This window comes from Natator depressus, chromosome 21, assembly GCF_965152275.1.
Source record: "Natator depressus isolate rNatDep1 chromosome 21, rNatDep2.hap1, whole genome shotgun sequence".
Taxonomy (NCBI): Eukaryota; Metazoa; Chordata; order Testudines; family Cheloniidae; genus Natator; species Natator depressus.
In genome coordinates, this window is record NC_134254.1 from 12,153,356 (window position 1) to 12,223,604 (window position 70,249).

At 53.3% G+C, this 70,249-nt stretch overlaps 2 protein-coding genes across 3 annotated transcripts in view; one reads left to right on the plus strand and one right to left on the minus strand.

Annotated features, from left to right (window-relative positions):
- Positions 1 to 26,349: 26,349 nt before the first annotated feature.
- On the minus strand, positions 26,350 to 56,205 carry FGD2 (FYVE, RhoGEF and PH domain containing 2). Its single transcript, XM_074936383.1, has 16 exons — positions 56,119 to 56,205; positions 43,825 to 44,194; positions 42,105 to 42,185; positions 39,872 to 40,020; positions 38,301 to 38,457; positions 37,956 to 38,094; positions 36,941 to 36,999; positions 34,987 to 35,133; positions 34,158 to 34,250; positions 32,625 to 32,704; positions 32,509 to 32,539; positions 31,854 to 31,946; positions 31,284 to 31,415; positions 30,800 to 30,946; positions 27,422 to 27,565; positions 26,350 to 27,296 (listed from the first exon to the last, which is right to left on the minus strand). Exons 1-16 carry the CDS (start codon positions 56,157 to 56,159, stop codon positions 27,060 to 27,062), a joined length of 2,100 nt encoding a protein of 699 aa, XP_074792484.1. The 5' UTR covers positions 56,160 to 56,205; the 3' UTR covers positions 26,350 to 27,059.
- Positions 56,206 to 57,498: 1,293 nt separating this feature from the next.
- MTCH1 (mitochondrial carrier 1) overlaps positions 57,499 to 70,249 on the plus strand; it is a 20,288-nt gene continuing 7,537 nt past the window's right edge. The window contains exons 1-7 of one of the 2 annotated variants that reach the window (XM_074936381.1): positions 57,499 to 57,548; positions 59,220 to 59,304; positions 61,424 to 61,530; positions 62,238 to 62,315; positions 63,101 to 63,158; positions 64,627 to 64,678; positions 66,102 to 66,161. In XM_074936381.1, coding sequence (XP_074792482.1) covers positions 61,453 to 61,530; positions 62,238 to 62,315; positions 63,101 to 63,158; positions 64,627 to 64,678; positions 66,102 to 66,161 — 326 coding nt within the window. In that variant the 5' untranslated portion in view covers positions 57,499 to 57,548; positions 59,220 to 59,304; positions 61,424 to 61,452. The remainder of the gene's footprint in view (positions 57,549 to 59,219; positions 59,305 to 61,423; positions 61,531 to 62,237; positions 62,316 to 63,100; positions 63,159 to 64,626; positions 64,679 to 66,101; positions 66,162 to 70,249) is intronic. The other variant, XM_074936382.1, reaches the window with a different exon arrangement.

The following is a 70,249-nucleotide window of genomic DNA, read 5'->3' on the forward strand; positions in this document are numbered from 1 at the left end:
TGGAGGCCTGCAACGTCCGTGCAAGGCTGCATCCATGCCCATTGCTCATTCCAGGTGCTTTGCAAGTATTGGCTCTACCAGTTGGTTAAGATGCCTTCAAGAGGGTCTTGAATTCAAGTCCATATGACGCAGTGAAGTCTACAGATCGGATCAGACCATTGGGCCAGCTCATCCTGCTGACCAATGCCTGGTGGGTCAGAGGTGCCCATGGATAGTCTCCTGCAGAGCTTCCATGCAGTGGGTGCAGTTGATCCTTGCCCAGCAGCTTGGATAGTCATTTACACCAGTACCGAGTGGTGTAAAGCTACCAGATCAGGCCCGGATTCAGCAAAGCAGGCAAGCGTGGGCCTACCTTTAAGCACGTGCACAACAACTGGGATACTCAGTTTAAAATTAAGCACCTGCTCCATTGCGTTCTTGGATCGGGGCCTCGGAGTAAGATTTTGCACCAGTGTTGCACTCCATTTGTGCCAGCGTAAAAGACCGCACGAGGCACAGGGCAATGATGGGCTTGGCCCAGTATCTCTACAGCAAGGATAACAGCATCATGTTCCCACTGATTCTGCACCAGGGCGTTTCAAGGTAAGGAACAACACTCTGGACACGGGCAGGAAATGCCTCTCTGTTCCAAACCAAAGTGCATGGGCAGCCCTTGGTATTTCCCCACCTGTCCCGGGCGGCCACAAGGAAATGCAAAGCTACCGACGTAACCCCAGGGAGCAGGCGTGGTCAGCTGGCCCTATGTCCAACCTAGGCAAGACAAAGATCTGCGAGGATGCACCATCCCCTTGTCAGCTGGGGCAGGGTCCTTCCCTACAGTCTATCGGCTGGTGCTTTGTCCTGTCTAGACGTAATGGGGTTTCCACAGCTTCCAAGGGACTGTTCCAGACTTCCGGGCCAGATCCTCAGTGGGTGTAAGTCAGCTTAGCTCCATGGATCTCCACTGAGTGAGCTCGACTCACCCCAGCTGAGTACCTTGCCAGTTCAGTCCAGATTTCCCTTGTCTTGATCCGATTCCCTCACTGCTGGTTCTAACCCAGCCCACCTCCCTCAGCACTCCTCTCCCCCCATTAAGACGGTTTTCATATTCCCCCTTAGTCACCAGTCAGCCAGCCAGCTACATTTAGGCCAGGTGGCCTAGTGGCTAAATCACTGGTCTGGGACTCAGGAGACCCTTATTCTATTCCTGGTTCAGCTGCTGGGTTACCATGGGTGAGTCACGTCCTCGCTCTGTGCCTCAGTTTCCCCATCTGTAAAATGGGGATAAAGATACTGACCTCCTGTGTAAAGCACTATGAGATCCACTGATGAGAAGAGCAGGGTATTAATATATGATGACTATTCATATTACAGTAGCATGGACAGGCCCACCTGAGTTCATGGCTCCATTGTGCTAGACCCTGCATATACACAGCTCAAGAGACGATCCCTGCCCCAAGGAGTTTCTAATCGACAGAGACAAGAAGAGGGTGGGAGGGGACGTGACTTGCCCATGCTCACCCAGCAGGGCAGAGCTAGGAATCGAACCCAGGTCTCCTGACTCCCAGTGCGGTGCTCTAGCCAAGGCCGGAAGCCATACAGCAGTTCAGACTAACCCTCACCACTGTTAGTGCAATATCCCGAGGGGGTGTGCATCCGACGACACCTCAATGCACCAAATCCTGCTTCTCCTACGCAGACAGCCGAGGGCAGATGTTGCTCCAGCTCCTGTTCGAGCCAGTGACTTCCATTCCATCAGCTAGAGCAGGAGTCGGCGGAAGTCCTACGTGTGCGTGGGGGCAGCAGGAAAGTTGAGTGGAAGAGCCTGCTGCAGAGACCCCACAATAGCCCCCCAGCCCCGCCACCACTGGGAAGCTGCACCCACGTGTCAGTGCTGCCAGGTGAGGCGAAGAAATGATCCCGCAAATCACATCAGACCTAGCGAGAGCAGGAGAAGGTGCCTGTCCCTGCTGGGAGCTGCCGCCTGGGTAGCGTTGGAAAAGGAGAGAGTTTGCAGTGGGGGGCTGGAAATTCCCTGCCTTCCCCCTCCACCAAACAGATCAACCCGAGGGAGAGGATGGCTCTGAACTACTCCACCGAGTCATTTCAGGCCGTGTTTCCATCTGGAGCCTTGTAACGGGTCAGGGAGATGAAACCCAGGGCAATTCGGAGCGCTCCCCGGAGGGAGCCGGAGCGCCGTGGGGACAGCAGCACCCTGGGCTATTTATAACCGGGTCTGTTCGATGGCTCCTGCTGCGGAGGCAGCTGCCGGAGTTATTTTTAGCAGGCTGCAGGGGAATCTCGGTGCTGCTGGCGCAGGGTAGCGGTGAGCGGAGCGATACGCCAGGTGTTCGAGCAGCATTCGGCAGGCCAAGCTCTCCCCACCTGCGCCCCTCTGGAGAGCTTTCCAATGACTCCAGCAGGGAGCACCCCTCCCTCATTCAACCCCGGAAGGGCAGCAAGGAGAGGAGCACGTAGGGCTCTCGCTCATCACAGCCCACAGGGCACCACCTAGCCTCATGGCCCTAGCGCCCTGCACCACATGCCAGCATCCCCATAGCGGAGTGAAGCCGTCCCCTGGCATGGGGCTGCTGCACTGCACCCTAGGGAGGTCTGGGGGGCTGTATCCCCCCTGCCCCATGGGGCCTGTAGAAGAGTTGACTCACCTGAGGCATGCCCCCTCGTGGCTGGGCGTGGCACGGCAGCTTTTTCCTCTCCGGCGCCTCGGCCCTCTGCCGAGGTCCCCGGTTTAGTTCTGCCCCTTCTGGGCAGACAGGAAGCCCCACAGAGTCCGCACGTCTGGTCCTCACACCCTCCTCTCAGGGCTGTGAGCCCTTCTTTTCCCCTGACAGCAGTGGGCTTCACGTCACCTTCTCCGGGAGCTGGTGAGGGAACCCAGGCTCACCTGCTGCACCGGGCTCCAGGTCAGGGGGCCTAGGACGGGCAGCCACCGTCTGCTCCATCAGAGACCCTGCTGCTGTCTCCCTGGGCTCCTTCCTGCCACGAGCCTGTCTTGAGGCCTTTTCGCAGGCTCTTAGTTCCTGCCTTTGTGTGAGGGTCAGCCACAGGAGCTTGCTCCAGTCCTCTAGCTGGCTTGCCCTGCAGAGGCCTTCCTGTTCCCCCCCACAGCCCCCTTCTGCTCCAGACTTCCTCTCTTTAGAGCACCACCCAGCTCCTCCCCAGCTGGGTTTCATCTTTAATTAGGCCCAGCCCACTCTCCAGATACAACCAGGTAGGTTAATTGGCCCCATTAACCCTTTCGCTACCAGTGCAGGACAGCCACCCCATCACAGTGTCTATAACCCTCAATACCATACAGCCATATCCCTCACGCCCTGGTGCCCAGGTCTTAGAGCACCTGTGTCCCTCCTATTCCTATACGTCCCTGTCTCCAGTATCCCTGTGCGCCCGCATATCCCTTATCTCTGTGTGCCCATATTCCCCAGAACTCTGTGTGCCCATGTTCCCCATGTGCTTATACTCATATTCCTGCACACCTGTGTATGTAACTCCATGCCCCTCTGTGCCCCCCACATTCCCGGGGGTCTCCCCCACATCACTATGTGATGCACTCCCGGCCCCGCTACTCCTTTGTGCCCACTACCATATGTGGCAGCAGCAAGCTGCAGGCATCAAGCAATAAACTCTTCCTGACCTGCTGAGCCAGAGGATGAGGATTTACAGCTGAGAGGGAATGAGCTCTGGCTGCCGTCTCTCTCCAGACAGGAAGACATTAGCCGAGCTGTGCTGTCTGCATTTCTAATAGGCCCCTCTCTCTCCCCAGCAGCTCCCTGTGCAGCAGGGAAATCCTTGCAGAGGAGACTTTGAGGAGCTTAGCTCTGCAGGCTCCACTTGGAGGGGGAAAGAAACAGCTTCATGAGCCCGACCTGCCTGGGGCTGCTACCCCACAGTGCAGAGGCAGGTGGGTCAGCCTCATGCCATTAGCCCAGCCAGCCAGCATGCAAGGGTGGCCATTACCTCATTATGTATTTATTTTTACCTAATTGCCCACTTCCCCGCAATTCCTTGTGCCTGAAATCAGAATTCTGTGGTGCAACATGTTAGGGCACATGTATCCACCTGGATCTTTGGCCCTCACATATAAACACACCCTAGACCCCTGCACACACACTCACTCCCTGATACATTCCCTTTTTCACACATCTGCATATATTCCTCCCAAGCACTTTCACCTAAAGATAGGTCCTCCTTTATTCTTTATTATTACTCTCATCTCTCTCTCTCTCTGTCTATCCCCATACACCACATCTATCTATCTATCTATCTATCTATCTCCATACACCACATCCATCTAATCTATTTATCTATCCCCATACACCGTATCTATCTATCTATCTATCTATCACTTTAGTATCATACCCCACACATTCACATATAAATATACAAAAATTTCCAGTTATCCTCACAAAACTTCACTCTTCTCTCTCTCTCTCTCTCTCTCTCTCTCACACACACACACACACACACACACACACACACACACACACACACTTTCCAGAAGGGTAAATGGGATGAACCAGGTAACTACAGACCAGTTAGTCTGACATCGATCCTGGGCAAAATCATGGAAAGGCTGATATGGAATGCGATCAGTAGAGGATTAGAGAATCTGAGCATAATTAATGCCAATCAGCATGGTTTTATGGAAAATAGGTCTCGTCAAACAAACTTGCTACTTGTTTTTTTCTGAGATTACAGATTTGGTTGATGATGGTAGCTGTGTTGACATAATATCCTTAGAAGGCATAGGATTTAATAGCCCATGACATTTTGATTAAAATATCAGCACTATACAAATTCAATGTCGCCCATGTGCAATGGATAAAAAACTGGCTAACTGATAGATCTCTAAATGGAGACAAATCTCCCAGAGGGGTATCCCCAGTGAGTTCACAGGGGGATTTGTCCTCGGATTAATGCTATTCACTATCTTTATCGATGATCTAAAAGAAAATATAAAAAGACTGCTGGTAAAATTTGCAAATGACACAAACACTGGTGGAATGATACGTAATGATGGGAGACAGTTACACAGGTCAACTTGGATTGTTAAGTCAGGTGGGTTTTAACAGAGCTAAGTGTAAGATCAGATGTTTAGGAACGAAGGAGGTAAGTCACACCGACGAGACTGCGGACTGTACCCTGGAATGCCGTGACTCTGGAAAGGACTTTGAGGCCATGGAAGATAACCAATGGAACACGAGCTCTCCGATGCTGTGCTGTAGCTAAGAGGGCTGTTCCTTGGCTCTATAAGCAGAGGAATCTCAAGTAGGAGTAGGGGGATAGTATTACCCCCGTATATGGCATTAGTGAGACCATTACTGGATACTGTGTCCAACGGGTGGGGTCAATACTTCAAAAAAGATGCTAGCAAATTGGAAAGGGTTCCAAACAGAGCTCCCGGGTGCTTCGAGATCGGGGAAACCTGCCTTCGAGTGAGAGACTGAAGAAGCTCAATCGGAGGGTCAAGGGGTGACTTGATCACCATCCACATGTAGCTGCAGGGGAAGTGATTTCTGATGGCCGACGGCTCTTTCATCTAGCAGGAAAGGGCAGAATGAGCTCTGGGGGCTAGAAGTGGAAACTAGACACATTCCTAAGAGGGTGCATGTTTTTAGCAGCGAGGGTGATGATTCACCATTGCCTGCAGCTCCCCCCATGCACATACCCACCTCTTCCCACTCACTTCCACCTCCGGCTACGCCTGGCCCTACGGACGCACTCACAAGTACCACCCCCCCACCTGTTGGCTCAGTGCGTTCTGTCTCCTGCATGCTGCTTTCCCTCTGAGCAGCTCCTGGCTGCGGCACACTGCTCAGGCCGGGTTGCAAATTAATTAGCTCGGGGAAGCAGGCGTGATCCAGGGCGGTGTGGCAGATGCACTGTCCAGATGGGTGAAGCGCCTCTGTTTGTTCCCACTTCCCCAGGAAGCTGCGCTTTCCCTGAGAGCCATCCCTGCTATTTGCAAAAAGCCTCTCGAGAGAGCAGCCTGGGAATGTTTCCAGCCCAGTAGCCCTCTCCACCTGCGCAGCCTTGCCGATTGCACTGGGGAGGCCTGGGGCCAGGTAGGCTGAAGTCCCTGCGTCCGAGCAGGGCGATCCCACTTCCCTGCACTGCAGCTCCCCGCCCCACCGGCAGCCACACACCCGCCAGGATCCTACAGCCTCACTCCCACAGCCCTGTGAGCTCCCCAGCAATATGACCTGCTATCAATGGAGGTGCTAGCACAGGTCCCAGGAAGGCAGGCACTTTATCCCAGGCAGTGACACCCCAGAGCCTACAGGGACCTCAACCCAGAACAGTGACACCCAGGGTGGACCGTTGTGCCAGGCAAACTACACCCTACATTGTCCAGAACCCCTCTTCCAGCCTGCAGGGCCCTTATCCCAGGCCTGCAACACCTCAGGCTGTGTGGCACCTATTTCCCAGGCTGGGGGCATCCCGGGATCTGGATCCCATCCCTTTTTGATCCCATCCCCCTGCACTGCCCCGGTTGGCGAGTCAGCGTGGGCACCCGGGAGGCGGTAGCCTGGCTAATCCACGTCTGCCATGGGCACCTGACGGGAATGCAGAGGTGTGAAGTGAAGTCCTCCTGTTCCAGGCAGTTTCACAGTTTATTTTACACCCTATTAGATTCCAGCTGGCAGGAGCGCTCCCTATAAATATACATAAGGGCTCATTTACATGACGGTTTATTTGGAAGCGAATTCCACAGCTGCCTGGCAGCCAGCTCTTTTGCAGCGGGTGAGAATTCTGCACATATACGTGTGTGGGGCGGGGGAGGCGGGGGAATGCTGCAGAGAGGGAGAAAATCCATTGCAGGCATTAGAAGCGGATCCCCTGTTTGATCCTGGGCTGCCCTGATCTGAATTTTGCTGCAATTTGCACAAGGGAATGAAATCCCCTTGTTAGACAGGGAATAGATTCAGATGAGAGGCAGGATTGCACCATAGATAGGGACTGAGAGCCAGGGCTCCTGGGTTCTATCCCCAGCTCCCTAACCGTGGGTGAGTCCCTTTCCCTGCTCTTTGACTCAGTTTCCCATTTTGTTAAATAGGGAGCACCTGGAGAGCTACAGATGGGAAGTGCTAAGCCTTTGGGTGTTATTAATATTATTATTTACCATGTGTATTACTGTAGCACCTATGAGCCCCAGTCCTGGACCAGAGCCCCATGTGCTAGGGGCTGTACAAACAAAGCTACGGGACGGTATCTGCCCCCACAGAGGTGTTTCTTTTCCTTTCTGAACATGGTGCCTCTGGAAGCTGAAGCCCTGAGAAAGAAGCACATGAAAATCATGGCGTGGTAGAGGCAATATGGTCTAATGATTAGAGCAGCAGGCCCCAGGACGCCTGGGTTCTATTCTTGCCTCTGCTGGGTGACCTTGGACCCAGATCCATAAAAGTAATTAGGCTCCTAACTCTCATTGATTACATACCTGTGACTAACTTTCACAGCCCTTTGAGGGACTGTGCCTCAGGCTCTGTGCCTCAGTTTCCCTCTCTGTGTCCAGGAAGTAACACTATCTCCCTACCTTGCAGGGGGGTTCTGCTCTATGGTGGTTTCTTTCCAGAGTAATGTGGTCTAGTGGATAGTGCATCGGACTGGGATTAAAGAGATGCATGGGTACTATTCTCAACTCTGCTACTGGTCTGCTGGGTGACCTTAGGCATGTCACTTCCCCTCTTTGTGCCTCAATTTCCCACCTGTAAAATGGGGGTGATGCGGATCTCCTTTGCAAATCTTTGAAATCTATGAGTGAAAAGCAGCTACATAAGAGCTAAGTGTTATTATTACATTGAGCTCCATCCAAACTGGATCTGGAAAACAGGGCCTACACAGTGCTGGATCCACAACCAGAACCAAACCCCACAGGTCCAAGTGTGGACCTGAGGAGCTGAATTTTTCCCTCCCTGAAAGTCAGTGCAATTGGGTGGGATGATCCAGAACAGAGGTTCGAGGTGGGGCCTGGCTATAATTGATGGGCCTGAATCGGCTCTCACTGACGCTGGTGTCAAGCTGGAGTCGCTCCACCAAAGTCAATGGAGCAACACAGTGTAAAGCCAGTTCAAGAGGAGAATCAAGCCCATAATATCCATTGTGTCAATCACAGGCATCACCTAGATTTTGGGCTGAATTGATACCCAGGATCTCTGAGTAAGGGCCAAACACAGTATGGCGGCTGTGACTCAGGGCCCCCTTGATGTGAGGGGGATGGGGGTGCATAGGGTTTTACAGCGATCCACTGGGTCAGATACATGCATGCCCTCCAATAATTGTCAGAGGCACAGAACTCCTCTGGCCCCGGGGTGGCGGTGGTGAGGGAAAGGAAGAGTGAGCTCCTCCCAGGGCTGGAGGAAGGGGCACAGAAGTTAAATTTCTGAACGCGCTCCTGGCCAGAGGCGAAACAAGAGGTTCCGAAATCTACCAAAAAAAGATGAAACAAACAGGAAGGGGTAGGGTCCTGTTTATGAATAAAGACAAAGGATGGGAGCGGTGTATCTTGGGGCGCAAAGGACAGAAGAATCCTTTCCTAGGAGGCAAGCTGACAGTGCATCTGCCTCCAGAAAGGAGGGTCCCAGCCAACCTGGCTGTAAAGCACTGCAAGGATTTGGGGTGAGCATTCCCCTACGAGACATGGGAGCATCTAGTTATGTAAGTCTAGGCTCTAGAATGCGTGTTATGATTTTATTTTATACGTAACCCTCTGTGTCCAATCTGGCCACTGCTACTACTCGAATCTCTGCATAGTTGTGATTTCAGGCCTAAGTGTCGTGTGATCAGCAGAGCAGCGATCGGAGGTGGGACTGGGAAGCGGGGTGAACTGGTTCTCCGGAAGCAGGGAGTCTGTGAATTCTGTGAGCATCCAGTGAAGGCTTGGAGTGTGCCTATTGCTAACCTCTAGAGTAACAGCAAGGCCTCTGAGACCTAGAGGGGAGTGTGTGTTGCTCGTGGTCTGTGAAGTTGGGGAGTTGACCCCCGGCAGACACAGACAAAGCTTCCTCCCAACGCTGCATACCCCCCGGAAGCATCCCAGAGACCGCCTGGCACCAGCTCTGAACCAAAACCCCAGCCCAATACTGGCTCTCTCCAGGTATATCACAGCCGCACCTAGAGGCACTCAGGACCCCAGTGTGCAAGGCACCGTGCAGACACACTCCCTGTCCCGAAGAGCTTCCAAGCCAGACAGACACGACAGCCAACTGGTATTATCAGCTGCATGTCACAGGCGGGGTCCCGAGACAGGTTTTCAGCAGGGCTCAGCAGCGGCTGATTGAGTGGCTGCATCTTCAGAAGAGCTCAGTATCCCGGGTGAAAATCCAGACCCAGTTCTGGGTCCTGAGCACCTGAAGACTGAAGACCTGCTCGATGTGCCCCAACTCACCCAGGGGGCCCGTGACACAGCGGAAATTGATCCCAGCTCTTCTGAATCCTAGTCCTGTGTCTTAACCATGCAGCCACCCTTTCCTCTTGGCCTGGAGCTGGGACTTGGGTTTGGCCCCCTCTCTCCAATGAGTGACTATTAGCCAAGATCTGGGTCTCAGAGCCCTAAACACCCCTGTGTTCTTGCCCAGTCAGGCCAGGAGGTTGGCGAAGTCCCGCTTTCCTTCTCCCATCAATGGGAAGGGTTTGCGCTAGATTCAGCCCTGCAGCTGGGAGGACGTGGCTGAATACTGCCTGGGTTTGATATTAATGTGCCCTGATAGAAACGTTTGAGTCCTTCTCATGTTTATATCATGATTATTAGCTGAGTCACAGCTGGGGTGCTGCTAATTAAATGTATTTCTTAATTAACAAGATCACAGAGAAGGCACGCCAGCCGGGTTTGGCTTTCAATCACTGTTGACAAAGACAGCTGCTGCCAGACTGGGGGTGGCTTCTGTTGGAGACGCAGTGCTAGCCCAAGGCTGGTCTGGCCAGGGTGAGAGCCATGTGCTGATGGGTTTATGGAGCAGACATTTTGGGTCAGGGAGGGGCTCCTGACTGGCTTGCCCTGCCACCTGGTGCACCTCCTGGCCTCTTAGTAACCAAAACATGGGGTCAGATGCCAAACCGTGGACCCAGACACCTCCAATCCCTCCATCTAGAGACTCCCAAAACCCTGCACCGCAGACCCCAAACTTTCACTCCAAGACACCTCCAAACCTTCCAGCTGCAGACCCTCAAATCCTGTACCCAGAGACCCCCAAACCCTCTATCTAGAGACCCCCAAACCCTGCACCTAGATACCCCCAAATCTGCAGACACCCCCAAACCCGCCATCCAAACACCCCAAAAACCCTGCACCAAAGACTCAAAAACCCTCTACCTGGAAATCCCAAAACACTCCATCTCAGACACCCCAAACCCTGCACCTAAACACCCTCAAACTTTCACCTGTCACCCAAAACCTTCCAACCTCATGGTTAACAATTTACACCTTATTTCCAGTCTGAATTTGTCTAGCTTCAACTTCTAGCCATTGGATCACGTTAGACCTTTCTCAGCTAGATTGAAAAGCCCCTTATTAAATATTTGCTCCCCATGTAAGTACTTACAGACTGCGATCAAGTCACCCCTTCACTTTCTCTTTGTTAAGCTAAACAGACTGAGCTCCTGGAGTCTCTTCCTGTGAGACACGTTTTCTCCTCTTTTAACGATTCTTGTGGCTCTTCTCTGCACCCTCTCCAACTAATCAACATCCTTCTTGAAGGGCGGGCGCCAGAACCGGACACAACATTCCCGCAGCGGTCGCACCAGTGCCAAACAGAGAGGTAAAATAACCTCTCGCCTCTTACTGGAGAGAGCCCCCTGTTTACGCACGACAGTCCCTGGCGAGAGCCCCACTGATCTCTAGGGGCTGGGGCAAGGCCTGGATGGATGCGGGAGCTGCACTGAGGCCGGGACAAAGCACAGGGTAAAGACTGGCGGATTTTATGTTGCAGCCGGGACAAGCCACAGGGAAGGGAGCAGATCAAGGGATATTTGCCCCTCTGCAAGTCACTGCAATGGAATGAATGGAAATGCCACAGTACCAGCTATTAATACTCAAGTATGCTCCTGCCAGCTGTGCGGTCTTGGGCTAGAGCTGCAGCGTTGTTCTTTGCCAGCAGAATAACCCCATCCCCAGCTGTTAAGGGGGGGCAGGGGGGGGAAGGGAGGGAAGGTGGCACAGAGTTTATGGGCCGTTTCCCTTCTGCTTGCTCCAGCCGGCGGCCCATGGAGCCCTTCTGCGCTTCCCAGGGATTTTTGGTGTGCTGCAGGACCGGGCGCTGCACGGTGGGATTAGCCGGGTTTGCCTTCTGGGAACCGCCTCTAATTCGATTTGCCTTGTTTTCTGGCTGCAGCCTGGCTAAGTGATTGAAGCGTCTCAGTCTGGCTGCTCGCAAAGCAGGCCGCAGCTCTGCCCGTCGTCCCCCCCCCCGTCCCCCTCCGCCGCCCCCTCCTTCCCCCGCAACTCATCAGCATTCGAGTCACCGAGCGCCATCCATGCCAGGACATGCTGCTGCAGAAACGGCTCCCCACCCCCGCCCAAGTGCCGGCACGACACAGCCTCGCTGCTCGCGCATGAGAGGGGCAGGCTGCCAGGATCTGCCATGGCCAGGGGCAGCTGGTCTTATGCCCGGCAGCCTCGTGTCCGGGGAGGAAAGGACAGAGTCCCCAGGGGGACAAAGGCTACCGCCGTTCAGGCTCCCAGAGAGAGACTCTCACAAAGGCTGGGGGCCTTTCCCAGCTGGCTTGCCTGGCTGAGTCTGGCTGGGCAGCAGTGCCCCATCCGAGGGCTCGTGGGTGGCCTGTGTGAAGCGAGTTTGCTGGGTCTCAGTCCCTTGTTAGCACCGCTTGCCGCCCACCCCAACACCCCATCCCTTGCTGGCCGTCTCAGCAGAGTCGGGCTGTGGAGAGAAGTCCCTTAGGGGTTCTGCCGGCAGGGCAGGGCAGCTGTGAGCGTGTACTGCCCCTGCCAGGGGGTGGGAGGTGTCCCTCCCGTCCTGGGCTGTCCCTGTGCTGCTAGCCACCGTGCTGAGGACGCTGAGCTCCGGACGGTGGGCGTCAAACGAGCTGTGTGCATAGCGTGCACAGGGACGAATGCTTTGGGAATCTCCCTGCGAGCCGGGATGATGGGAGCCTGACTCCACACGAGGCTGTAGGACAAACACTGGAGGAATGAGGCACTGTCCTTTAGGGGGTGTTTTATCCCCTGGGGGAGGTGGGAGGCACCAGGCAAACATTCCCCCCCAGCCTTGCCACAGCTCCTCCTCATCCCCACTGCATTCCAGTAATATTATACTAAAAGGGGCATCGCCCATCCATGGATCTCAAAGCACAGCATGAATTAACCTTCGGAGGGGCAGGGACACATCGTTATCCCTAGATGGGGAAACTGAGGCACTCCAGGAGGCAAGGGGCATAGTGCCACTATGCTGACTAGCGCCTGGGGATTCCCCAAATGAGAGGGGAATGCCCATGTGCCTGGTTAAACTGGCTCTCCGGCTGCTTGGCCACTGGCCAGAATGCACTGCTGGTTCCCAGGGCCTTTGAGGGGCCCTGGAAAGCAGGATGTACGTTAGGGAAACCTCAGGGGCTAAAATATGGGGCACACAAGATGGCTTAAAGCTGCTCTCCCCTAACACTTCCCCTTCCCCCCGTTCACCGCCCCCCCTCCAAGTGCAGGGGTGCGTTCCCCGAGAATCAGGCCCTGGAAGCCAATGGAGTTTACCTAGTCCTGGGATCCAAACGCCTCTGAACTCTGGCTCTGCCATGAGCCCCTGATCTCTGTTGAAGCTGGTCCAGCTCGGGCAAGCTCAGTGGGCGCAATCGTCTGGCTCAAGCCTTTCCCATCAGCGCCTACAACCCCCATCAGCTGGGTCTATTTCTTGCCTCCCTTCTGGAGTGTTTTCCCCCGGCCGCGGGCTGTTTCCACCTGCCCCTGTGCCCGCCCCGTCTCCTCCCCCTCGCTTTTCCCTGGCTAAGCACGAGGCACGCGAAGGCGGCGTCACTGGGATTTCTCCCCACGGTTGGCAGGCTGAGCGTGTCCTGCCATGGAGAGATGCCTGGACGGAAGGCACACGCACACAGGGACAGCGTGATCGCCTCGGGAACCGCCTCCCCTGCTTGCTGGCCTTTTGCTTTGCAGTCTCCTCTGGCCAGGCACCTGGTGGGCATCTCCCTTGGTCCTCAGCTACGCTAAGGCCCCTTTATGTCTCCCGGACCGTGCAAAGGGGCCTTCTGGGTGGGAACAGCCCCCTGGGGTTCCCTCCTGTGTAGGGGGCCTCCCCAGCCAGGTAGGGCTCCCAGTGTGGGGGGCAGACAAGTGGGGGTGCGGCTGGGGATGGAGCCCATAGGTCCGTGGCTTTTCCTTGCTTCTCAGTGAAACCAGCACATAAGTTAAAGCAGTCCCGAGGCAGCAGACTATGGCTGAGACTTTTCTGGGGCGTTTCGATCCGAGAGTCCAGCTCTTCACAAGACGCCGAGGGCTACCATGACTCCCTCCTGCCTTCTTCCTGCTCTAACACCTCCCCCTGCAGCATACGAGAACCCCCCGGCCCACCATCTCCCTAGCACACCATGATGAGCACCAGCGGTCTCCTGCCTCGGGATTCTCGGGCAAGTCACTTTGTCGCTCTGTGCCTCGGTTTCCCTTCTGCACAGCGGGGCTGATACCCACCCCCAGATCTTGGGGAGGCTAGCGTTTCACAAGGCACTTTGAGATCTTTGGCCAGCAGGGGTGTTTGAAGGGGAACTGCCCCTGGCGGAGGCAGCTGCCCCAGGGGTGTGGATGGCCTTACACCAGGGTTGCCTTTGGCCTGGGCAATCTATTATTTAAAGTGCTGGGGGTGAGCAGCGGGCCGTGAACGACAAGCCCCCGGGAGCCGCACATGGCCGTGACGCAGGGAGTGGATTCTGCTGCCTTTGCAGTTTAAACCTGTACCGCTCCCTTAATGGAGCCTGGCCATCCCCCCCGAACCCTCCCCACCACGAGGGCCGCGGCGCTGCCCGGGGGGGAGAGGCTGAGCGGGTCTCTCTGACTCCAGATGCTGGGTGAGGGCAGAGGCACAATACAGGGCTCTCCTGGGGGTTCCACGACTCCTCCCCTCGGCCCCTCCGCGGGAACCTCCATTGACGGAGACAAAGGCAGCTGCTCCAACCGGCGGGGAGGAATTCTTCAGAACCCGGCAAGGCCGGGGGGCCAACAGCCCTTTTGTGCCAGGGATCATTGGATCCTAAGCGAGCGTCCGCCTCCCCCACACCCCGGACACCCCTCCAGAATAAGAGTTTAGAGCCCGGTTGCTGAGGAAACATTCTCCAGCCTGGACCACCCCCCCAACTCGGGCACATGTATGTGCAGACATGTGCACACACACTAGATGCGTGCACTCCCGCCACGCACACAGCACAGATGCACATGCACACCCTGAACACGTGCCCACACTGAGCATGTGCACATGTCTGGCACACAGAAACGCCTGTGCACGCGCCCAGCCGGCGCGCACGCAGCCCCTGAGCGTGCATTGCACATGCACACGCCTGGCACAGACACACCTTCACACATGGTGCACACACAGCCCTGGAGCATGCGTTGCACACGCACACTGAGCACACACCTGGCACAGACACCCACACCCACACGGCGCACACACAGCCCCTGAGCATGCATTGCACACACACACGCCTGGCACAGACACACCTTCACACATGGTGCCCATGTAGTCCCTGAGCGTGCGTTGCACACACACACCGAGCACACGCCTGGCACAGACACCCACGCCCACATGGCGCGCACACAGCCCCTGAGCGTGCATTGCACACGCACACACCTGGCACAGACACACCTTCACACATGGTGCACACGCAGCCCCTGAGCATGCGTTGCACACGCACACTGAGCACACGCCTGGCACAGACACCCACACCCACACGGCGCACACGCAGCCCCTGAGCGTGCATTGCACAGGCACACCGAGCACAGGGCCTTCCTGCAATGCAGATGTGCGTGAGCTAAAACGTCCCTGAGGCCAGTCTTAGAGGAGCCCTGGCTGCAGGGAGCTCGCCGGGGACAATGTCTAAAGCTCGGCCCTACCTCCACTGACACCACGGGGAGCACTGGCCGCGGGGTGCTCCCCGGCCTGGCGCCCCCGGGAAACGGGGGGGGGGCGGGGGGAGGCGTAAGCTCTGCACTGGCTACAGCCAACGCCTTTTATTCTTGTCACAGGGCCCCTGAATGGGGAGCTGCCAGGCCGGTGCCCCGCTCAGTGTGAAAGGGGGGGGTTGATGTGGCCTCCCAGGGGAAATCCTAGGGCTGGTTCTGGCCTCCTCGGGGGGCTGCTGCTGGCGGAGGGCTGGGGAGGGGAGCTGCTTTGGAGACTGACACTAGCCCTCCCCGGGCTGCCTGCACCCCAGCCCGCCCTGCGGTGGCAAGGTCACCGGATCCCCCGGGGAACGAGGAAGCACAGGCTGCGTGTGTGGGGTGGGGGTGGGGGCTCCAGAGCCCCTCGTCCTGCCCCTTGGACGCCTGCGCTCGGATGGGCTCAGCGAGGGCTTTAGGAGCGGAGTCCAGGCCAGTGCCCAGGCAAACCAGGCTGGGAACTGGAGAGCCAGAGAGAACCACAGGGTCTGCCCGGGTCCAGCCGCCTCAGTATAGGATCCCCTTTCTAGTCACTGCAGCTGGAATCCAGCGTACGCCCCCTTCCCCTCCTGTCGCTGCTTCCAGCCCAGGCTCTTGGGGACCCCTGTTACCCTCGTGAAGAGCTGGGGAGAGCCCTGTGGGTCAGGGCAAGTGTCCCCCTTCGCCCAGCGGGGCAGGAGTGGAAAGGGGTGGAGGCAGAGCGGGGTTGGGATGGTGGGGAGAGAGGGTGCATTACACTTAGCAGCTCCCGTCCAGGACTGCCAAGGCCAAGCGGGGACTTAGGGAGACCCGGCTGGTGACACGACATGTGTTAGCCCCCCTGGGAGCTGGAGAGCCAGAGAGACCCCAGGAGGGGGGTGTGTGTGTCCTACAGCCGCCGTAAAGAATCCCCTTTACATTCATTGCAGCCGACCCCTGACTCCTCCTCCCCACCCACAAGGGGTGATCCGGGGGGCTCCGAACCCAACCCATGTCAGCTTGCGACGGGAGCCTGGAGCGGGTGGCCCATTGGGCTGGGCTGCAGGCCAACTCCCATCCTCCGAGCGCGCGCGTTGGCCGGACCTGATTTCGAGGCTTCCGTTGGTTTTGAGTCTGTTTGTTCTTTCATGATCTCTGTAAGAGCTCAGCAGCCCCCCATCGTGTGACCCCTGTCGAGCGCAGGCCCCGACAGAGCACAGCCCAACTGAGCAGAGACCCCTGTTGCATTCAACCCCGGTAGAATGCAGGCCCCTATGGAGCACAGCCCCTATAGAGCACAGGCCCCCATGGAGCACAGCCCCTATAGAGCACAGGCCCCCGTGGAGCACAGCCCCTATAGAGCACAGGTCCCCGTGGAAGGCAGGACCCTGTGGAGCACAGCCCCTATAGAGCACAGGCCCCTATGGAGCACAGGCCCCTATAGAGCACAGCCCCAGTAGTAAACAGGCCCCTACAGAGCAAAGTGCCTATACAGCACAGGCCCCTATGGAGCACAACCCCTCCTGAGAGCTGGCCTCTATAGAGCAAATCCCTTATAGAGCAGGGACCCTTGTGGAGCACAGCCCCTGTAGAGCAAAGCGCCTATACAGCCCAGCTCCTATTCAGCACAGGCCCCTATGGAGCCCCACCCCCACTCAGGACAGGCCCCCCCTTGAGCACGGTTCCTAAAGGCCCCTTTCATAATGCAGCCCCGGTGCTCTCCCTTTAAAGCCCTGTTCAGAGTGCTGGGCCCCCCGGAGGAGTATCCTCCCCCCTCACGGTGCCCCCCCCCACCCCAAAGAGCGCAGCCCCCTTTAAGAGCGGCTCTCCGCCCTTTCAGGCCACGGCGGGGACCATGCGGCATCCAGCACCTGCTCACGCAGCCGCGGAGGGGCGGGGGCGCGAGCGGCGGCAGGGAGCCTTCTCCTGTCCTTGGATGAACTCCCCGCTCGCTCATTAGAGATGCCGCTGCCACCGCCTCCTTGGGAAGCTTCTTGCACACGGGGATATTTTTAGTCTCTGCTTTAGACCCAGAGCAGGCTCTGCGCTACTTGCTCAGCGTAAAGCAGGCTGTCAAAGGGGCTGCCAAGGCAACTCAGCTGCGGTCCCGCCAGGCTCCTCCAGCGGGGGGCCCGGAACGACTCCCGCGGCGCTCAGCACCCGGGAAATCTCCCAGCCCCTGCCCCCATCCTCTGCCCAGCCGGGCAGGGGAGCAGGAATTGCGGCCAAAGCGCGGGAGGCAAAGCAACCTCTCGCTAAGCCCTAAAACGCCATCCAAACCGGCCTACATACAGTGCAGGGGGAGGGATGGAGAGACAGGGGTGCCTGGGGATGGACGGAAGGACAGACAGAGTCCGAGGCCAGAAGCGCCTGACCTCCTGGGTAACACGGGCCAGAGAGCGTCCCCAAAGTAATTCCTAGAGCAGAGCTTGTACAAAACCAGCCAGTCTTGAGTTAACAATTGTCAGTGATGGAGAATTCACCCCAATCCGTGATAGATAGATAGATAGATAGATAGATAGATGTGGTGTGTGGGGATAGATAGATAGATAGATAGGACCCTATGGAGTATCCCACCCACTACTCATGGTTGTTACAGACTGAGAATACCAAATCACAGCCCCCTGGACAGCGTGCTCCTTGGGAACCCCCACTGGCGAGAGACGGCACCTCCCTGCCCAGGGCTGAGGGTGGAGACCCCACTGGAAACACAGTAAAACGACTCCAAATGGGCAGCTGTGAGGACCCTGGGCCCCCGGCAGACGATCCTTCAGCATGTCCTGTGCTGTGCTGTCTAATCAGAGAACGGCTGCAACCAGAAGCCCTGAGGTGGGGCCTGGACTACCTGCTGGCTTTGGAGATGGCAGGAGGGGGATGCCCTGCCACCCACGTGCCTTGAGGGCTGGTGCCAGTTGTAGGCCCAAGACCAGCTCTCTACATGAGGGACTACTGAGCTCAGGTGGCAAGGTCAGGGTGGACCAAGTGCACGAAATGGGGGTCCTGTGTTTCAGGAGGCTGCTGCTGTTACCAGGGAAAATCCATCTCACTATGCAGCTAGGCCAGGAGGTTTTTGTTAGATTCAAGGTGCCTGGGGAGGCTAGGAGCTGCGCTGTTTGTCAGTACAGACTGGATGGAGGGAGCCTGGGAGATGCCGAGGGCCCAGGGTGCACGGAGCTGCACGTGGAATCTCATAAAGCCTGGGTGTCATGGCAGCACTGGGCAAGTGGAGGGGCTGGTGGGGTCTCAAGAACTACTCATGGCACAGGCTGAGTGGAGAGGCTCATCTGGAGAGCAGGTGTGTCGGTCTCTGCTGGAGCCCAGCGTGTATCAGGGTTCCCTGCTGTGGCCCATGGTTAGTCTCTCTCACATGGGGTGTGGGTTCTCCAGTCTGATGCAGGATCTGATTAACTCCACCAGGGACTGACCAGATAAAAGGGGAAGAGGGCTAGGTCCTCCAGGCCCAGTGCTCTGGATTTGAGCCATCCCGTCCGTCCCGCAGGGGGTGGGGCAGGACACCTGTCACCCTTAGCCAGAGGGCAAGCCCAGCTGTTCTCAGCCCATCCTCCCCGTGCTCCTGTGATAACCTTCCCATGCCCAGAGGAGCGGGCCTGCTCTCCCAAGTGGTACCTGCATGTGCACTGGGTATGCTCAGTATGGGGGCCCTCACCCCGGAGCTCCCCCATGCCCCAGTCATCTTCATCTTCAATGCACCGTTCATCGCTTTACTCTGGCTTTTCCCAGAGAGGGCAGGGAGCTCGGCTGACTCCAGCGGGTGGTGGAGCAGAGAGGGGGCGGTGAGTTTTGGTTGGGTTTTTGCAAGATGAAATGCTGCCTGCTTCAGATTTGCACCTGCCCTGGGGGATGCTCTGAGGATCAGAGCACTAAATAATTTGAAGCATTGCTGGGGCCAGGACTCTGCCCCAAATTCTTCGGCTGCAGAAGGAGATGGCGCAGCGCCACCTCCTGGCCGGAGCGGGCAACGGGAGAGGGCGTAACCCAAATGTCCCCTCCTCACACAAACAAACACACGCACACGCCCATGGATGCCAAAACAAATGCACATGGCCGCACACAGACACACAACACGCAGCCAGCCATAAGTCAGGGCAATACACAAACACACATGGCCGCACACAGACACACAACGCCCAGATCTAAGAGACGCACATAGGGACAGCCACAAATGCCCACCCTTAAACACGCGCTCGCTCACACACACACACACACACAGACATGTGCATTGCTGTATGATCACACACCCCGAAGCCCGTCACACCAGGCTAAATTCAGCTCTGGTGTAAATAGGGTGACCAGATGTCCTGATTTTATAGAGACAGTCCCAATGTTTGGGGCTTTGTCTTATATAGGTGCCTATTACCCCCCACCCCATCCTGATTTTTCACCCTTGCTATCTGGTCACCCTAGGTGTAAACGGACACAAATCCTTTCATGCAGGTTACACCAGGCCTGAATTTGGCTCTTGCTGTCTTCTTTCCCTAGATGTAGGGTTTCCCATGTGTCTCGTCCCTTCTGCTTTCTCTGGCCACTGGGCCCTATGAACTGTCCCAGTCCCCTGCCCATACAGTCTGGCTAAGAAGGCTGCTCCATAGTGGGGACAAGCAGCTTGTGGGGGCTGGCCGAGGAGCAGAAGAAGGCACTGGGGAGGATTTGCAGAAGGACCTGCCACTCAACTAATCTCCGATTCCCCTCCCTCGCTCTGGTTTTATCAATGGGCGGGCGGCTCGCACTTCCCCCAGCGTGACTCGCCTCACCCTGCGGGTTTCACAATATGTTCTGGTCGGCATTTACAAGAAAGAGCCTGGGGGGGCCGCTGGGGGAATTCCAGTAAGTGGCCTTGAGCCCTTCCTCATTCTCGAGAACAGGAAGTTGTTCGACTTCTCCTTGGGGTTTTCAGTTTCTGCTTAATGAGGAAAGAGGCCAAACTGCTCTGACCTCATGCAGCAGCAACAACATGTTCCCCACAGCCCCGATTACCTCTCCCCCCCACCCCACACCGTGACCCGAGCCATGCTTTGACTGGCCCCGCTGCCCCAGGAAGCATCCCTCTCCGACCCCTGCTGGGGTTTTCCCCTGCTGGGAACACTAGCGAGCCCATGGGGTGCAAACAACCACAACAGGCCCATTTCCCAGACACTCTGGCAATGACGGCTCTCCCAGGGCTGCCGGCCTTGACCCCATTCAAACGTGAAGCATCCTTGGCATGTCAACAAACAGCCAGGCGGCCAGCTGGAGAGGGGAATGCAGGTCCCTGATGCACGGATCAGGAGGATTTTTGCATGGGGCCACCTTGGACAATTCAGCCCAGCCTGCAGCCTCAGAAGGCAGGGCAGTCGCTGGCTGAGGGCAGGTAGCACGCTCGCTGATCATGGGGCATGAGTGGGCTGAGAGCTCGTGACTCGAGCCACCGAGGGAATCAGGGTGTCTCCTCATGTCCTGGCTTGGTCATGTCCCAGACCCCTCTCTTTTGTCCTGACGCAGCCTCCCCAGAACATGCCAGTCCTTGCACACGTTCCCTGACTACAACCCCCTTCCCTTGCCCAGATGGCTTGGGCCTTGTGGCCCCATCCCGGGGGAAGGTGGCACACACACAGTAAATGCTTCGGGACAGAGGGTGCCTGGCCCCTGGGCACGGGGGTAGGGCAAAAGGAGCCTTCCACCTCCTTCTTCCCCCAGCTCACAAAGGCCACGGGAACTTGCTGCCCAGGCAGTCCCCTAGCCACAGCAGGGGGGTTGCCATTTTGCATTCCACCCAGAGACCCTTGGTCTTGAAAACCCGAGACCTCTGGGGTGGAAAATGGCCATTCCACCCAAACTCCCCACTGCCCTGGGCCAGGGACACACGACAGCAATTCCTACATGAAACGGAGCAACAGAACCAACGCTGGGCATGTTCCCGCAGCCCCACAGCTCTCTGGGCCCCGATCCTGCCTGTCAGATCCCTTTACGTCCATGTGTGGAGAACAGACACAGACACCACGTGCCTCAGCAAAGGCCTTGACAATGGCCTCCTACCCAGAGAGCCCTTCTCTGATTGCAGCTCCCATGCAGCATGTCAATGGGACACCACCTGGGCATAACGGTCCATCTGAGCAGACCCCATTGCAGGGCGGGGCCCTGGGTTTCTGCCACTTCCGCAGCCTAGACACTGGTGCAAGAACCTGAGGACATTCCCTCCATGTCCCAGCCCAGGACTTTGGAGCAACGGCCAAGCCCCAGGGAAACCCCTGTTTTGACACTGAGCCCAGTGCATGCTGGGACAGGACTTGGGGATTTTAGTCTGGCTACCCATGCAGCGCAGAAGGGCTCCTAATTCCATGCCTAGCTCTTGAGTCTCAGTGCTTTGGCGGAAGAAGCTCCCGGCAACACAAGTGCCAGCGTAGCAGGGAAAATGAACGCTAATGAAAGGTAACCAACCAGCCGCTTCCCTTGTCTTTTATGACTTGGGATGTTTGTGTGACAACAGGCGCTGGGCTGCTCAGGTTCGCTGTTCAACGGCTCCAGCTGCCTGTTCTCCACCTGGAGTCTTCATCAGCCATGTGTCATCAGCACCATCTCCATGGCAGATAATTACAGGAGAGCATAACATCTTCAGGTGCAGACCCAGCAGCAGGAAGAACAGGTGAATCATCAAGGATCTTTGCTTCACTCAGCTGGGTTGCCTGTTCGAATCCATGGAGAGCCTGGGACCTAGTACAACTCTTGATTAGCAAAGTTTCACCTTGACAGCTTGTCCTGCCGGGGGTTCCTTAGCACATGACATGGTCCCTTCTGGGCCTGCCAGCCCAAGAGCTGGGATGGATTCCGCTGAATTCTATGTTTAAACCCCAAGCCTCTAAATGGAGCAGGGCCCCCTCTGCTTCTGGAGGTGTCTTCCAGTAACAGGAAGGGCTGGTGGCAAGATGCCGCTTCTGGGACAGATGGTGTTGCCAAGAGATTAGCTAATATGTTCTGGCCTAAGGACACCAGGCGGGGGGCGGGCGGGGTGGAGCTATGGGTTCCTGGCAGCTGTGCACATCTGCAGCTTGGAACTGCATTGCTCCAGTAACAGCTGGGAGAGCATAGACGTGGAGGTGGAGGGGGTAAGGAGAGAGGGTGGGGCTAGAGGCAGGTAGATCTGGGAGGGGTGATGGGCACAAGGCAGGAGATGGGTGGGGCAAGACTCCCAGAGGATTTCAACATGTGTTGCGAGCTGCAGGAGTCAGACAGACCCGATCGGGAGGCTGCAGCAGGACTATCCCATGGTTTCTTACTCCCATTGCAAGGCGCTGGCATGCTGGCTCACTCCCTCGGCTCTGTTACCGTCTGCTTGCTGCCCCCCCGCCCCCCGAGCTCCCTTCCCTGACGTGTTGGCCCCCCGCCCCCGTTTCTCTGCATACATTCCTTCTTGACTGGCCCCAATCCCTCCGGTGACCCCACTCCCATGACTGGGAGGATGGCCACGTCCGTCTCTTCAGTGAGGGGCAAACAGGGTGACTGCCCCACAGGAGGGCAGCCTGTGGCCATGCTACGGGCCTTACAGGTGGCCAGCTCCAGGAACAGCGCCTCCCAGCAGGGCCGTACAGCACCAGGCACATATTGGCCGCTACTGCAATAGCCTCCCGATCCATCAGTGGGGCTGAGTCCTGGCCCGGCCCTGCCCCTGGCAGCTACGGGGCCTAGGCAGAGGCAGGCAGGGATCAGACTGTAAAGCACAAGGAGTGGAGTGGATGGGCGGATGTAAAAATAGAAACAGGGTGATCTTTGCTCTGGACACAATTTCTGCAGTTTACGGGCCCCGGGTAAACAGGAAGTCTGTTACGAGGTGCCCATTCATGAGCCAGCTAATGACAGCCTGGCCCTGGGAGCTTGTTTTGTTTCTCTCTCACACGCAGAGGGATGCCAAGGAGGAAGCATGCCAGGGGAGATGCTCCAGCTCTGCTGGCTTCCCCCCTGCCCACCCACCACAGCCAAGGGGGAGTTTCCAAGTCTGGCCAGGGGCCGAGGCTTCCCTGGTGCCTGAGAAGTCCAGGGTGGAGAGAGAAGGGGGATGGGGCCGGTATATTGGGGAAGGGGGCCACGGGATGCAGATGGAAGGGCAGGGCCAGAGGTGGAGGAGCAAGGTGGGGCGGGGCCAGGCTGACAAGAGAGGGGCATCTCAGCGGAGGCCAAAGCCTGCCTGGGCCGTGGAGACTGAGCATTCCCCTCTCCGGCCCGGGGGCAGTGCGTGTGGGCACTGGCTGTCTGCAGCGGTAGCTCTGTATGGCCAGGCTGGGCGGGCTGGGGGCCGTGCTCCACCAGCCCGCCTCCCTGCGGTAACAGCCCACTCCTCTCATGCCGGGGCACATTACAGAGCGCCTGTACACCACATTACACCACAGGGCCGGGGTGCGGAGCATGGGAGCTGCAACCCGGTTCAGCCTGGACCTTCACCCCCATCCTTCAGCCCTTTCACTTTTCACACATCACTGTCTGCAAAGGCACTGGCTCCACTTCTGGGCTCTGCCCTGCTCTGCTTCGTGCTTTGTGCTGCCCCCCGGCATGCAGAAGGCGCATTACAGACGTTCTCCCATTCCCCATGCACACGGGAGTTCTGTCTTCTCTCCAGATTGCCCTGATTTCCAACCTCCACCTTAAGTGAAGCTCTAATTTACTATCCTGGCTACCAGATTCCAGCCCTAACAAGGACAAGTCAATCTTTGATCCCTCTGTACGATCCTGGGCTCCCAGGGACTAATCATTCCTGATCCTGTATGTCCCAGAGAGGTAACAAAGCAGCTATCACTTGCCCCTCCCTGACTCACTGGGATAGGCAAGGAGGCTGGTGGAACATAAGAATGGCCATACTGGGTCAGACCAATGGTCCATCTGGCCCATTATCTTATCTTCTGACAGTGGCCAATGCCAGGGGCTTCAGAGGGAATGAACACAACATGGAGTGATCCATCCCCTATCGTCCAGTCCCAGCTTCCAGCAGTCAGAGGCTAGGGACACCTAGAGCATGGTGTTGCATCCCTGACCATCTTGGCTAATAGCCATTGATGGACCTAGCCTCTGGGAACTTATTTCTTTTTTTAAACCCAGTTATACTTTTGGCCTTCACAACATCCCCTGGCAAGGAGTTCCACAGGTTGACTGTACATTATGTGAAGAAGTACTTCCTTCTGTTTGAAGGAATTCCTGGCCAGGCATCTTCTTCTTTCTCGGGGTAGGTCCTTGGGCAAATGTTCACAGCTTTTCTTAAAACTCTCCTCTGCCTGCAACAAACTTGGCACTGTTCAGGCAGCCAGTGTGCTAGGGCCACTGCTCGTCCGGCTGATTATCACCTCTTTTCTCGTGCTTCCTGTTCGTTGCATCCACCTATTGGCGCTCATCTTGTATGTCCGTTGTAAGGTCTTTGGGGGCATGGACGGTTTCTTTGTTACGTGTGTTCAACGCCTCTCATAGTGGGACCCTGACTAATGACCTTACTTTTGTCTTGAAAGAACATCAACGCTTTGCTCTCCCCAGCCCCTCTCCCATAGGCTGGCTGTCACAGCGAGTTAGCACCATCCCTACCTGCTCAGCTGGGCATGGCTGAGCTGGTTCATATCCCAAGCTTGTCACCCAAATGGCAACAGCTGCTTGCCCTAACTCTAGGTCCCAGGAGAGGTCTGGTGCAGGTGGCTGGCTGGGATTGAGGCAGGAACAGGACTATAATCCCAGAGGGCGTGGACGGGCAAGAGAGAAGTGCAAGGGGTGCCACAGGTCAGGATTGGGGGTGCGCTTGTAAAGTTGTGTGGGGTCCCAGGCGTGGAAAAACAAGTGGGCTGCAGATTGGGCGTGACTCGAATGAGGTGCATTGACAGGGGGTCCCAGGACTGCTGCAAGTCAGAATTAGGGTGCATTGACACAGCAAGGTGGGGAGCCTAAACCAGAAGTCGCAGGAGCAGTTGGTCAGGAATAGAGTGTGCTGGCCAAGCTGTGGGGTGCCAGAACTGGACTAGCAAAGGGTGCTGCAGCTTGGGCCCGGAGGAGGTGCATTGGCAGGGGGCTGCGGGGTCCCAGGCCAGGGACGGTTGCCGGTGGTGTGGGCACATTGGTACATGCACAGCCCCTTCCCCCACGCTGCGGACACGGAGAACGGTACCAGAATCCCCATCACACCAGCCCAGGAAACTCACCAAGAAAGTAAGCCAAAGTCAAGGCTTGACTGACACTGCGCTTCACTCACCCTTGAGGTTTGTCCCCATTCTCACGCCCTTTGCAGCTGTGTTAGAAAAGTTTAAGATCTCCTCCCCCAGAGTAAGGTGACTAGAAGTCACAGCTAGTAGTCACTCCAAGTGCAGCTGAACAGTGAGGTTTTACTGCTCTCTGGTGGCAACTGGTGGAATGACAGATCACCCGCCCGAACGGTAAGTCTACCATTGCTCTCATGAGAAGATGGGAGGACGAATTGTTTGGGAATTTTCCAGTGAAACGTTTTTCACTAGAACACGCCAACTGTGTTGAAAGCAAACCGTTGCCCGGGGAAAGGGGCAGTTTCCACGACTTTTTCCACTCAAGGAAAGAAGAAGAGAGACCCGTTTGAAAGCTGTCACCGCGTTTCATTTGGACATTTTCGAAACCCAAAGTTCTGGTTTGAAGCAGCTTTTCATTTGAAATGCAAGCTAATGACAGGTTTCAGAGTAACAGCCGTGTTAGTCTGTATTCGCAAAAAGAAAAGGAGGACTTGTGGCACCTTAGAGACTAACCAATTTATTTGAGCATAAACTTTCGTGAGCATCCGATGAAGTGAGCTGTAGCTCACGAAAGCTTATGCTCAAATAAATTGGTTAGTCTCTAAGGTGCCACAAGCTAATGATAGGAAAAGACATGTAAGAAGACGCAAAATGGTCCAAAGTGGAACAAAACGTGTTGATTGACCTGCACCGAGTGCTTTGGGAGGGGCGGTTGGGGGAGGCGGATGGGTATTTTTTCCCCCTTCCACATTTTTGGTTTACATTTTTCAAGATTTCAACTTTTCATCCCAATTCAGGGCAGGAAAATGTTTTGATCTCTTGAAAAATTGCTACGGTACAGGAAACCTGGTTATCCACCCAGCTGGAGTGGCTGGGATAAGCTAATCACGGGAGGAACCTCCTGCATCACCCCCCCATCCCTGTCCCATCTCTTCCCACTTCTATTTGGTCATCCAATTCCACCCACCCACCCCCAATCCCACCCCCGACTCCAGCAGCACCTCCCTCATCTCAGCCTCCTTCCTTGTCTGTTTCCCCAACTTCCTCCAGCCCATTCTCCTCCTCCCACCATCTCCTCCCATGAAGTAGCAGATGGCTAATTAGCCAAGAGGCCTGCCCACCGGGTCATGGGGCATTTGTCAGATCACGGATCCAAAACCCACCCTCCTGTCACATCTGAATTTTGCAAATGGCTCTTCCTCCACAGGGTCAACCCCGCTCCAGATCCAAACTCTGCAGCTGGATCCCGTCTTTGCCTGCGGCAGAGGCTTATGGACCTGCACACCTAGCTAGCCTGCCCATCTAGCTAGCACGGCTTACAATAGCCATGTAGACACGGTGGCATGGGCGAGCAACCTGGGTATAAGTCTGCCAGGGAGCCTGGCTATGTACTTGGATTGCTTGCCCATGGTGCCAAACTACATTAATTTTTACTACTTGCTCCAATCACGGCTTCCTCTGCAGTGTAGACATACCCCCAGACTGGGCAATGGGAACAATAAGGACTATGCTGCCCTGCCTTGATAGACCTCAAAGCAATTTACAAAGGTTAGTAAGTACCATCATCCTCACTGCATAGATGGGAGAACTGAGGCACAAAAAAAAGTCCAGCAACTCGCCCAAGTTGACAGCAAGTGAGCGGCAGAACTGGGGATGGGATCCCAGGTCTCCTGAGTCCCTATCACCTTGCTGTAACCACTAGATCACGCTGTCTGAGCTCTCTGACATGAAGGACTGGAGTCATCCATAGACAGTCTAGAAGAGGTCATCAAGAGCCTCAGTCACTCCAGGTCATCGAATGAGTCATCATCCTCCACTTCCTCTCCAGGGAGATGAGCATTGCCCATGGCTGACTGCTCCATGATCTTCATCCAGCGCTGCTTCAGCTCCTCTGTCTCTGCCACAAATGTGTAGATCTGCTTGGATTGGACCAGCTGGAAGAGGTGCCGGGGGTCACTCTGGGGCAGCTCCTTCACCTGATAGCCCAGCAGGGGGATGGAGGTGTGAGCCTTGACATCCTGGAGGGAGAGGGGAGGACAGACAAGGGCTCAGGCTTGTTAGCATCAGCATTTTCTCCCTCCCCTCCAGTGGAAACAGTGGGTTCTCAATACAAATGCAATAGGAGAACTAAGCCCTCGCCTACCTGGGGTGCCGCATACATGTACAGTACCAGTGGGTCATCCTGTGGGATCACGAACCAGCCCCGTGTTCCCCCTTTCCCGTTCTTATCCAGCAGCTGCAGGAAACTGCACATCAGGCTCTGCCCTGAAATTTCCGCTGATTCTTTCTGTCAAGAAACCAACAACCCCCCTTTATAACCCTTCCACATGCTCTTGGATTCGGGCTTCCCCTGAGGCTTCCTAGTGAGCTAATGCAAAGGCAGAGTGCAGGTTTGACCTGTGGAACTCACTGCCACATGATATCACAGAGGCAAAGAGCTTAATAGATTTCCAAACAGAGCTAGGCATTTGTGTCTACCCACAGTACAGAGGGTAATGTTTTAGAAGGGTTATAAACCCTCCTGCTTCAGGGCACAAGCCAGCCATTGCCTCAGATCAGGAAGAAGCATCCCTCATAGGCACTTTAGTGCATAAGCAAAATTGTCCACTATAAAGATTTCTTGCATCATTCTCTGAAACATCTGATTCTGGCCATTGTCAGAGATGGGAGAGAGGCTAAACGGCCGTTAGGTCTGATCCAGTTTGGCAAATCCTATGTTTTCACAGTTTGTCTTTATAAAGCACCTTTTATCCTCTAGGGTCCTAAAGCACCTGGCAAACCGATGTACAGAGTCCACAGGGATTGTTTCACCCATGGCTGAAATGCACCCATCTCTGGGGTGGAAAGCAGCAGCTGTTTAACACGGCATGGCACCACGAGAGCTTTGTGCAAGTTGTGGAAAATCCCATTTTCGGTTGGAGCAGGGAGGGGAATGGAAGGCTGGCAGAACGTAACAGTCCCTGCTGGAATATGGCCTGAATGCTGGGTCTAACATCCCACCAGTTAAACACTGCCTGAGAGTTTTAATGACCATGATCCAATAGCACCTTGGATTGAGGTTTGTCATCCAAATTCTGGAACCTGGACATCTCAGCGCCCCCTAGTGCCACACTGGTGCACTGCATTCAGTACTGACTAGGAGACTAGCGTGCCACCGAGTGAAGCCGCAGCCCATCACTGGCCATTCCTCAGAGGTCTCCCATCCAAGCATCCAGCCAGCTTGACGTTTATTTAGCACCAGGGATGCACAGTACACAACGGGACAGTGGACAATCATGACACCTGGATTCCAGGGAGGTTGCTGCACCGGCGAGTGCCTGAAATCCCTGCGTTTGCTTCTCAGCCGTGCGGTGTCCCCCAAGCTTCAGATCCAAATTCTGTGGGTGGGTTTGTATCTGTTACCATGTCAAAGAAGGCTCTGAATAAATCAAGAAAAGCAAATCCAGGCTGTTTTCTCCTTGAGGGACATGGAGAGGGCAAGTGCCCAGATCTGACCACCTCGCCGGGAGCTAGTCCAGGGCCTATATCTGGCGCTACTGGAATGGATCCTAAGATGAAAGCCGCCTTACTCAGTTGGAACGGGTCTGAGCCTCTCCCATTAGCCTATCCCAGGAGTGGCCAACCATGATGCTCTTCAGAAGTTAATATGCGGCTCCTTGTACAGGCACCGACTTCGGGGCTGGAGCTACAGGTGCCAACTTTCCCATGTGCCGGGGGGGCTCACTGCACACTGCCCGCCACTCCACCCCTTCCCGCTCCTCCCCTGAGCCTGCCGTACCCTCACTCCTCCCCTCTCCCCCCCAGAGCCTCCTGCATGCCACAAAACAGCTGATCAGGAGGTGCAGGGAGGGAGGAGGAGGTGCTGATCGGCGGGGCTGCCAGTGGGCGGGAGGCGCTGGGCGCAGGGAAACTGATGGGGGGCTGCTGACGTATTCCTGTGGCTCTTTGGCAATGTACCTTGGTAAATCCTGGCTCCTTCTCAGGCTCAGGCTGGCCACCCCTGGCCTAGCCCATTAGCCGTGGGACAACAGTTGCATCCACGTTTGTGCGTTCATGTGCGCGCACACGTCGACATATCTGTGTTTGCCTAGGCGTGGATATCCACAGATGGGTGCAGTCGTGTGTCTGCATGGGCACGTGTGTATATGTCTGTTTTCAAATGCACGCATGTGTACACGTGTCTGTGGGTACATACCTTGAAATACGTGGTCACTATTTGTGCAAAAGAATCCGTTCCATCTTGTATCGAGCTGTGACACTCTGAGCCAGTTTCCCAGGCCCAGAAGAAGAGCTCTGTGTGGCCTGAAAGCTTGTTTCTCTCACCAACAGAAGCTGGTCCAATAAAAGAGGTCACCTTGTCCACCTTGTCTCCGTACACATGGGTCCATCAATGGGTGTGAACAGTCGTGTGTGGCCATGTCTATGCAGGCCCACATGTGGGTGAGAGTCTGTGTGTGAGCAGTGGTGTCTCTGTGTGTGTCTGTGTCTCTGCCTGGGTCTGTTTGCGTGGAGATTTGTGGGGGCAGAGATGGATTTTTCTGCTCCAGCCCCAGTTCAGCACCATGGACAGAGCACTCTCCTTTCCCCTGGGAAGTCACAGCCAAGGTGTGGCAGGCAGGAGAGGCTTGTGGAGTTCGTGACCCACCCCAGGAGCGGAAGCCTTTAACATCCAGGGCTAAGACAGCTCCAAAATGTGAAACACTGGGTCACACCACCGGCCACAAAACCTTAACTCCAGCCCAAGCAGCCTCAGGAGGGAGCGAGCAATACCAGGGGCCAGCGAAACCCGGTGATGCAAGAGGGACAAAACCAGCCACCCCTCCTCCCCATCAGGAGCATGCAAGCCTCACAAACCCCAACGTGCAGTAGATCGATATTCATGCCCTCCCCTTATAACTGGGGAATCTGGGGCACCCAGAGATGAATGGCTTCATGTATAGAGGTGGGGAAACTGAGGCAGGGAGAGGCGCTTGGCCTGATTTCTAGAGGTGCTGAGCAGCCCAGATTCCCACTGACTTAAATGTGGCTAGCGATGAACATCAGCAGCTCACAAGTGACGTGCCCAAGGCCAGTGGCAGAGGCAGGAAGGAAGCCCAGGACTCCCGCCTGCCAGGCCCCCGCTCTAATGATTAATCCATGCTGCCTCCCAGGCAGGAGTGAAGGGGAGTGAGTCATAAGCACTATCCCTGCATTTGTAATGCAGGAAACACAGAGGCAAAACGCCGCCCCCCCCTTGCAGATTTGTGGGCAGACGGGCCCCGTGAAATTCCCTGGTCAGGGCTTCCCAGAGGCAAGGGGCAGCTCACCAAAGCACCCGACTCGGTGACCGCCACAGCAGCGAGGGAGTGCTGCGCCTGACATGAACCCAGCTGGGCTGACGTAGCCGCGGATTCCCCTGCACGGGGCAGGGAGCAGGCCAGAGACCCCCGGGGTGGGAAGTGGGCGGGGCTGGAAAGGGGCAGCCGCGGAAGAAACCAGAGACAGACTGAGGAGCAAGGGGCCTCCCCGGCTGCAGTCTCACCTCAAGGATCCCCTTGTGCTTCCCCTCCCGCTCCTCGGGCAGCAGGTGCCCCGTCAGGAAGACGTAACACTCCAGGCAGACGCGGTTGGGCCGGTTCCTGTCGTACTGCAGCGGAGCCCTGTAATCGGAGCACCGGGCGCACACCACCTGCCCCCCCCACAGAGAGAGACCTTGATCAGGGGCCGGGAGGGGGCTGAGCTGGGCACCGTGGGGCCCTGTGGGACAGCCCCCACCTCTTTCCCCACACCACCAGTGAACAGGCGATCCCCCGGCCCCTAGTGGGGGGATCCCTGTGGGGAAGGGGATTTTCCTTCTCCTGGTGACCCTTAGCCGCCCCCACCCCACACAGAGGGGCTTTATTCTCCCTCCTACGCCCCCTCCAAAGGACAGTGTGTGACGCTGGGAGGGGGAGGGGGGCGGCGGACCCCTCGCCGGCCCCTCCACAGGGCTGGGCCTCCGAGGAGGCGGGGGGGGGGTCACTCACGTAGCCACAGGCCCGGCAGTGATGCCTCCTGCGCGTGATGGCGTTGAATGGCTCCTTGCAGCGCATGCACATGGTCACCAGCTTGTCCCGCACCCACTGCGGGGCCCGTCGGCCCAGCTGCTCCGACTTGACCTGCGCAGGGGGAAAGGGGAGAGCCCGGCTCGGTCACCTCGGCAGCGCCCTCCGCGGCGGGGCAGGGCCGGGACTCGCTGCCGGGGCGATGAAGGGGGCTCTCTTGAGGCAGCTGGACACAGGCAGACCCTGGGGGTCTCTCTAGCTCCCAGCCTGTCTTGCACGGGGTCTCCCGAAATCCTGGCCCAGATTCAGCGGGCATGAAAGGAACCTGATGACCGTAATGCAGCCTCTCTCCCCACTAGCCCACCCTTCCTGTGCCACCAGCCGTTCTCTGCTCCTAACCCGCTGGGCGAAGGGGGAAGCTTGCCCGTCCCCTCAGGACTCTCCCCAGCTCTTCGGGGCTTCATGAGGGGGAAAGGATGCTCCGAGAGCCTTAGCCTGAAGCAGCTAGTAGCCACAGGACGGGGGTGGGGGAACAGGGTGGGAGTAGCTTACCGCAAATTCCTGGACCTCCCCGTCAGGCCCGTGAACTGCTGTCTTGAAGCTCTCGTTCTGCTTCTCTTTCTTGGCAATGGCATCCTGGAAGGCCTGAGAAACAAAGGGGTGGTGGTGTCGGGGGGTTAGGGCTGTCACAGCCCAACCCAACGGCAGCCCCATTCTGTAAGCAGCTGGTCTCAGTCCAGTTCCCCGTGGGAGTGCAAACACCACCTCCACTTTTGGCCCCCTTGGAGGCTGCCACAGCAGAGATGGTGGATTGTAGGGCCCACGGGCACTTAAATTCTGGGCCCCGGCACTGCACCTGATTAAATGGGGCTTGGCCAGGGGACCTACGCAGGATTGGGGGAGGGGGTGGACTCCCCCAGAGAGCAACACATCAGCACTGAAAGCCCCTCCCCAATCCCACCCCTTTGCACTGCCACGGAGGAGACCAGCCTGGAGCACGGCACCCCACGGACGCAGATCCCCGCACAGCCCCTCCACCGCCTGCCCTGCCCGTTGCACGCCAGAGCCTGCACGCAAGGATCCAGTCCCGCCCTCAGAGCCAGAGCAGGGATTGGGACCCACAGGAAGCGAGTCTGTGCCTCCATATTTAAAATCACATGACTCCCCGCCCCCGCCAGGGACCAGGGGTTGCGGCAGGCAGTCATACCTTCATCCAGGTGTTCATCTCCTCCTGAGACCTGTGCCAAAGGGGAGACAGTGGTTAGAGCACGGCCCTGGGCTCCTCAGCTAGGGCTGGGGAAGGAAGGCCCCTCGCTCCCTTACCTGGCTTGCAGTTCCAGCGACAGCTGCTTCCCCGAGACCAGGAAGGAGTGAGGGAATTCCACATCCTTCAGTACCCGCACCTGGAATCCGGGAGGGGCGGGCATTAGAACTAGAGCCAGAGGCGGATCAAAGCCTACCCTCCAACAGCCCCCTGGGGAAGCTCCAGTCTGGGTCTCCCTCTCAGCTGTACAGACACCTGGTGGCTGTGAGGGATCTAAGAGCGTAGGGTCTAAGTCAGAGGTGGGGAAACTATGGCCTGGGGGCCACATCCGGCCCTCCAGACGTTTTCATCTGGCCCTTGAGCTCCCGCTGGGAAGTGGGGTCTGGGGCTTGTCCCGCTCCGGCACTCCAGCCGGGGAGCGGGCTCGGGGTCTTTCTCCACTCCACACGGCTCCTGGAAGCAGCGGCACATCCCCTCTCCAGCTCCTACGTGTAGGGGCAGCCAGGGGGATCCGCACGCTGCCCCCACCCCAAGCGCCGCCCACACAGCTCCCATTGGCCAGGAACTGCAGCCAATGGGAGCTGCAGGGGCAGCACCAGAGAACAGGGTGGTGCGCAGAGCTGCCTGGCTGCGCCTCCACATCGGAGCCAGAGTGGGGACATGCCACTCTTTCTGGGAGCTGCTTGAGGTAAGCGCCACCCAGAGCCTGCATCCCTGAGTCACCCCCTGTGCCCCAACCCCCCTGCCCCAGCCCTGATCCCCCTTCCACCCTCCAAACCCCTCAGTCCCAGCCCGGAGCACCCTCCTGCACCTCCAACCCCCTCATCCCCAACCCCACCCCAGAGCCCACACCCCTAGCCGGAGCCCTCCCACACCTTAACTCCCAATTTTGTGAGCTTTCATGGCCCACCCTACAATTTCCATACCCAGATGTGGCCCTCAGGCCAAAATGCTTGCCCACCCCTGTTCTAAGTACATGGATTCAGGGCACAAGCACAGGTTCGACGTGCCCCTATGGACCCTGCTGACTGCGGCTCCGAAGAACGCTCTTTGCTTGCTCTCTGGACGGCGCTCCAGGAACGCCGACTCTGAGTCTGTACAGAGCTGTACATCATAACAGTGCAGGCTTTCATCTTAGATACCGGGAGCTAAGCAGGGTCGCACCCGGCAGTATTTGCACGAGAGATGTGAAAGGGAGAAGAAACCCACTCACCCCCCAAGGGCTCCAGAAGGTAGAATGGGCAATGAGGCAGGAGGGGCTCTTCCCTCTGTTTCAGCAATGTGTGTTGTGCTACTGAAGAGGTGCTCTTTCAGGGGAGGTGGAAATTCAAGGCCCTGGTCGCTTGGGAGTGTTTTCACAAGCGTTAGACCAGCTGCCCGGGCCAAATCACATTCTGCTTCCCTCAACCCCCTCCTATAGTTCCCACTGGACACAGAGTTGTTCTTCACTTCCTGTCATACAGTGTTGCTGCGCCCTATTAAACAGCAGCCATGTTCTGCCCCAGAGGTGGCTGCCTTTCAATGGTGCTCTGGGGGGAAAAGCCGCTCCCTGTATAAATGGAAGCGATAATAACGTGTAAGGGTTGTTTGACCTTCATGCCCTCCACGTCGATCCGCCAGCGCACCTGGAACTCCGCCCCCACCTGGATGACCTTCGGCACGCAGTACAGCAGCATGTTGTTGAACTGAGTGAGGAAGCAGATGTGAGCCGCTGGAGGGGACCACACAGCAATGGTACACTGAGCACTGGCGGGGCAGGACCGGGCCACCATCCTAGTCAGGATCTCCAGGTGCCCAGGGCAAATTTCCAACAAAACAGCGTCTGGCAGCACATGCTCTGGATCTATAGGTACCAATGCTGGGGGGGATTTCAAAGGACCCTAAGGTGTTAGGTGCCGAAATCCCAGTGGAATTGGAGTTGAGCGCTGAACTCACTTAGGGTCCTTCAAAAATAATCAGCCCATATGGCTCGTCTGCCCTCCTTCCCCCAACATCCCCCCACGTGCCCCCCATAAAGACAAGGGATTTCCAAAGCACTGTCTGAGCAACCGAAAGGTTCACTTGTCTGGGGGATCAGAGGCTCTGGAAACAAAGGGCCTGGTCCTCTATGCTTTGCCCCTTATGGTGCCATTTACACCTGGGCATGGTGGGTGTCCAACGCTCCCAGATCTGTACAGTCCATGCACCCGGGCTGCCCTGGACACAGGGGGCCGAAACAGTGGGGACGTCAGGGTCACAGTTTCCGGCACGGCCAAGCCTGCGAGCGGTCGGGGTTTTCTGTTCTCTCTCTCTCCCCTCAATCCTGTCCTCTTCCATCGATCCTCTGCCCAGAAATGGCCTTCTGCTTCATAGCGCTGCTGACCCTCTCCTTTCCTTCCCTGCCCTCCCACCCTGCCTCGGCTGGCCCAGCCGCCCTCCTACCAGGAAGAGATACTTCTCCGACGTGGTGTTGTTGCGGAAGGAGATTTTCTGAATTGGGCCCTCCTTAATGAGCTCGTTGGAAGGGTCGACAATATCATCTTCCAGCCCCAGCCTTTGATATACCTCCCAGAGGTTCTGCAAACGCTCCTGGGGAGCCAAGAAAACAGAGGGGTGTGCGGGAGGAAAAACACCGGGGGGGGGCTGGGGGGGAGCTGATGCTGCAAAGTGCTGAGTGCCATGACTTCCTTTGTTTGTACTAGGAATCGGCAGTGCTCAGCACTGTGCAGGAGGCACTGAGGACTCGGCAGGATTGGGCCAATGGAGAAGAGGAGGGAAAGGACCCAGTGATGGTGAGAGGGAGAAAAAACACCCCAAATCTACTACCTTGGCATTCAACGTCTCCTCCCCTTGCAGGAGGGTCTCTACGGAAGAGGGCGGACACCCCAGAACCAGGGCAGGTTGGGTTTCTCCTTCACTTCGGCCAGGGAACTACAGCCCACCCCAGGTCTGGCAAGGCAGGATGTCTCCCTCCTCTTCTAGCCGCATGGAGCTGGCCACTCACTCCCGATGGATGGGATGGGTGGGATCTTTCTGGACCAGCACATCTGTTTCAGATCCCAGCTCATGAAGGTTTCTCTTTCCCTGGGCCCAGGCGGCTCACGCCTATCTCAGAACGCAGGGCTTCCATGTCTTAGCACATGGCCTGCACAGCCTGGGCTGGGACAGACTTTTCCAATACTGTCTACACAGAAATCTGGGGCCAGATCCTCAGCTGGTGTATATCAACCTAGCTCCACTGAATTATGCCATCTGATGGCCTGAGAATACAAGAATGCCCCAGATGTAGGCTAATGAGCTTTAAAATGTGGCTGCCCACCCATTCCCTATCACTGCAGAGTAAAGGCTCATCGACTGCCGGTTTTCTGAGGCACAAGCAACCGCTGTTCACCCGTGGGCAGAAACAAGTGTCTGCAATGTTCCTGCAGCCGTGCTGGTCCCAGGCCATTAGAGAGCCATGGTCTTGTGACCTGAAGAAGAGCTCTGTGTAAGCTTGAAAGCGTGTCCCTCTCACCAACAGACGCTGGTCCAATCAAAGATACCATCTCACCCGCCTTGTCTCTCAGAGACCAGTGTGACATTTACATACCAACTGGGAACAGCACAAGGGCTGCTGAGAAATAATAGACTTCAAGGGCAGACAGAACCATTCCGGTCTAATCTGATCTCCTGCATTGAGCCTGGCCCTTCCTTAGTAACACTTTGCATTTCCCTGTTGCCGTCCCCATCCAAGGATCTCAAAGCACTTTAACCATCGTTAATGAATCAAACCTCACAACGTCAGGAGACGTATTTAAGGGATCATCACCCTCTTTCACATATAAAGAAACTGAGGCACACAGAGGGGGAGCGAGGTCACACAGCAGGTCACAAATAGAATCTCTCTCTCCTGACCCCAGTTCTGCTTTAACCCTTATACCTCGTATTCCCTGATAGCCTGCCTAGCCTCCCGGGGGGCAAGATGGTCCAGCGGTTAGGACACTAGCTTGGGACGCAGAGGACCAGGACAATTCCCTGCTCTGCCACAGACTCACTATGTGACCTTGGGCAAGTCACTTAATCTCTCTGTGCTGCAATTCCCCATCTGTACAATGGGGATAACAGCCCTGCCCTGCCTCCCAGTGGGGTTGTGAGGAGAATGATCGGGAGGTGCTCAGATACTGCAGTGATGGAGGGCATTAAAAAACCTACGGTAGGTAGGGTTTGGGCAGCCCTGTACCAGTGAGACCCTCCCTGTTCCAGCACGGGCGCTTGGGAGGGGAATATGGTCGGGGCGCTCTCTGTTACATATATGTATCGCGTCTAGCACAGCGGGGCTCTGTCTCGGGCTGGGGGGAGACCAGGAGCTAGCACGATACGAATCATAAATAACAACAGCGTGCGGGCTGGTACTCACCATTTCTGCAATGGCCGCGTTCGAGTGTTTGGCTGCCGAGAAAATCATTTCCAGGGCTTCTGCAATGAGACCAGAAGGGGAGCAAGGGCTAAGCATCCCCAACGGGACTAGGCTGGGAGAGGCACCCTTCGAGGCGAAGGTGAGTGTCTCACCACTGCCCTCTCCTGGATGGAATCAGAGCTGCTCAACTGTGTGTCTCAGGCCCAACAGAGACCCTCCTGTAGCTCAAGTGGAGCAGGGAGAGCGCAGCTGTACTGCTGCTCTTGCTGGGCAGCTCTGAGTGGCCATGGCGTGCGGCACAGTGAAGACCTGGGAGGCCACAGATTGGTAATATGAACACTTTTGCCTCCAGGGCCACCGGGGATTGCTAAGGCGAACACAGCTTTTCTTGTGCTGCTGACGGCCCCTCTGCTCCAGTTGAAGCCAGTGGGAACCGCAGAGGCGCAGAACAATCTGACAATCGGATGCAAGGTGTCTCAAACCAGGCACCAAAAATCACAGCATCTTGCACATGCTGGCCTCAGCTCTCTAGCAACAGCCCTTCCACACCCTGCAGAAGACAGGCTGGAGTCAACACCCTCAAGCGACGCTGCTGAAGACAACATCAATCACTTGGGTGATTTGACTTTAAACGTTGGTCCCTGGCACTAGATCTCAGCTAGGGGGGGTCCAGGAAGCAGGTTACACCTGCCTTCTGATTCTCCGTGCTCTTGCTACCGAGTGGGTCAAGGAAAACATCACAAGACTTTTGGAATTGTGGTTAGCAGCGCCAGGTCTAGGGCACCCTAACTAGTGAACCCCTGGTCTGAGTCACTTCACGTCTCCCAGAGACGTCCGCTGGAGGGACTGTAGTTGTCCTGCCCCTTTATCTGAGGATCTCAAAGTGCCTCGCGAAGGGGTATAAATGTCACTACCCGCATTGTGCAGAGGGGCACTTGCAGAGCTGCCACTAGAACCCCATGTCTCCTGGCGCCCAGCCCCACGACCGGCCCATGCCACCAGGGTGAGCTCTTACTCTCTGCGTCATGCCTGTCTGGGGACTCTGGAGGTAATTTCCGGACGTAATCCTTCAGCAGGAGTTCATAGCGCGGGATCCTCTGTACCGGCTCCAGCATGTGGTGCTGCAGAGTTAAGTTAGCACAGACTTCCCTTTTCTGGAAAGGGACAGCAAAGAACCGAAATGAGAGTGAGCGAGAGAGAGACACCCACACAGTGGAAGTGCGGGCTCCCCACACACACCCCAACCCGCCTCAGCCCAGCCTGGAGAAGCCAGCTTGGGTGAAGGGGCTCCCCCATGAAACATCAAAGCCAAGAAGGCCGGGTGGGTCTGAGCATCTTTCCAGATCTAGTGGAGTGTCACCTGAATGTCCACAATGAGCTCCTGGAAGGGGGGGGACTTCTCCCACCAGGTCGTGATCAGCTCAACCGCCTTGTCGAAGTTCTTCACATACTCGCCGTACATCTTGAGGAACGGGGCTAGCTTCTGGATGACATCCCCGATCCTGGGATTGGAGCTCCTGCCAGGCAGAACCCAGGAGATCAGCCCCCCTGCCAGGTCACCGGAACAGGCCACGGAAGCTGTTCAGAGAAACTGAAAGGGCTTTTCACGGCCACTGACTTAGCAAGAGGCCAGGGGATGGATGGGGGCTGAATGGCTCAGGGGAGGGGTTGCATTAAGAGTTATTACAAATTTCAGACAGTGTTTCAATGGATCTTCAGGTCTCATCCCTCTGTGTCAGACCCAACAGGGCTCCTGCAAGCACGCTATGAAGTTCTGGCTCAACCCAAGACTGAGGTAATGTGGCCTAGTGGGTAGAGCACAGGACTGGGACACAGGATACCAGAGGTCTATTATTGACTCAGCCACTTGCCTGCCAGTGACCTTGGGTAAATCATATCACCGCTCTGTGCCTCAGTTTCCCATGTGTAAAAATGGGGGTAATGATACTGACAATCCTTTGTAAAGCTCTTTGAGATCTATAAATGAAATAGGCTATTAAGAGCTACGTGTTTAATAATAACTATTATTATTAATCACTCTATCTAGCTGCTGAGTTATCGGTGTCTGGGGAGCCAGGAGGCTCTGGGAATCGGTAGTGGGAAACAGTGCTCCACATCCAGATTGCTGGCCTCGGCTGGTAGTGAGTCATCCCCCAGTGTTCTCATCTGAAGACTAATCAGTGGCATTTGAGAGGTGAATTGGTGGCATCAGTTGAGTTTCTAGGAGACAGGTGTCCATGGTACTAACATCCCATCTCAACTACCCTGGACAGGACCCTGAACTAGGAGTCCTGAGACCTCCTAGCTCTGCCACTGATCACTGTATGGTTTTAGGGAAGTCACCCCCCTTGTGCCTCAGTGTCTCCATCATCTTTGGTTGAAAGGCTCAGCAGAGAGGCCAAGGGTGAATGGGTCTTGGAGACTGAACTCCCTTCTCATGCCTACGGTTGTAGATACAGCACAGGGTTGAGAGAGAGAGAGAGAGAGTGTGTCTCTGTGTGTGTACATAAAGCTGACACTGCTACTGTCCATGTTCTGTGAGATTTTGGCAGCCCTGCCTGGGGAAATAATCTGGCACTTCCTACAGCATTAAAAAAAAATTAACCGACATCAGATTTGCTAACTCACTGTGTGTGGACGCCAAAATGTCAAGCGGGCTTCAAGCACTTGCAAATGAAAATAATAATGGACAGGAATCCAGTTCCCTTACTCACACTGAGTAGCACTTGACTCCACGAGTCAATGAAATAAGGTCACACTCAGCATGAGGAAGAGTATCAGCATCTTGCTCAAATTGTCTTGAGAAAGTGCTTTCCAGCACACTGGCTTGCAGAGCAAAACAGGTTCAGCACTCAGCCCCAATTCACAAGTGCTCCCCCGCCCCTTCATTCTAGGAATAGAACCCAGGCATCCTGGCTCCCCCTAACTCACCAGTCCTCCATGCGTTTCTGCAGCTCCGGCAGGAAAAACAGGGCGTGGAACTGGTAAATGGAGGAGATGTTGGAGAAGATCATTTTCACCACATCCTCCGGGATCGTCTTCCCGCTTCTGGCTTCCTTCATCAGCTCTGCAAAAAACACCTGGAAAGACACATTCCCAACCGGTACAGTAATAGGAAGGGGCAGTGAGCATTTCTGCTGCTCTGAGAGAAAGGGAACTCAGAGGCTCCTTTAGAGCCAAGCAAGGAGCCTGGGGACCATATGGCTCCAGGAGGAATGGTGTCTAGGGTAGAAGGACACTCACAGCTGGTCCCAGATACAAAAGGGCTGGAAAGGGAGGAACGGATTGAGGTAATGGAGTGTTCCGGGGAGAAATGCAGGGATGCTTCGGGGACTAATGGGGACAAAGGCACTTCCTGAAGGGCGGTGCTACCAAAGGGGCATGGGGCTATCAGGGATACACTGCAGGGATGAATATAGGTCAGTGGCATAGGCTGTGCTCCCTTAGGAGGTAATCAGATGAGCTGGCCTAGGAGCAGAGATGTCCTTGGGGCAAGTTAGCAGGTTCCAGGGGTGACAGCAGTGAATGGTTTGGAGTACAGTTATACCCTTTGGAGCAAAGGGAGCTACGTTTAGTTTTGAGAACAGAAGACTGGGGGGGGGGACCTGATAACAGTTTTCAAATATGTGAAGGGCTTTAGAAAGAGGATGGGGATCAGTTGTTCTCCATGTCCACTGAAAGTAAGACAAGAAGCAATGGGCTTAATCTGCAGCAAGGGAGATTTAGGTTGGATATTAGGAAAAACTTTCTAACTCTCCGGATAGTTACGCTCTGGATAGTTACGCTCTTGGAAGCCCAGGCTTCCAAGGGAGGTTGTGGAATCCCCGTCGTTGGTGGTTTTTAAGAACAGGTTGGACAAACCCCTGTCAGGGATGCTCTAGGTTTACTTGGTCCTGCCTCAGCGCAGGGAGTGGGCCTAGATGATTTCTCAAGGTCCCTTCTAGCCCTGCATTTCTGTGATCCTATCCCCATACACACCCATGCATCCATAAAGTAACTGCCTGGCCCGGGGTGTAGTAGATTCCTTTTGGTTACCCAGCCTGGGGTGCAGAGACAACGTGATCAGTAACCAAGGCACATGAGATAGGGGTGTAAAGACTTTTTCTGGGGGTGACGGACTAAGATGAAGAGGCGGCCTCGAGGAATAGGGTCACAGGCCTTAGGTGCGTAACGGATAGTCCCATTAGATCTTTGTGCCTTACTGTTAAGGCAAGTGGCCTCTAGGCCAGTGGTTTTCAAACTGCAGGTCGCAACCCAGTACTGGGTCGCGGAATGGAAGGCACTGAGCCGTGGCGGCTCTGGTCAGCATTACCGACCGGGCCGTTAAAAGTCCCATCAGCAGCTCTGCCCGGCTAAGGCAGGCTAGTCCCTACCTGTTCCAACACCGCGCTGCACCCCGGAAGCAGCCAGCAGCAGGTCCGGCTCCTAGGCAGGGGGCCACAGGGCTCCGTGCACTGCCTCCACCCCGAGCATTGGCTCCCCATTCCCATTGGCCGGGAACCGCAGCCAATGGAAGCTGGGGTATGGGAGAGCGGTGCCTCTGGGCGAGAGCTGCGCAGAGCCACTTGCGAACCTCTGCCGAGGAGCCGGACCTGCTGCTGGCTGCTTCCGGAGTGCAGCGCAGTCTGCGGTGCCAGGACAGGAAGGAAGCCTGCCTTAGCACCCCCACTGCGCCACTAACCAGGAGTCACCCGAAGTAAGCCTGCTCCCCATCCCCGCACCCTAATCCCCTGCCCCAGCCCTGAGCACCCCCAAACCCAGAGCCCCTTCCTGCACCCCAAGCCCCTCATCCCTGGCCCCACCCCAGAGCCTGCACTCCCAGCCCAGAGCCCTGACCCCCTACTGCACCCCAAACCCCTGCCCCAGCCCTGAGCCCCCACAAACCCGGAGCCCCCTCCTGTACCCCAAACCCCTCATCTCTGGCCCCATCCCACAGCCCTCACCCCCGCACCCCCACCCTCTGCCCCAGCCCTGAGCCCCTCCCACATCCCAAACCCCTCATCCCCAGCTCCGTTGGGTCATGGGCATCAACAATTTTCTTCAACTGGGTGGCCAGAAAAAAAGTTTGAAAACCACTGCTGTAGGCCATTGGGTTCTTACTCTCCAGCCTTGTGCCGAGCTTTTTGGGACAGATGGCATTAGAGACCGGCTGCTACCTCCTGACCTGGTCCAGAAGGTGAAGTCGATTGACGTAGGCTTTCTCTGTTTCCAACAGCTCCAACGCAATTTTCTTTTCTTCGGGGTCCTGCATGTATGGCAGAGGGAGAAATGGGTTTGGTCAGGCAGGGTAGGAACAATGGGCGACCAGACAGGGGGCCAAATCCAGCCTGGGTGCAAGTCAGTGGAGTTTTTCCAGATCAGCTTAGGGATGAATTTGTCCCAGTGGGCCTAAGGCAATTCCCCTTGGCATTCCATAGGCCATATAGGTGGCATGAAATCAGAGTAGTCCTATTATTCATTAACACATCAGAGAGAAAGAGAGAGAAGAGGAGAGGGACTGGTGTAGTGTGGCTAAGGGGGTCTAGTGATGATTCACTACCCCTGGGCTCCCGGCAGACAAGTCCAAAGGCCAGCTGGGCTGATTCAGTGCTCTCAGGGAGACAAGCTGGGACCCCTTTCCACTTCATTTTCAGGGGGGGAAAAGGTCTTTTGGCTAAAACTTTAAAAAGCGGCATCCTGCCTGCTCTCCGTGGATATTAAAGAGTCCGTGGTCTTTTTAGTAAGAGCAGCTGGCTGATTTCAATGGGAATTAGGCATCTAAATAGCTTTGAAGTTCAGGGACCAGGTCTCCCCCCATCCTGCCATGCTCAGGGCCACGCCAGCAGGCTTCCATTCGGATTTCTTTCCCTCCCTGGGACAGCGGTTTTACACAGTGGTTTTCAGGCCATTTCTCCAGGCACTAGGCTGACCTCATTATTATCAGCTGAGTGGAATGCGGAGGGATCTTAACAAACGCATGAAGCCAAACCGCCTCAGCTCACACAAGATCCATGTGCCCGTGTCAGTTTCTTTCTGTTATAACAGCGATACAGAAGCTGTCCCAGGGCAGATGGAGAAAGTACGCTCGGGCTGGGAATCAAGAGATCTGTGCCTCAGTTTCCCCCTTGGTAAAATAGGGATAATGATACCAAGCTGTGCCGGAGGTGGGAGGTGCTCTAAGGGTTAACTCATTGTGGTCTGTAAAGTGCGTTGAGATATCTAGATGGGAATAACTATAGAAATGCCGGGCCAGATCCTCAGCTGGTGAAAAGCACTGTAGCACCATAGAAGTCAACGGGACTAGGTTGATTTATGTTGGGCCCGCAGAATATTACCGTCTTATCCCTAGGGTTAATAAGACTTTGCTTTTTTGCAGCACCAGTCATCCAAGAGTCTCCCGCACTGTACAAGCCCTCACCAAAAATTAAGACTCACAGCTCCCTGAGGTGCCATGGGGAAACCATTCTCCCACAGAGCTCCCTGGGAGCCAGCGATCGTTCAGTACGTTTGAAAATCTGGCCATTTCTCAGAATAGCCTCTGTATGGATTTTTGAAAAGCTCAGTCTTCCTGAGGAGGAAACCGGGACACAGAGGGGTGAGGTGACTTGCCCCAGGTCATACAGAGAGTCAGTGGCAGAGCTGGGATTTGAAACCTGCAGTTCTGCCTCTCCGAGGTCTCTGCTCTAACCACACATCCTGGGCTGAGCCCCTGGCTTCAGGGCTTCCCAGCAGTTCACTCCCAAGCTATGACTTGTAGCTTCAAGGCTGTTCTGTTTGGGATCGGGGCCATGTGCACCGATGGCCCTCTATGAACAATAACTATCAGTACTGGGGGCTAACAGTGTATCCCCTCAGTCACCCTCCGGTGTTTAAATACCCCCCCAGGGAAGGAGGCATTGAATGACCTGGTTCCTGCTGCCTCCAGGGCTTAACTCGCTGCCCGGCTGGGAATCCACTGGCTGCTGACTCCGCCAGTTGCTGCTGTTGATCTTGCTCTTGAAGGAACTGAGACACTTGACGGTGAGCCCTCTCCGACCCTGTGGCGGGTTCTCCTCCAGCTCCTGATGCTGGGGCGGCTGGATTACCATCAGGGAAGGCTGGTGCCCCTCATGCTGGTTCTCGGGCTCTGCTCTGTCTTCTCTGGCCTTGCTCAGAGCTTCCCTGTCTGCTGCAGGTGGGAGCAACGCGGATGCCGTGGAGTTCGGTGCTGCTGGCCTGGGCTTGGTCGGGAGCTGGATCAATTCCTTGCGGGGACTCCGGCAGGGTTCTTCTGCCCTAGGATCATGGAAAGCAGCACAGCATTCTTATCCCTCTGGTCATGGTCCAGCGCCAGCCTCTACGCCCCATGCAGCCCAACGCACAGTAATACAGGCCAGACCCCGTTCCTCTCCCGCCAACCTCTGCCTACCTACCTGTGACCCCCTTCCACCTGGCTCAGCAACTCCTCCTTGTCGGTGAAGCGCTGCAGCCACCAGCGATCTCACCTACATGGGGCAGGGGGCAAAGGGGTCGCTGACTGATGCAGGGCACCTGACATGGCGGCTCTGCCAGGGGACGCGGAGACAACTAGTGCAATCCACAAATGTGGCCGGTACTGGCCAGGGAGGGCATGAGGCCTGACTGTTGGTTCATCACATGCCCAGGGCATGGGCAGCTTTGGCCAGCATCTAGGGCACCCTGACCCTTCCCCAGCAGGACCCAGGGGGCAGAGCAGCAATGGAAAGGTTTCCCCGGAGTGTGGTTCACTTATAAAGTTTGCGGATGATACCAAGCCGGGAGGATAGGATTAAAATTCAAAATGATCTGGATAAAGTGGAGAAATGGTCTGAAGTAAATAAGATGAAATTCAATAAAGACAAATGCAAAGTACTCCACTTAGGAAGGAACGATCAGTTGCACACACACAAAATGGGAAATGACTGCCTTGGAAGCAGTACTGCAGAAAGGGATCGGGGAGTCATAGTGGATCACAAGCTAAATATTATATGAGTCAACAGTGTGACACTGTTGCAAAAAAAGCAACATCATTCTGGGATGGGAGTATTGTAAGCAAGACATGAGAAGTAATTCTTTCGCTCTGCTCCGTGCTGATTAGGCTTCAACTGGAATATTGTGTCCAGTTCTGGGCGCCACATTTCAGGAAGGATGTGGACAAACTGGAGAAAGTTCAGAGAAGAGCAACAAAAATGATTAAAGGTCTAGAAAACATAACCTATGAGGGAAGATTGAAAAAAAGTGGGTTTGTTTAGTCTGGAGTAGAGAAGACTGAGAGGGGACATGGTAACAGTTTTCAAGTACATAAAAGGTTGTTACGAGGAGGGAGAAAAATTATTCTCGTTAACCTCTGAGGATAGGACAAGAAGCAATGGGCTTAAATTGCATCAAGGGTGGTTTAGGTTGGACATTGGGAAAAACTTCCTAACTGTCAGGGTGGTTAAGCACTGGAATAAATTGCCTAGGGAAGTTGTAGAATCTCTATCATTGGAGATTTGTAAGAGCAGGTTAGACAAACACCTGTCAAGGATGGTCTAGATAATACTTAGCCCTGCCATGAGTGCAGGGGACTGGACTAGATGACCTCTCGAGATCCCTTCCAGTCCTACGATTCTATGATTTTAGGCCCAGATACACCCTCCAGCAGGCCAGGACCCACTCACATCCCTCCCTGTAGACCATCCCCCCTCCCCCCAGTTATATAAGTTCTTCTAGCTCGCTCATTGCCAATGCACCCCCTGTGCATGCACACATCTCTCACAAGCACACACCTTCATCCACACACTCTCTTCATGCCAGCAGGGCGTGCACCCTTTTAGGTGTGCATGCAAGGATGCGCACACGCCCTCCCACATGCACACATTCCTAATGCATGTGTGTGGGCATACAGCACCCTAAGACACACACTCCCCCTCATGCAGGCGCATCCTTGTACACACAGCCTAATGCACAAACTAATATAGGCACATACTTTTGCACATGCAAACATAATCATGTACACAACCCCATACATGCACACGCTTTCATGGCAACCCCTTATGCACACGCTTCACACATGCATACACAATGCCTTCACAAGGGGACATCAGAAGCATGCCTGCCTTTCTCTCTAAAGCTGCTGGGTCTTCTTCGGGTCCTTCCTTCAGACTTTTACCCTCGAGAACCTGTGTACACCTAGCACTGAGCTCTGGCGGGAACTTCTCCATTTCTGTGTGCAATTCTCAGTTTTGTTTTTTCTGTTCCACAATTGGCGTTTACATTTCGTTTCCAGCTTCCCCATCTCCCAAACAAACCACAAACATCACTTTTATTTCCCCTTACAAAGCATAGCTGGAAATCAACAGAAATTTGCCAGGGCAGCAAATCTGATGAAAAGATCAAGGGATGAAAGTGATCAAGCCCCAGCTACATCACAGGCCAAATTTGGATCTCGGAACAGCTGCACACAGCCGAGATAATGCAGGTCACAAAGCTCAGGACAAAGCATGTGAGAGCTGGAGACAAAACACTCTCATTTGAGGGGATCTTGCTGTAGAACAAACTTCCTGAGCACATTGGGTAAATCTGGAGTATAACTTTCTTTAGGAAGCTGGAAAAACTTTCCTCTTTGAAAGAGTCTTTCCACCGTAGCTCATGAAAGCTTATGCTCAAATAAATTGGTCAGTCTCTAAGGTGCCACAAGTCCTCCTTTTCTTTTTGCGAATACAGACTAACACGGCTGCTATTCTGACACCATAAGAATGGTGCTCACAACGCTTGACAACCCCTTCTCCCTCTAACCCCAAATCGTGATGCCTCCTCCTACTTCTGCATTCCTGCCAAGCAGACAAAGAGAGACATTTAATTTAAAAAACTCTAACCCCAAGCAGAGTTTTGACCTTGAAATAGGAACTGTTGTTACCGTTTTTACCTGGAAGGTACGCAGATACTATGGTGATGGGCAAGAGGATAAAACTCTAAAATAAATAGAAAAATACAAAGCCAGGCAGGAGCTGTGGTAAGTACCAAACTTTCCTCTACACCTACTTATGCCACTGCTGGCATAAAGCCACAGAGATCACAGTAAGTCAACACAGGGAAATGAATCAGTTCAGAAAAGACCCGTGGAAAACTGCACACCTATCTCAAAAAGATAACTGAAACCATTCAACAGCTGTACCTGGGCAAAATATTCTCCTCTGCCATTATATTCTGATTGATCTGTAGTGAAACCGAGTTCAGGAACACTGAACTGTGAAGTGTGAATGAGCTGCAAAACCTTTTTGTTCAGTGTCTGCACAGCATCGAACACAACGGGGTCCTGGTTCATGACTGGGGCTCCTAGGCATTACAGTAATACATATTAATCACCATCATCATCGTTAGCTCTTATATAGACTTTTTCATCCACAGATCTCAAAGCATTTTATAGAAAAGGGCAAGTATCATTATCTCCATTTAAAAGATGACAAAACTGAGGCACAAGGAGAGGAGGTGACTTGCCCAAAGCCATACAATGAATTGGGGGCAAAGCAAGAGGTCTCCTGACTTCTCATTCAGTGCACTATCTGTTGGACTGCACTACCTTACTGTCTTCCGAGTATTCTGAGCTGTCACACTATTTTACCAGGCAATGTTGCAAACTGATAGGGTATCAAAAAACGAACATAATCTCTCCTCTCATTGAATATATTCTGTTCCCTTTCTTGGTGTAGGTTTCTTAGGCACATGTGCAAACATACCTGGGAATCAGATCACTGCAAATAACAAACTGGACTATGGTCTTAGTAAAGTTCCTAGTGGCCAGGTGTCCACCTTGAATGACAGTTAGCTCCTGCCATGACTATTAGTTCCTATACTGGCTGTCTCAGTGGAGAGGCTGCGGACTAAAAGCCATAATTGCTGAACTCCCTCTGAGCTACTGGCCTGGTCCCTCCAGGGCATGGTGGAGACATGTTAGCAGGACTGCTTGGGGAAAACAGGCACTGCATTGCCCAGGCTGTTCCATGACTGAATGGAGAACTTTTGTGAAGCTGCAGGGTTGTGGGGTTGCAAATCTGGCACCAGCACTAAAACAGATATTAAATGAGCAATAATAAATCAGGGTAAACCTGAAGGTCCTGTGCAGAGCAGAATATATCCAGAACGCACTGTGGGGAGAGGGACAGTGGGGACTGAACTGAGTTCTAAAGATCAGCAAATTCACAGACTTCACTTCAGTCCCCGTTCTCCTGGAACCTGTCTCCATCCATCTCCTGCTTGCTGAGTCCTGATTTGCACTTAGCAGTCAGGAAACGTTCTCCTTACCTGGGATTCTCAAACACAGCCACGAGATTAAACACGGTCATTCGATTGCCTCGCTCCCCCTCCATCAGGTTGGCTCTTGTGACTCAGAATTGGTCCCAGTAAGCCAGGTAAGAAAGAGCTGCCGAGAGACCAAGAGGTACCAGACAGCTCCCAGATATGTCTTCTCAGCCCCTCTCTCTTTCTGTCTTCTGATGTTTCCGGGATATGCAAATGTACTTGGCTGGGGAGATTTGTGAGAAGTGAAGACAACCTGCAGTTCTTCTTGTTGTCCGGGGAATGAGAGCCTCTTGCAAATATTATATGGGTTGGCCTCAAAAGGAAAAGTAAAGAGGAAGTCCTGCAGCCAGCAGCAGGCAGAAATGGTGTGAAAACTACTATGCACTAAAGTAGGTCCAGCGCAGGCCTGATTTCAATGTACATTAAATTAAACCAGCTGGATGGGTGACCTTAATGAAGTAGAGTAGACACTGCAATAACAAATCACAGCATGGGAGACCCTGCAATGCCAAGCCAGTGTGTGCAAATCTGTAAGGGAACATACAGTAATATGTATGCTTATGCTCAAATAAATTGGTTAGTCTCTAAGGTGCCACAAGTACTCCTTTTCTTTTTGCGAATACAGACTAACACGGCTGCTACTCTGAAACCAGTAATAAACCAGTTTGCCCCTGGTGTGTCAGGCCCTAAAAACCATGCTAGTATGTGCAGGTTATCAGAGACCCAATGATAATACGCCAGGAAGATCCTACAGTAACAAGCTACTGTGTGAATGCTCTGGGAGACCCTGTCATAAAACACTTGAATGTACATGTTATCAAATGCCCTACAATGGCTACTTAGTAGTGTGCGCGTGGCTATAGAGAGACCCTATAATATCCCACTGCGTGCACATTATGAGAGAAGCATGAGTATGTGTTATGAGAAACCCAGCAATAATATGCCAGGGTCTGCATGCTACAGGGGACTCCTATAACACACCTGTGTATGTATAGTATATAATGCGTGTGCTGCCATGACATGCAGGTGCACCCCGCAGTCACATGTTACGGGGGAGGATATATAATCATAGAAGTCTAGGATTGGAAAGGACCTCCAGAGGTCTTCTAGTCCAGTCCCCTGCACTCATGGCAGGACTAAGTATTACCTAGACCATCCTGACAGGTGTTTGTCTAACCTGCTTTTAAAAACCGCCGATGACAGAGATTCCACAATCTCCCTAGGCAATTTATTCCAGTGCTCAACGACCCTGACAGTTAGGAAGTTTTTCCCAATGTCCAATCTAAGCCTCCCTAGGTGCAATTTAAGCCCATTGCTTCTTGTCCTATCGTCAGAGGTTAGCGAGAACAAATGACTCCCTCCTCCTTGTAACAACGTTTTATGTACTTGAAAACTATCATGTCCCCGCTCCAGACTAAACAAATCCAGTTTTTTCAAACTTTCCTCAGAGATCATGTTTTCTAGACTAGTGGTTCACAACAAGGGGTACATGTACCCGTGGGGATATGCAGAGGTCTTCCAGGGGGTACATCAATTCATCTAGATATTTGCCTAGTTTTACAACAGGCTACATAAAAAGCACTAGCGAAGTCAGTACAAACTACAATTTCATTCAGACAATGACTTGTTTATACTGCTCTATATACTATACACTGAAATGTATTCCAACTGATTTATATTCCAATAGATTTATTGTATAATTATATGGTAAAAATGGAAAGTAAGCAATTTTTCAGTAACAGTGTGCTGTGACATTTTTGTATTTTTGTGTGTGATTTTGTAAGCAGTAGTTTTTAAGTGAGATGAAACTTGGGGGTACGCAAGACAAATCAGACTCCTGAAAGGGGTACAGTAGTCTGGAAAAGTTGAGAGCCACTGTTCTAAACCTTTCATCATTTTTGTTGCTTGCCTCTGGACTTTCTCCAATTTGTCCACATCTTTCCTAAAATGTGGCACTCAGAACTGGACACAATACTCCAGTTCAAGCCTAATCAGCGCTGAGTAGAGCGGAAGAATTATTCCTTGTGTCTTGCTTACAACACTCCTGCTAATACATCCCAGAATGATGTTCGCTTTTTTTGCAACAGTGTCACACTGTGATCCACTATGATCCTTAGATCCCTTTCCGCAGTACTCCTTCCTAGGCAGTCAGTTCCCATTTTGTATGTGTACAACTGATTGTTGCTTCCTAAGTGGAGTACTTTGCAATTGTCCTTATTGAATTTCATCTTATTTTCTTCAGACCATTTCTCCAGTTTGTCCAGATCATTTTGAATTTTAATCCTATCCTCCAAAGCATTGCAACCCCTCCCAGCTTGGTATCATCCGCAAACTTTACACGTGTACACTCTATGCCATTACCTAAAACATTGATGAAGATATTGAACAGAGCCAGATCCAGAACTGATCCCTATGGGACCCCACTTGATATGCCCTTCCGGCATGACTGTGAATCACTGATAACTATTCTCTGGGAACGGTTTTCCAACCAGTTTTGCACCCACCTTATAGTAGCTCCATCTAGGTTACATTTCCCTAGTTTGTTTATGAGAAGGTCATGCAAGACAGTATCAAAAAGCCTTACTAAGTCAAGATAGACCACATCTACTGCTTCCCCCCATCTACAAGGCGTGTTACCCTGTCAAAGAAAGCTATTAGGTTGGTTTGACATGATTTGTTCTTAACAAACCCATGCTGACTGTTACTTGTCACCTTATTATCTTCTAGGTGTTTGCAAATTGCTTGCTTGATTATTTGCTCCTTTATCTTTCCAGGTACTGAAGTTAAGCTGACTGGTCTATTCCCCAGGTTGTCCTTATCCCTCTTTTTCTAGATGGGCACTATCTTTGCCCTTTTCCATTCTTCTAGAATCTCTCCCGTCTTCCATGACTTCTCAAAGATAATTGCTAATGGCTCAGATATCTCCTCAGTCAGCTCCTTGAGTATTCTAGGATGTATTTCATCAGGCCCTGGCAACTTGAAGACACATCACTTGTCTAAGTAGTTTTTAACTTGTTCTTTCCCTATTTTAGTCTCCGATCCTACCTCATTTTCACTGGCGTTCACTATGTTAGACGTCCAATCACTACTAAACTTTTTGGTGAAAACTGAAACAGAGAAGTCATTTAGCACTTCTGCCATTTCCACATTTTCTGCTCTTGTGCCCTTAATAATATCTCTTTGAAAAACTGCCAACGCTCTTGAACTGTTTTTCCCTTCGGACTTGCTTCCCATGGCATCTCACCTACCAACTCCCTGAGTTTGCGAAAGTCTGCCTTCTTGAAATCCATTATCTTTATTGTGCTATTTTCCCTCCTACCATTTGTTAGAATCAAGAACTCTCCCATTTCATGATCACTCTCACGCAAGCGGCCTTCCGCTTTCAGATTCTCAGCCAGTTCTTCTCTTTTGTCAAAATCAAATCTAGAACAGCCTCTCCCCTTCTCCACCTTCAGAAATAAAAAATTGTCTCCAATACATTCCAAGAACTCGCTGGATAATCTGTGCCCTGCTGTGTTATTTTCCCAACAGATGTCTGGGTAGTTGAAGTCCCCCATCACCATCAAGTCCTGTGCTTTGGATGATTGTGTTAGTTGTTTCAAAAAGCCTCATCCACCTCTTCTTCCTGGGTAGGTGGTCTGTAGTAGACCCCTACCATGACATCACCCTTATTTTTTACCCTTTTTATCCTTACGCAGAGACTTTCAAGAAGTCTCTCTTCTATTGCCATCTCAACCTCAGTCCAGATATCTACATCTTTGATATATAAGGCAACAACTCCTCCCAATAACAAGGCAGTGGGTAAAGGTTCTCGGAGAACCTACAATAACACACAGGTGGAGACATGATATGGAAGGGCACTAGGGTTGCCAGGCATCTGGTTTTCGACCAGAATGCCTGGTTGAAAAGGGACCCTGGTGGCTCTGGTTGGTACGGCCGACTGGGCCGCTAAAAGTCCAGTTGACGGCGCAGCGGGGGCTAGGGGCTAAGGCAGGCTCTCTGCCTACCCTAGCTCCACGCGGCTCCTGGAAGCGGCCACCAGGTCCTTGCAGCCCCTAGATGCATGGGCAGCCAGGGAGGGCTCCACTTGTTGCCCCCACCCCGAGGGCCAGCTCCACAGCTCCCATTGGCCAGGAAACCTTCCATCTGCGAATCCCTTCCCCATCTGCCAAACCGGGGTGAAGCTCATTGGGAAACCGGAGTGGGTCAGATGGAGAGAGGGCGCTTCCCCATGCTGGCCCTGGGTGGTGCCCTTATGCCCCACACAGCACAGCTGGAGCCAGGCCCCAGTTTGTTCAAACCCGGAGGTTCTGGGGGTTGGGTCCAGAGCCAGCCTGCCCCTGCTAGTCTCTGACTCTACAGGGAATGGGGCAGCGTGTTTGCAGACTCTGTTTGCTTCAGGATCTTGCCTGGATGGGGCACAGGGGCCACCCACAACTCTCACGGGGGGAGGGGGGGCTCCTGTGTTCCAGCAGCAAGATGGCCAGTGGGTGAAGCCAGTTTCCTTAGCCTTTCTAAGCCCCCCACCCCCAGCCCAGGCAGAGTCTGAACGAGTCCCTGAGCCCTTAACACCAACCGGGGTGTGATCTGCCCCCCGGGGGGCCTGTCTGGGGCACTCGCTGCCCTGCAGACTCTGCCTGCGGTTTGCTTTGCTCTGGAGCCCCACTAGCAGGCCCTGGCAGCCTTGTGTGGCGGGATCTGGCTTCATCCTGGGTCACCCAGCCAGCACCCCCTTGTTGACGCCCTTGTACTCTCTCTCTCCCACGGAAGGGGCCTCATTAACCCGTGGGCGGTGCCAGGAGCGCCCGGACGGCCCCTCTGCAGTGCATATCCGTGGGGAGGGACACTCCAAGCCTGTTCTCTGCGTGGACGCCACCGACGAGCTGCTCTTCTCTGGATCCAAAGGTGCACACCTCAGGGGTGAGCTGGCTGCTGAGCGCTGGGTGTGATCGCTGGGGAGTGAGCCTGTTACCCAGGGGAGGGGCTGAGCCGCCCCGAACTGCGAGGACAGGACAGGAGCCTCTTGCTTGGATGGCACCGGCCTGCCTGAGAGCCCCCTAAGGCACAACAGACCAGTGCAGTTCTGGGTCCCCCCAGTAGAGGGCAGCAATGCTGCACGAGTCATTAGTGACATCCATGAAGCGAGTTGCTGGGGCCTCTGCCCAGCCCCTAATGGCCAGGTGCCCAGCTCGCACCTGGCACTAATAAACCCTCGTTCCAGCGGAGGTGCCAGGGGTTCTTCAACAACAGGGTGTCCGTCAACTAGTGCAGCCGCTCAGAGCTGGTGTTCACCGTCTCCACCTCCTACATCAAGGTGCGGGACATCTGGGACTCGGCCACATGCGTCCGCACCCTCACGTAGGTACCTGGCGCACTGAGGCTGCTCTGGGGGCCTGGCCGAGCTCGACGCGCTGCCCTGCCAGCGTCCCGCACCCAGGGCAGCATAGCAAAGGCCAGGCAGGCTGCAGGGCTGAGCCTAGGAATGGTGCAATGCTGGTCGCTCTAGCCCGGCCTGGCTCGCGGAGGCTCTGTGGCTTTGTGCTCTGCTCTCAAGGCAGTTGCTCCTTTAGTCTGTTTCAGGGGGCCCCGTGCACCCTACTGCCTACGATTGCTTTGATCAGGGATGGGTAATGACCCATCTGCAGCTGCCAGCACCGTTTCCAGACCCCAGCGAATCAGCCCCTCTCTCTGGTGCCCAGCCACCTACTGAGACGTCTCCTTGTCTGCAGTCCCTCCCCAGACCTAAAATCTGACTGGCGGGAACGTGCCTGGGCTGCCTGTCACCATCAACTCCAGGCAAGGGGCGGGGTTTGCGTTGCTCCGCCCCTGGGCGTGGCGCTGGCATGCCTGCTGGCGTGGGTCTGGCTGGCTGCTCGGCAAGGCACCTCCCTTGGGGCCGCCCCCGAGAGCTGCTGCCTGGATCACCCTTGCTGTGCCGTTGCTCCTGGTTTGAGGGGACGTGGGGCTGGGGGGGGGTCTCATCCTGGCACCACTGGCACTGCATGGGGCCAGGAAGTGGCATTGCTTTGCCCTCTAGATGGCTGGGGACAGACGCTCTCCAGCCTTCTAATCAGTCCATAATGGACCAGATCTTCCATTGCACACTGTGTAAATCCCCCCCACCCGCATTTCACCTGCCCCCCGCCCCCCCGAGGGTCTCTGCCTTGAGGCTCACCTCTTGCTGTCTCTTTGGCTTAGCTCTTCGGGTCAGGTGATCTCCAGGGACGCCTGTGCCGGGACCACGACCCGCACCATCGCCAGCGTGCAGGGCAAGCACCAGACCAACCAGATCGCGCTCAACCCCGCCGGCACCATGCTCTACGCCGCTGCCGGGAACTCCGTCCGCATCTGGGAGCTCAACAGGTCAGGGCAGCACCGGGGCTCGGGCCCCCAGGCGAGGGCAGCTCTTGTGGGGCAGGGAGCCGGGTGCTGCCTAGGCAGAGGGAGCAGCCGTTCTGTGCTGGGCTGGGGCCCACTCCCTCCCAGCTGGAAGTTGTTATTTTGGTGGATTTGGCCTAGGACCATTGGCCTCAGCGCCAAGGCTCTTCGCACTACAGCAGCTGCTGGGACACATCCCCGGGGTCGATGATCAGGCCCAAGGCTGGGTGAAAGCAGGACCCAGTGCTGCAGCCCTTGGGGTGACTGGCTGGTGCGCTGAGCCCCTCTGACACTGCTCCTGACCCCAGATGTCCGCCCCTAACCCGAGGCCGGGATCGCGGCCCATCGTGCCCAGGGACGTGGTATCCCCAGGGTGCTCTGTGCTCAGTGCCCCAGAGACGGAGGTCCCAATTCGAGGGGGTGGTGGAGAGGGGCCCGGGGCTGGAAGGGTCCCTGCTGGGAGCCTTGGAGACAGGGCCAGCAAAGGGCCTGCAGGAACGAGCGTCTCCTGCTGAGTGCGCCCCAGACCCTGACGGCCCCGGCTCCTGCTTGTAGGTTGCTGCCTATCGGGAAGCTGACCGGCCACATCAGGCCCGAGATGTGTCTGACTGTGAACCAGACCGCGAGCAACCACGACCTGGTCGTCACCGGCTCCAAGGATCACTATGTCAAGTGGGACCCTCCCTCCCTCCTGCTCACGGGCAGCACAAAAGGCCTTTGAGCCCCGGGCCCACTGGTCGCACCAGCCCTCCCCAGCCCCGTGCATAGCCGCTCTCCTGTAGGTGCCAGATACAGGGGCTCGCTGCCCACCAAACGCCTGGTGAGGAGGGGACGCGCCGGGTGGGGTTGTCCAGAGCACCCAGCGTTGGCCTAACTCTGCTCCCATGGTGGGCGGGAGGGAGCCGTTCTGTTGACCTCAGAGGGAGCAGAAGGAGGCCAGCGCTGAGCACATCTGCAAATCCCACCAGGGTCTGAGAAATGCCACGAGCCCCCCAGGACGCGTGGCCTGTAGCCGTAGTGCTGGGCCGCTCGCCAGCCCTGGAGACCGGAATTCCAGGTGCCTGGCCCAGGCCGCGCCCCCCACCAGCATGCCTCCTGCAAAGGTGCAACCTGCCTCCTCCTCCCCTCTGTGGCCTCTGCTGGACCTGCTGTCCGGGAGGCTATTTTGTCTTTGCAATGTGGCCCCCTGCCCGCCGGGCGCAGCTCACCACCAAACCATTGGAGGAGGCGGAGATTTCCAGTCCCAGCTGAGACGGGCGAGGTTTGAACCAGCGACCTGTATCTCAGCACTGAGCCATCATGTCCTCACGTGGCCTCCCCCGCAGGATCCCGGCGTGGTGTAAGCAATCAGAACCCCACCGCTGCCAATCCATCCCTGTCTCATCTGCGGGGAGCAAATACTTGATAATGGGCTCTTCAGTCTAACAGACAAATGTCTAACACGATCCAATGGTTGGCAGTTCAAGTTAGACAAATCTGCAGAGCTCTCCAGGCCAATCACTAACCCTGCCAAGTAACACAACCCCAGTGTGTATTTTACTCACCTTTGTCTTCTCCACAAACAGGGCTTTGCTGATAAAAGCATCGAGGTTTCTCTCTGGGCTCCTGGCGCTGACGGCTCTTCTGAGGGTGCTGACACAATCCAAAAACTTCAGTTTCTTGGCCTTGTCCTACGTCCCGCAGAGATTAGACACAAACGGGAAGGTTAGCGTGGAAAGGAGCTGCCAGTGGGAGAGATGTCAGAAAGCTGCTCAGGCTTTGATATGCCGAAAGCCAGAAGACGATTCATCTGGCAACAGGAGTGACTATCTGGGGAGGGCAGGGCAGCTGTGTGTGAAAGCGGACCAGAGAGGGAGCAGATCTCACGGGGTAGGTGTCCAAAGAGGAACTGCAACATGGGGGTTATCAGACAGGCAGTCTTACTGGGAGCTTGACAGAGTGGGAGGAACATCTGGGTGTGACACCCTGACACCCCAATATTTGCCACTGTCATGTAATCAGGGCCGGCTCCAGGCACCAGCGTTCCAAGCAGGTGCTTGGGGTGGCAGTCAGAAAGGGGCGGCAGAGTTTCCGCGGTGGCGGCAATGCGGCGGCAGCTTCTCCGTTCCGCCGGCCGTGGGGGCAATTCGGTGGAGACGGGTTTTTTCACTGCTTGGGGCGGCAAAAACGGTAGAGCCGGCCCTGCACGTAATTAGGATATGTTTTGTACAAAGCATGTCTTGTAAGGTATCATCCTAAAAGTCTTTATCTGCTAGACATTAACGTCTCATTGGATTGTATGTGCTACCCTTGTATGTGAAGTTATGAAGTTCAGCTTTGTATGTGTTACTGAAACATTGTGCATCGGGGGTAGCCGTATTAGTCTGTATCCACAAAAATTGCAAGGAGTCCAGTGGCATCCTCGCCCGTGTAAATCCAGGGGGGCGAGGCCCAGGCAGCTGGTGCCTTGGGCACCTGCCCGGGGATTTACCGCGCAGGGGCAGAACTGGCGAAGGTGGCTCCTGCCCAGCCAGTGGGCAACGCTCAGGTTGCCTGTTGGGCGCCTTGACTCAGGCCACGTGCTGGGCCCCGGGCTCGCGCCGCGCGCGGCAAACCGCCTGCGCGAGCCCCCCCCCCCCCCGACAGGGGGCAGCCGCGCCCTGGGCCGGGGCCCGAGGCCACGCCTCCTCCGCCGGGCGACGTCACCACGTTGCGCTCCTGCCCCCGCCGCTTCCTAGTCACGTGCCCCTCCCCGGACCCGGAAGTGCGCGCTGCTGGCCCCAGCTGGCTTCCCCGCCGTTGTTGCGGGGGGGCGATGGCAGCTGCCGCCGCCGCCGCTCTGCCGCGGGGGCTCCGGGCCGCTCCCGCCGGCCTCGGGGCGCGGGGGAGGCCGGAGCCGGAGCCGGTGGAAGGATCCGAGTCCCTCTTCGTGGTGCTGGGGGCCGGCTTCACGGCGCTGAGCCACCCGCCGCTCTACGTCAAGCTGCTGATCCAGGTGCGGCGCGCCCCGCGGGGGGCCGAGAGGAGGCTGCGGGGAGCCCCGGGGGAGGGGACGGGACGCCCGGGGGTGGGGGAGCCCCGAGAGGAGATGGAGGGGACACCCCGGGGGGGAGACTGGGGGGGGACGCCCGGGGGTGGGGGAGCCCCGGGGGGGAGACTGGGGGGGGACGCCCGGGGGTGGGGGAGCCCCGGGGGGGAGACGCCCGGGGGTGGGGGAGCCCCGGGGGGGGGACGCACTGGTAGCGTCATTGAGCCACTCACTGTCCAGGAGGAGCCCCGAGATGAGACTGGGGGAACCCGGGGGGGAGGGGACACCCCGGGGGAGCCCCAGGGGTGGGGGGTGCATTGGGATTGTCGGGGGGGTGCCAGGGGGAGCTAGGCGTGGTGATGGCATCTTGGGGGCTGAGGGGTTTCTGGACTCTGGCGCTGGGGCTGGTGGTAGATGCGGGTGACCGGGGGTGGGCTTCAGACGTGAGTGACCTTGGGCTGGGAGACGTAGCTGCTTTGGGGGGGTGCAGGGGATCCAGGGCATTGTAGGAGACCTTTGTGCACAGGGGTGGGCCTGGGGCATTTTGTAGGAGTGCTGGGGGGGTGGGTGGAGGATTCAGGGGCATGGAGACGGACTTGTCTGTCAGGGGGATGTTTAGGGGCTTGGGCTACCGAAGGAGAGACCGGCACTTTGGGGACTATGTGACTGTGTGAGATCGGGGTGTAGGGCTGTTCTGGGGTGTGTGTGAAGAGTGAGAGTTGATAGTGCTTTGCGCTGGGGCTGTGTAGGGAGTCTTGGAGAACTGGAAGGTATGGGGGGATAGTCCTAGAGTTCAGAGTGACTCCAGAATTTGGTACAAATATGAGAAGGCTGGAGCATGCAAAAGTTTCAGAGCCTGTTGCATGGTCGGGTTTCTACATGTATGATTGTGGGACACTGGTATGTCTGGGAGGGACCATGGCACATGTTTGAGCTACTGAAGGGTGAAAGCATTGTGATGTGCTATGTGGAAGGGGTAATAGAAGAGCTGTGTTGGGCGGTCTGTGAAACATAAGGAAAAGAGTGGGCCTTTCCCATTGGGTTGGGCTGGATATGGGTGGAGTCTAATGCCTGGGCTATATCTCAGAAATATGGCTTACTCAAGAATGTTTGGTTTCAGAGTAACAGCCGTGTTAGTCTGTATTCGTAAAAAGAAAAAAGAAAAGGAGTACTTGTGGCACCTTAGAGACTAACCAGTTTATTTGAGCATGAGCTTTCGTGAGCTACAGCTCACTTCATCGGATGCATCCGATGAAGTGAGCTGTAGCTCACGAAAGCTCATGCTCAAATAAACTGGTTAGTCTCTAAGGTGCCACAAGTACTCCTTTTCTTTTTTCTTTTTTCAAGAATGTTTGTAACACTAATACTGGTGTCTTGACTTGCCAGGGTGCCTACATTAATGGGGTTCTTTGAGAAAAGGAGATGGGTTTCTTTAAGCATTGGGGTACCCTTGGGGAAGGAGTTCGTGTTTAGAGAGGGGGAGTAGTATCTTTGCACTAAGTTTGGAATAGATTGGAGACATGGAAGAATACAGCTCTGCTATAACACACGATACAGATGATCACGTTCTTGTGATCCAATGGCTTTGGGGAGTCCTTGTAAGAAGCGGATAGTAGCTGACTGGTGTTTCTTTTGAAGGTCGGGCATGAGCCTCTACCTCCAGCCATTGGGAGAAACGTGCTGGGGAGAAAAGTATTGTACCTACCTGGCTTTTTCACATACGGTAAGTATATCTTAGTAATAGCTTGAGACCGTATTCTGAAGGGGAAGGTGTGAGAACTGTCCACGTAGGACCTATTTAAATCAACTAAAGTGCCCACGTTCTCAGTCCCAGTTACAATACAGGAGTGTCCTGATACAGCTCTGTCTTGTCTCTGATGCATACCCCAGGTTTCTGCCTCTCACACTTTGGCAACACTCATACACAGTTTCTTTTCCTTGTTAATGATACTGCTGAGTTCAACTGCAAGCAGAGATGGGACCTGAAATGTGTTGGCTGATTGCTGCCTCAACATTATAGTCAAAGTTTTTGGCTAGATCTATGTAACAATTGTTGCAAGAAAGAAAAAAACAGTTGTTGGGAAGAGCTAAATCTTAAGCACACCATTGCAGTTTACTAAACTGGTAGATGTTTGTAATTTTACGAATGAGCTGGGGTTGAGATTATTATGGAGGTGACTTTACATGAAGGTCTACTCTACACATTTAACCACGTCACCTAACACTGCTATTCCCTGGCCCACTTACCACACTGTTCTGTTTTTGTAGTGTAGATGGTGAATGTAAATGTGGCTTATTGTTGAGCTAAAACCTAGCGATGAAGGATTTAGCCTGGTTTAAGGGACAGTTAAGCTCCTCTCTACACTACAAAATACGGATGTGTTGGAACTTGATCCTCTGACATGCTTATTTGTTGTGTAGATGGGCCCTTAGAGGGGCAGAAGTATGCAAAAAAGGAGTAAAGAAGCAAGGGAGGGGAAGATATTTGCAAGAAAAATACGTTTTAATTTCTCTTTAGAAGTGTATCCGCGTGCAAGAGATGTGGGAGTCATACACTCATGAATCCTGCTCCTAGTGCTGACCGTGAATTTCTCTGGCCTTGGGTGCATTGCTTTGCCTCCTTTTTTAAAATGGTCATAATACTTGAGGGGCAAGGAGTGACAAGTGTCTGTGTAAAGCTCTCTTAAAATGAGAAGGCAGAAATGGATAGGATCCTGAAATCTGGCTTGAAATATCTGTTAACTGATGAGGGAAGGAATACAAAATGCAGTAGCAATCAAAGTCAGTGAATTGCAGACCTGTTCTTATGGCTCTGGGGATGTTAGGCATTGGGAGTTCTACGGTGTCTCCCCTTGTCAGATGGTCTATTTTCATAATATGTTTGCAGTGATGGGGGTCTTGTGATTTAAGGAATCCATGCAATGTTCCATTAAGGAACAAACAGCCTTGTAGAAAGCAAAGAGTGGGTGGGCAGGAACAATCTGTTTTAGTGCTCAGCAGATATTGGGTCAGATTCACCTCCGCTGTAATTCCACTGAAATCAGTTTTGTTACACCAGGGATAAATTTGATGCACTTGTTTTTCTTCTCTTCCTAGCATTCAGCTGTTCTGTGTAATGACTGAAGTTTTATATAGCACCTTATTCAAAGATCTCAAAGAACTGAATAAATTATCATTCCTGAAATCTATTTTAGGTACTTATTTGGCCCCCATTATCTGAGTGCCTCACAAGTTTGAATGTATTTATCCTCAACACTCTTGTGAGAGGGAAATACTATTATCCTCATTTTACAGCTGGGAAACTGAGGCACAGACTAAATGACATGCCCACGGTTACGTAGGAAGTCTGGCAGAGCAGGGAATTGAACCTGGGTCTCCTCTCTTCCATGCTAGCACCCTAGCTATCCAGCCTCTCAAACTAAGCCCTCTGGGCTGGAAGGAGGAAGAAACCATATGCAACAGACAAGGGATTCTTCACTCCCTGTCCTAATCCAATTAAAATGCCTTAACTCTTTTAGTTAGGCAGAACATAATCAAGAGGTTTATTAGTCCAAGACATCAGAAGTAATGCTCCATCTCTAGCCAAAGGGGGTGGGGGGGAATGCTAAAGTTTCTTTGGCAACTAGAAGCAGCCGAGAGCTCTTTCACATCCCATCTGAAGCTTCTGTGGGTGATAAATCACTTGAGATACTATACTAAGTCATTTCAGGCCGATGCTTTAACATGCTTGAGTGCTCGTGCTGTTCAGATTGGAAGTTGGAGACTCTGCAAACTGTTGTGTTCCATTCCCTGCTACCAGGATGATTTGTGAAATGACACCAGTGTCCTGTTTTCTTACCTAGCTAGACACATTGTGGAAGTGGATGGGAAAATGGGCCTCTTCCGCGGCCTTGCTCCTCGAATCATCTCTAGCACTTTATCCACCGTCACCCGGGGGACTGTGAAGAAGGTAAAAGGGCACGTTTGTTTTTTCATAAGGGACCTAGTGGATCTAACACTACATGATTTCACAGTGTTGTTGGAACAGAATTAAGTAGCATGTGCAGGTGGTTATGGCCATGTCTGTATGTGGAGCATTAAACTCCCCTCTTTGTGCGTGTGCTCTGCTGAGAACCAGTGAGTTCTAGTCAGCTCTAAAAATTGCTCGGAAGCAAGATGGAAACAGCTTCAGCCTCCAGTGAATTCTCTCTGGATGTTCCCATCATTAAATTGGTGATTCTCCAGCTGTTTGTGTGCATGATTTTGTGAGAAGGTCTTATGTACTGCTTCTGCTCCCTCTTCTTTCCATCCTCCTGATTATACCCTCCAGTGTTCTCTGTCCCTGTGGCTTTATGGATCACTGCAAATAGTCCATAAAGCCATACATGCTGGTGATTCTCCTGGACCATATTTTGAGAACAGCTTATTAAGTGATGAGTAAGTTGCTTTTAAAAAGTCTGCATGCTCAAATTTTAGCTAGTGGGAGCAGTGAAGGATCAGTGATATATGATCCTTAAAGTTCCTTATCAGGCCTGTTAGTCTTATCATTAGGGGACGTTCTTCAAAATTTGACTGAGACGTTGTTGGTTTCGCTGTCAGCCCTGAGCACAGACCAGTCATTGTTCACGTCTGTTCAGTTGCTGTGAATTTCATTTATTTTTTCTCCTCCCACCCCAGGTCTTTCCTGTGGAGGACATGGAGCATGTTTCCAACAAGGATGATGTGAAGACTTCTCTCCGAAAAGTGCTGAAAGAGGTTAGGAGCATTTTCTCCTCATTAAACCTTTATCAAATGCAGGTTCTGAGAGCAATCTCAGTGTGTGAATATTGCATGTTAATGAATAATCTAGAGAGCTCACAGTGGAGACAAATACCCTAGAGGCTGAAAGCACTGGGGCAAAGCATACACACAGCTGGTATGGGTGAAATTGCTCGGAAAAATACGTTGTGAATGCCAAGGTATTGACACTAAACAGGAGTGCACCCTAGGACCTGGCTGGTAAATATTTCATACAGATATTGTTGAGCAGCTTAATGTCGATTAAGTCCTGTGAGTCTTTTAAACTTGTTACGTTTAATAAGAGGAAAGGGAAAAGATGTGGTGCCAGTTTTTCACTCCATATCCAGGTCCTCAGCATTCAGAAAACCAAGGAGTGAAACAGATGCAAAAGTAGATCAGGAATGACAGACCCTAGACACAGCCTAGGAGATGACCAGGCTTTGAATGTTTTGGGGCAGTGTACTAACACCCTTGTGGTAGGGACATGGTACTTCTGTGATGTTTATGTTCTTTATAAGCCTCTTTTGGGGTCACTCCCCAGGCTTCAGAACATACTGTGTAATTCAGCAATATTAAAATTGGCATAGTCGTATGTGAGAAACAAATCTAGTTAATTTAGCCCTCTGAAAACATTTTCTCGTGGCGGTAGCTGATCTCTTATAGCTAGGTGATGATTGTAGAGTCAGTTGCAGTGAATAGGCCTGTTCCTTGTAACACGGTTAGCGTCTTTGCAGCTTTTAATGTGGTATGGTTTTTTCCAGACCTCTCACGAGATGCTGATGCAGTGTATGTCCCGGGTTATCTCGCATCCCCTGCATGGTGAGTCCTGTTCCTCTGACCTGTTGCCTGATCTTGATTTAAAAGCTTAACCCCCTTGCCTGCCCTGAGATATGCTGGATATCCAGTTCTAGTCACTGAATTCATTGTGCTTGTTTCTGATTTAAAAAAAATATATATTCATAGATTCGTAGGACTGGAATGGACCTTGAGACATCTTCTAGTCCAATCCCCTGCTCTCATGGCAGGACTAGGTAGTATCTAGACCATCCCTGACAGGTGTTTGTCTAACCTGCTCTTAAAAATCTCCAGTGATGGAGATTCCACAACCTCCCTAGGCAATTTATTCCAGTGCTTAACCACCCTGGCAGGAAGTTTTTCCTAATGTCCAGCCTAAACCTCCGTTGCTGCAATTTAGGCCCATTGTGATTCCTAGCATCTGAATCCATTAGAAGAGCATGAGCTACAAACTGACACTAGAAAAGGATAATACTCAGCATCCTAGTGATGGGATATTCAAAGCTTGGAGATGAGGTTGTCTCTTACAGCTCACTTGGTAGCTTATACTCGGAGTTTTACAAATATAAAAGTATAAAAAGAATTTGAAGAACGACTAGCAAAAGACACAAAATTTTGTTTTAAGTACATCAAAAGCAGGAAGTCTGCCAAACAATGAGGTGGTGGTGGTGGGGAAACGGCACTTGGATGATTAAGGTGCTAAATGAGCACTCAAGGAAGACAAGGCCGATGCAGAGAAGCTAAGGGAATTCTTTGCATCGGTCTTCGCTGAAGAGGATGTGCGGGAGATTCCCACACCTGAGCCATTCTTTGTAGATGACAAATTTGAGGAACTGTCCCAGATGGAGGTGTCAATAGATGAGGTTTTGGAATAAATTAAACAGTAATTAATAGTCACCAGGACCAGATGGTTTTGACCCAAGAGTTCTGAAGGAACTCAGATATGAAATTGTAGAACTACTAATTGTGGTATGTAACCCATTGCTTAAATCAGCCTCTGTACCAGATGACTAGAGGATAGCCAATGTAACGCCAATTTTTTAAAAAGGCAATTACAGGCCAGTAACCATAATTTCAGGATTAGGCAAATTGGTTGAAACTATAGTAAAAAATTATCAGACGCATAGATGAATGAGATCTTTTGGGGAAGAGTCAACGAGGTTTTTGTAGAGGGAAATCATGCCTCACCAATCTATTAGAGTTCTTTGAGTGGGGTCAACAAACATGTGGACAAGGGTGATCCAGTTCTTAGGAGTTCTCCTGCTATTGGACAATGACCTGGAATCCATCACTGCTATTAGGGGGTGGCTGGGGAGGAGTAGTTGTTCACTATTCTCAGGATGATGATGGGACACTGTGGCTGATGGTGTTTTGGGGGACTATGATTTGATTTCCATGTCATTTCCACCTCCCAGACCAGATGCCTATCCATTTAAAAAGTCATTGAGCTTAATTTGGTTCCTTGTAAACTCCTTTGTTTCTTTTCTTACAGTAATCTCGATGCGCTGCATGGTCCAGTTTGTAGGTCGGGAAGTCAAATACAGGTAAACAGCTCTGGCATTTGTGTTGGATGTTTAAAGCACAGGACTTGGAGTCAGGAGTCTTAGGGTCTGTTCCTCCTTCACTCAGAATGGAGGAGCTGAAATAATAATGCACGAGGTCGTACTTTGATTGCACAGCCAGGAATGTGACTGAAATCTGTGCTTTGTCTAGGGGATGACTGGCCTTGTGGCCAGCAGTGTCGTGCAGGGAGCAGAGAAGGCTGGGTTCTGTTCTGTTCGCTGTGTCTATTAAGTCAAGTATTCCGTCTCTGGCTTTCGCCAACTGTTGTAATACGTTTACCTGATTAGGCAGGTCTGTTCATAGGTGCACTCCAGTTACTTTGGATTTTTCCTTGGATCGCTGTCCTGACTAGACATTGAAAACAGCAAGGAGGTGAATTGGGCTGAAGGGTGCTGCTCCTGCTGCTTGTCTGGGGGACACTTTTCCACAAGCCTGTCGCAACAGGGCCATAGTAGAGCATTGGCTCTGTTGTGATGATTGTATCTCTGCATGAACCATCTAGGATGGTCCAGTGGTTAGGGCAGTAGCCTAGGAGTTGGGAGTCCCTGGTTCAATTCTTGGCTTCACAACAGGCTTTTGTTGTGACCTTGGGCAAATAGCTTAGTCTCTCTGTACCTCAGTTCCCCAATTTGTCAATGGGATAATAGCACTGCCACCCCTCACAGTGGTGTGTAAGGGTAAATATGTTAAAGATTCTGACACTTTAAGTTCTACTGCTGAAAAGTGCTATATAAGAGCTTGGTGATGGTGGTGCATTTTCATCCCAAAAATGTAATATGCTCCGAGTACTGGTCGCTACATCTGTGTTTAAATAGTGATTTCTAGCATGCTTTCCCCCAAAAGGGAAGAGTGGTTCCCCTCCTGAGAATCGTGCTAGACGGATCATGCTAAAGACGTACCATAGCACAGTGAAACCCATGTTGTAAGAGGGGGGGAAATGTCTTCAGCAGACTAGAGCCCTCCGAGCCACGGTGTTTCCAATGAAATGAGCTGTAGCTCATGAAAGCTTATGCTCAAATAAATTGGTTAGTCTCTAAGGTGCCACAAGTACTCCTTTTCTTTTTGCGAATACAGACTAACACGGCTGCTACTCTGAAATCTGACAGCTGTAATTAGCACAGTTCTGATCCCAGTGTGGACAGAGCTCTGGATTGAACGTGAACCAGCGGACAGTTGCAGAATTGATGGCTTTCTTTTGTACACATGCACACCCTGACCCAAGTATCCCAGGAAGGTGGTGGTGGTCCCAGCTGTGCTTGCAATAGAATTATTCCCAGGGAATGAGGGTGGTTCTTTCTGGTGCTGGGAGATATCAGTGGCATTTGCAAGGCTGCTATTGCCCAGGGATCGTGAGCGGGGTTATGCACTCCGGTTAGCTATAACTGTTTTTTCCTCTCTCAACAGTGGCGTGTTTAGCTCCATTGGCAGGATTTTTAAAGAAGAAGGGATCTTGGGATTCTTTGTGTACGTGAGTCTTTGTTTAATTTTGCATTTTCTTCCTTAATCGCAAAGCGTTAGGGAAAGCAGTCAAACATCAAAAAACCTGTCTCAAGTCCCCTCTTATCTGAAACCTCCTTTTCCCAAGTGACTTCCCTGTCACTGGAGGCATGAGGATTGAGTCTTTCCTTTGTGTGAACACCAGTTTGGCCTGTAGGTTTAGGGGCGTGTGCATGCGATTCTGACAATTTATTCAATCAATTTCAGTGTGCAAGGGAAACCCTCTTGTATACATAATTTCTTTGATGTTGGGCCTCAGTGATGTAAAGGGACACTTAAAGCACTTGCTTGTACAACAGATACTAGCGATAGATCAAGTGCAAAAATGGAAGAGGAGCACTATTGAAATCAAATAGTTAAACCATGGGAAGAGGCACATTTCAAATGCTTGATGCACTCTGGATTGGAATTAGCAAGTGCTTCATACTGCGAGTAGGTTTGACTTCGCTATAGCAGTGTAGAATTCTGAAGACAATGCTGTCTAAATCAAACAGCGGTAAAGCTCAAAGGCGCTTCTGACCCTGTTATGAAGCAGGATGAATTGACAATGTAACTAAAGAGGAAGTCTGGCAGATAATTAAGGGTTTAAGCCAAAATTTCACATTCCTCCCCTTTTGATGTCTTATAAAACAGAGCCACCTGCTGCTGTTATTAGCAACAGTTGGGTAAGTCATTTTTTTTTTTTATTACATCAGTAATAGTGAAATAGTCTCTGATTGATTGAAACTGCAGGGAGAGGATTTTGCTCAGGAGGCTTTTGGTGTGGGAATTGTCTGCCCTGGGAAAGTTAGCCAGCACATTGTGGTTAAGATGTACTATCTGATCTTAAATGATCACAGATTGTCATGACTGTGTTTCTCAACCAATCGTTAAATGCTGGTAATAGTCTGAATTCACAAGTGAAAATAGTCTGATGCTGGGAAAGGCCTACTCTGTTGGAGGTTGGGTCAGGAAAGCACTGAAGTACATGATGATCTTCTGGAAGACAATAAGCCTTTAATCACGTGCTTAAGTCCCGTTGAAGCATGCACTTAAACGTTATCCTGAATTGAGATGCTTTCCTGAATCAAGGATTTGGTCCCAGCTGTGTATTGTGTGGCATCCAGGTTTCAGTTTAAACAGCTTTTGCCGTGTCACATGGCCACACATCTCCTCTAGGAACTTTCCAATGCTTCTGCCTGTCTTGTTGCATTCTTGCTCAACAGCTCAGCATCCTGGTGTGTGTGAACGTCCCCCTTGCTGTTTTTATGCCTCTTTCCCTGCTCATGAATTGCAGTCCACAGTCCTCTTGCCTTTGGCGGCTAACGTAGAGCAAAATAAGGAGCTCATCAGTTCTGCTTGCCATTGGGATGAGTCTTGATGTCACATGGTGATGCAGCATTGCAGTGTCTTATGTTGCAGGACGTGGTAAGAGGAAGGGGAAGAAATGTTTGAAAGGAGCTCCAGTCACTTAACAGGGCCATAGCCATCCATGCCAAAGAGTGTGTGTCCCTGCGCAGCAGTACCTCCCTGATGCTCTCTGTGACCACGATGGGGAAGCTGTGTCAAAGAACAAACAAAAATATGGGGTTATGGCAGCTGTTTCCTGCAAATGTTGAACTACTCCATCAAATGTTCTGCACTTGAGAAGATTTAAAGATGGTTCAGAAGAGTTTGTGCAAAATCTGTGTTCTCTGCTGCCCCCTGGTGAGGGGAAGGGCTCCTGTAGCAGAGTCTCTTACACCTATTCCCCTTGGAAGGGAGGGACAGATGTTTTTGGTAAAGGCGACTGTGGCTAGAGGACACCCAGCTGCTCCTCTCTTTATCCTGCTGCTTCTTGGCCTAATTGCAAAGGCTGGAAGTCCCAGAAATTCTTCATCTATACACCAGTTCCTCCCACTGCTCCCTCTTCAGATTATCTGGCTGGTGGATCTGAACCACATTGAGCCAAAGGGGGTGGTGGTATTGGGGACCCCAAGCCCAGAAGAGGGAGCTGTGCTTCCCCTTAGCCTCTGCTAACGTTCTCTTTTCATTAGAACCTGTACAGAGAGATGCAGGCACTAGGAAATGCTGTATGAAGAAGCTGTCCGTGCTCCCTTCCCCATATAAAATAAACTCTCTTGGTAACCCAGTTAAACTTAATAGCTCACAGGAAGTCTGTCAATGCAAATCCACTAGCACTAAATTCATCAAACTCAACTGGCTATAGATTGCATTCGATGGTTCCATGGAGGCAGAATTCCATGTCTTCCTTGTTCTGCTTCTCTTATGTCGTAGCACCCTGCCTGCCAGTGTAACAGGGTGATCATTTGGTCTCTCTTCTCTGAAATGAAGTCCTTATGCTGTTAAGGGAAAACTTCTGAGCAAAGCTGATCTTTCTCAGACCCTGTTTGGAAAGCTATACCTGATTCTCTCTTAGGGCAGTGGGAGTTCTGATGCTACTAAATATGTCTTTGGATTTTGATACATCATGCAAACTTTTCTTTTCCATCTCTGATTGAGTAAGGATAGTAAAGCATTATGGCTCTTGTCATAAATATAACCCTAGAGATCCAGCTCTGTACAAAGAAAATGGGGGAAAGGTCTATTTACAAAAGCAGAGACCCAGTAAACATTACTTCCAGATGAGTAACAATGTCTAGAATCTTCCCTCCTTCATTAGCATTAAGCACAGCTGCATTGTATTTGCAACTATTCAGGGCACTGCCTTCCAAATTTTTCTTGTGAATTACTGTAGAGAGAAAATATTTTTTACACTAGATGAGTATTGTAAAACTATAAATTAAAACCAAACTATCTGAAAAATTAGAACCTTCACTTTCTCTATCGTATCTCTTGCACGTGTGAATTACTTCGCTATATGGTTAACCCTCTGTTATATATCCCCGCATGTATCGTTTCTCTGGCAAAATTAACTGCAGAATTCAAAGCTGCTCAGCCATTCATAGCACAGGATTCATTTAAAAAGTATAAAAGCAAACCATGAATATAAACAAGATGGACCAAACCATGTTGTTCTGTTTAAGTTTGTCTTGCTTCAACAAATGGAACAGGAAATCTGTTTTGGTTTTTTTTTCCTTTCCAAAAAAAAGCAGTCTGTTTGGGGTGGGTGGGTAGAAGGGGAATGAACTTCTGTGAATGAAATGGTCAGAGGAGGCTCTGTCAAGCTCTGAAAGCCCCCACATTTCAGGTACCATAAATGTTCTAACTTTGGGAGGAATATTCTGAATATCTACTTTGGTTACTGAGATACCATCCAAAGCCTTTGTCACTGAGAAATTAAAATACGTGAGCAATAGCTGTGTGTAGGACCTAGGCTAAAGCAATGGGCTTGTGCTCTGTTTCTGCAGACGAAGCATAAATTAAGTGGCTGTGCTGGCGGAGGCTCTAATGTAGTCGAGGCTGGTGCACAAATAAGGAAATTAATTTCCCCAAAGCCTCCTTAATTTTGAAGTGCCATTAAAAATGGGGGTAGTGGAGTTCTGCTATTAGGGTACCATGAGCACTGGCCTGCTCAATAAAATGAAAGGCAAAGGTAAAACCAATGAGTCTACCTGCATCCTGATTCTTCACCATTGGCTTAAGTGTAATGCTTCCAGCTGCAAGGGCCAGGCAGGACTAGCTGGCCATGCCCCAGACTGTGTAGGGAATGTTCCATTAGGGGGCTCCAAAGCAGCAGAACTTAAGTGCCCCCCATAACTGAGCAAAGCTGGCTGTGCCCAGATGATGGGCAGTTTCAAAAGAGCCTTTAATGAACCTCTGCTGCTAAAGAGGGCTGCAAACTGCTCATCTTAAAATGGTGCTAGTGGCAGGAAAGTAGTTCCCCAAATGGTAAAAGGGATAGAGAATTCTGAAGAGGAAGTAGAACAGGAGGACTTGTGGCACCTGAGAGACTAACAAATTTATCTGAGCATAAACTTTCGTGGGCTACGGCCCACTTCATCGGATGCATAGAATGGAACATATAGTAAGAGAGATATAGATATATACATACAGAGAACGTGAAAAGGTGGAGTAAGAGGCTAATTAAGATGAGCTATTATCAGCAGGAGAAACTTTTGTAGTGGTGATAGTTT

Coding starts and splice junctions, on each gene's coding strand:
- FGD2 (XM_074936383.1), bottom strand. CDS start 56,159: ATGCTTTTATCAGCAAAGCCCTGTTTGTGGAGAAGACAAAG. Junction 40,021..42,104: donor GACTTCACCTTCTGGACCAG/GTCAGGAGGTAG, acceptor GTGTCTTTCCAG/GTGTTTTTTGCAGAGCTGAT. Junction 30,947..31,283: donor ACTGCCGGGCCTGTGGCTAC/GTGAGTGACCCC, acceptor TGGGGGGGGCAG/GTGGTGTGCGCCCGGTGCTC.